The 60,534-nt window shown below is 36.7% G+C and overlaps 3 protein-coding genes across 3 annotated transcripts in view; 1 reads left to right on the top strand and 2 right to left on the bottom strand.

The window, feature by feature from the left end:
- The window catches only part of CLEC2B (C-type lectin domain family 2, member B), a 16,944-nt gene extending 11,504 nt beyond the window's left edge, over positions 1 to 5,440 (bottom strand). The window contains exon 1 of the mRNA XM_011983323.1: positions 4,021 to 5,440. The gene's annotated coding sequence lies outside the window, so the exon portion shown is untranslated. The remainder of the gene's footprint in view (positions 1 to 4,020) is intronic.
- A 10,011-nt stretch (positions 5,441 to 15,451) lies between these two features.
- On the top strand, positions 15,452 to 27,130 carry KLRF2 (killer cell lectin-like receptor subfamily F, member 2). The gene is made up of 6 exons (XM_011983325.1): positions 15,452 to 15,619; positions 19,056 to 19,154; positions 22,781 to 22,828; positions 24,358 to 24,506; positions 24,765 to 24,877; positions 26,986 to 27,130. The coding sequence occupies exons 1-6, from the start codon at positions 15,553 to 15,555 to the stop codon at positions 27,128 to 27,130; spliced, it is 621 nt and encodes a 206-aa protein (XP_011838715.1). The 5' UTR covers positions 15,452 to 15,552.
- A 9,859-nt stretch (positions 27,131 to 36,989) lies between these two features.
- CLEC2A (C-type lectin domain family 2, member A) lies at positions 36,990 to 60,194 on the bottom strand. Its single transcript, XM_011983402.1, has 5 exons — positions 60,089 to 60,194; positions 54,090 to 54,176; positions 46,145 to 46,311; positions 40,097 to 40,200; positions 36,990 to 37,104 (listed from the first exon to the last, which is right to left on the bottom strand). The coding sequence occupies exons 1-5, from the start codon at positions 60,141 to 60,143 to the stop codon at positions 36,990 to 36,992; spliced, it is 528 nt and encodes a 175-aa protein (XP_011838792.1). The 5' UTR covers positions 60,144 to 60,194.
- Positions 60,195 to 60,534: the final 340 nt, after the last annotated feature.

Genomic DNA, 60,534 nt, shown 5'->3' on the forward strand with positions numbered 1-60,534 from the left:
TAAGAATACTGTATCCTGCAAAGCTAACCTTCAAATATGAAGAAGAGACAGTGTTTCCCAGACAAACAAAATACTGAGAGAATTCACCACCACCAGACAAGTCTATTAAGAAATGTTAAAGGGAGTTCTTCAGCCCAAAGGTAAAAAAACACATGAATAGAAAACAGTTGATAAAATTAAATGTATGGACAAACCCAGAATACTCTAATACTGTAATTGTGGTACACAACCTTCTCACATCTCTAGTATGAAGACCAGAAGACAAATCTATCAAAAACAATGACAGCTACAGAAACCAATTAAGAGGTAGGCAAAAAAATATGTAAATTGGGACAACTAAATTAAAAATGTGTGAGGGTGGAGTAAAAGTGTTTTTGTCCTTTGTTGCTGTTCTTTTCTTTGTAATGTAAGTTATTATCTCTTTTTTTTTTTTTAAGATGGAGTCTCGCTCTGTTGCCCAGGCTGGAGTGCAGGGGCGCGATCTCGGCTCACTGCAAGCTCCGCCCCCCGGGTTTACATCATTCTCCTGCCTCAGCCTCCCGAGTAGCTGGGACTACAGGCGCCCACCAAATTTTTTATATTTTTGGTAGAGACGGGGTTTCACTGTGTTAGCCAGGATGGTCTCCATCTCCTGCCCTCGTGATCCGCCTGCCTCAGCCTCCCAAAGTGCTGGGATTACAGCATATGTATATTATACATACATATATATCTGAATTTATGAACATCATTTTAATAGCAGTAATTTAGATGTGTATATATATGTATATATATGATTTATATATATGATTGTATATATTATACATACATATAAATTTATATAATTTATATGTGTGTATGTGTGTGTGTGTGTACATATATGACTGTATAGTCATGTCAGGATGACGGTCATCCTTTTTGGGATTGTACATGCCTCAGTTCAGAATGTCAGTCCAAGCTGTTTCTGATGAGGTTTCTTATCTTTCATATATAACCTTATTAATATCGTGAATTATTGATTAATTTTCTTTAAACCTCAAGTATCAAAAAGACAGGAAGTTCTTTCTCCCTTTTCCATGCCATGAATCAAGTAAATATATCAGTATGTCATTCCGTTTTTCTCCCCGTGAATTGGCATAATGTAAAAAGATAGAGATATCATGATTTCAAAATCTTGATCAAAGCTTTGTGCCATGTAATTGTATTTTCTTACCCCCATTTGATCCTATATCTCTTCATCCATTAACTAGTATCACTTCTATTTTTTTTTAATTAAAGAGCATATGTGTGTTGTGTTTTTAGAAAGTATAGTTACAACAGGAAGTAAATAAAAGGTAACTTTTGCTATTATTTTTTTCTTGTGTTATAGTTGTACTATTTTAAAATATTTTAATAATTTTGTGTGTGTTAAGAGTGTAAAGTTTATTTACATTTGCAGCAAGTAGAAGTATTTTTTGAGTCAGTTTCATATCCGTTATTTGAAGGAGGTAGTCAGACCATTTTGATATTCTTTCTTTCATAATGACTATTGAAAAGAAAACCCTAAGCTACTTAAATCAACGGCCTTTTCAATTTAAAAAAATCTAGCTTATTGAAGTAATGTTTCTGAGAATTGCAAAGGGATTTAAAACAGAGGAAATAACTCTGAGCTAACAGGTAAGTAGAAGGGCAATGCACATCCTGACAATATGAGAAATGACGATTTGCAGATGCGGGGAAAATAGGAGGCCTTTCAATTGCAAAGTTGGCAAGGTATTAGAGTATAAGGACTTGGTGGTGTATACAGAGATGGTAGATCTTATGTACAGATGACCCCAGCTTCAATAAAGATGATTGTACTTTAAATGTGGCAAAACAAAACAAAACAAAACAAAACAAACCAGTGTGGTTTTTGTTATGAGTGCAGCACAAAATAGTAGAACTAGACACGAAGAGATAATTTATATTGGAACGTGGTCTTCTCAGACGTAATCAGTGGAGACTGATGAATGGAGACCATTATAACACTTCGATGTCTTATAAAACCTGGGAAACTTCATATAACCTTGGAAGAAATCTCTCACTCTCAATACCACCAAATGACAGAAAGTAAGTGACCCGTCCTCTCCATTCAGTGGGATAGAGACTTGAAGTAACATTTAATTTTATTTAAATAACTAATGAATTCAATGTTTATTGCACTTCTGAATATGTAGGTACAAATTTAAATCTACTATGTGTTCATTCTCTACTTAATCTATTTCCTGAGCCCTGAAATCTAGCTTTTTACACTCACTGTAAGTTGTTTTCACTTTTTATTTCCCAGAATCTTTTCATTGTTACTGAATTCTCAATACTTACTTAGGAGGCTGTAATTATTTACATGAGTTATCAAAAAAAAAAAAAAATAGTGGCATTGGTAGAATGTGGTTAGCATAGTTGCCTTTCAAAAAGTTAAAAAATTGTGATCTCCCACGATGAAGCTGATATTGAAACTGAATTTCAAAGTTGCTGAGTCTTCTTAACATTTGATGAGGCTATGCATCAAAGAACACTTCCCCAGACAGTTCGAGAACAATGGATTTAATTAACAGTGTAACTAAAATTTATAATCAAATTTATAATCTAAATTTATAATCTATTCAAATTTGTAATCTAAACAGCTAAGGACTGCAATTGTCTTCCCCATAGAAAAGTTTCACTGACTCAACCATTTCGTCTTTGATTCTGCTCTCTAAGGAAAGATAAGAAAGATGCAGAGTGACCAGTGCATTTAAAATCAAACAGAATATTATTTTTCTTAGCTGATAGCTGTAGAAAAAAACCAAAAAATATTGATAAGTGGAGAAAACAAAATATTTATTAAAATGTATATAAAAACTAACTGAATTATATCACACTGCCCTAAATTACTGCTATTAAAACGATGTTCATAATTTCAGATATATGTGTATATATAATATATATAATCTTATACTGAATATATTATTCAGTAACTTTTAAAATATATTCATATGTAATATGATACATATTATTGTATTATATAATGTATTTATATACAAATGTATAAATTTATACAACTGAAAATAACACTGGTTTTACTAGTGGCTGGAAGGCATTCTTAAAACTTTTGATTAAGATGATATTGTATGCTACTATCAAATATTGATCTCATTCCTCCTAAACTTCTTTTATCTAACTTTAGGTAGAATTATAAAACTGGTTAAAATAAGGGAGGAAGGATAAAGTATGCATTCTATTGTACCACAGCAATAATTTTTTTGACGGTAGCATGCACTGGTAGGTTGACATTTAGTTAAATGAGAAATGCTTAAAGCTCATCACAGTCCCTAAATCCCTAAATCATAGATTGTTGTATTGAATGCATTTAGTTTCAGCCTCTTCTCTTTCACATATTTTGACATAAATAAACCCTGTTGAAATCCCAGCGATGTAGTTTGGATCTTACATATTCTGAACTTGCTATTTAATAAATCCAGTGCTACCACGTTGTTTCATAGTGTATTTTTTAGAATATTTTCTCTCTTATCCTTCTTAGGGTTGGTAAAGATGTCTCCATGGATATCGGAATACTAGCAATTCCTTAGTAAGAGTAGGAAAGGGATATATTCTTTCCGTTAAGTACTCCTAAAGCCCAGAGTATCTTTACACTATCCAATAAAGCAATCTTTAAAAATATTAGAAATATTAGCTAAATTTTTCATATTATGTATGCATTCTGAGAACTGTATGAGTATCTGGATCATAGCTAACATCTTCTTAAATATGTGTTTTATAAAATACTTAGTAAAAGTGAAACTAAATCTTCAGCAGTTTTAAGTCATGGTTAAACCTTCTCCATTGTAATTCAAATAATGTGAAGTAAGTCTGAATTTATTAGGACAAAACAGTCACATACAAATCTCAATCTTGTTGTTATAACAAGGAATTTTCTAGCTTCACAAAAGAAACCACAAAATATATTTCTTTTCTCAAAGGCTTTCACGTTTTGCATCACAATTTCAATAAATAACGGTCAATCTAAACAAACAGAAATGTTCTTACCTTGCTTCTTTTAATCAGTTTTTTGATTTTCTGCTAGCAGCTTTCTGTCATGTCTTCCAGAACCTCTCTTCAAAGTTATAACTTTATTTAACTTTAATATGAAAATGTTGCTCTTGTCTTTACAACACAGCTCCAAACTAGAAGTATACCACTTTTGAAGAGTAACTCAAAGTCTAAATAGCATTTTGCAAACTGGAAGTGACCAAGGGACTGTCTATTAGTCATACTGTTTTATTACAATTTTCTTCTCAAAAAAAAAAAAAAAAAAAAAAAAAAAAGAAGCTTGCCAAGGAGGAAGGAAGTTGTGAAATAAAAATTTAAAGCTGAAGAATAAACACATATTTTCTTACGTTCTCAGCGGGGATTCTCATCTGAACTACAGAACACAAAATTGCTCAAGTGGCTGATTCATCCAGGAGTAGTACAGAACTGGTATCCTTCCAGAGCTGTAGGAGAGGCTGATACTAATTAATTAAACAGCATTCTTTAGGACATTACTGCTTTATTATCCTGTGTTAAGAAAGATCACCTTAAAAGCGATAGAATCAAAGAAAAAGCAATAGTTTAAACTTTGGCTACTGAAAGAAAAACAAAAACTATTTTCTCTCTCCCAAAGACAAATGTGTGCACAGTCACACTTATGGGTGTGAGCACACACACACAAACACATCCAGAGGGAAAACAGAAAACGAAAGTAACTAAGGGCCCAGAATGTTATCATCAGCATACAAGATGACGCCATTGCCATTATGCTTTTGCTAAGTTACCAAGCCACAGTTTTATTTTCAAATCTGCTCTAATCAGTTTCCCAGTGATTTTGAATTACCCCTCAACAAATATATTAGGGTGGAAACTGAGGAGAAGAAGCCAGTGTCCCACAAGTGGCTTCGGGATTAACACTGCATTTGTTCTGAGAGAGAAACTTTAAGAGGAAAAGCAAATGAGAATAGAGAAGAAACCGTAGTACAAAGGAATTAAAAGAAAGAAAATATGAAGAGAATAAGAAATACAGGTTTAATCATTTCTGGGCAGAAGGAAAGGACAGATAACAAAATTGCTCTTCTCATTTTTGGACAGAAAAAAAGACAGAAAATTCATGAGGAAATGAATATATTCTACCTTTGTTGTTAACAAAAGATTGTATCCAAAGAACTATTAGAAATGGTTAGAAAAATATAGAGATTACTCAATTATGGTTGTGTGAAATTTAGTTTTGTTCCAAAAAGGAAAACAGTAAAGATATAACAGTTAAGATAGAAAACATTTTCAACACAGCAAAACGTTCCCTGCCATTGCTTTGTGGTTCATCCTCACCCCTGAAACCAGGTAGCAGTCAACTTACTATCAATAAACATGAGCTTTGCTGGTTTTAGAAATTCCTGTAAACAGAATGACACAGTCGGTAATTCTTGTAAGTCTGATGTCTTTCACTGAGCATGTTTTTGAGTTTTATCCATGTTGCATAGATCAGCAGTTCATTTCTTTTTATTACTGAATAGTATTTCATTGTATCAACATAAAATATTTTTTATCCATTTTATAATAAAATGTATCCATTACTACCTTGAGCTTTTTCCACTTCTTGGATATCATAAGTAAGGTCAAAATAAACATTTATGCAAAAGTTTTTCTATTGACACATGTTTTTTAATCTTTTGAAGAAATACCTGGAGGTGAAACTGCTAGGTTAGATAGAAAATGTATGTTTTATTTTATAAATGTATATTTTTCCAAAAAGTTGTGCCATTCCCAACATTAATATTGGATGGTTCTATTTGCTGCACATCAATAACCACATTAGATATGCCCAATGTTTTTCTATTTAACCATTCTAGTAGGTGTGTAGTAGAATCTACATGTGATTTTAATTTGTACATCTCTGATGATACATTGAGTATTTATTCATGTGCGTATTGGTAACTCATATACCTTTTTTCAATGACCTATTTAAATATTTTTCCCATTTTTATGGATTTATTTGTTTCCTTATGATGACTTTTAAGATATTATATATATATGTAAACATATGTGTAGAGAGAGAAACATACACATAAAAATGTGTATATAAATAAGTAAAATGGGTTGCAAAATAATATAGAAAAATCCCATTTTCTACATTATTTAAGTATTTTAAGTATTTTCTAAGTATTTTAATACTTTCATCATTTATGAAAGTATTTAAGTATTTAAAATACTTTCCATCTTTTATATAGTGATTTTTCACAATTTTTTTTCTCAAAAATTTTAAAAATCTAGAAGCTTCTAAATGTTGGACTCTCTAATCCTAACAAAGTTACATATTCTCCCTTGTTGAGGTCATACCTTTTTCCTTACTTAAAGAAAATATTGAGTCCTTCACACCCTCCTTATAACCCTCCCTTACTTTCCTTTCTAAGAAGTTATTGGTTATAAGGCTAATAACTAAGATTATGTGCTAAGCTTATAAGGGAGAGAAAAAGGCTATACTCAGAATGAATTTGGACTTAACCAATATATAATAACAACAGCTTGGCGTGTACACAGTGGGATTGGATTCTGAGGGTGCTAGATCATGACAGAAACATAAAACTAGATAAGGGAGATTTTATCAGCATTGGGGCATTCAGTTGCAATATAGAATTTAATAACTTGGAAAAATGCTGTGAACAGTGCTGACACACTGCTGAAATAACTCCCAGAAGACTGGAGAAAGCAATGGCTCATACTAAGTAGAGTAACATTCCAGAATTCCCATGGCAGATAGCTGAAGAAAAGATAAAAATGCTTAGAGGAGTGAGCATGCTATAGAGGGTAAACTAGAAATAAGGACAGGAAATCCACCAATTGACTATGTTCTATGGGATGGTATAATGGGCACCTTATTTCCCAAAGCAATAAGGAAAGCACTGGTGGAAGAACTTAAGTCCTACATAAACATCGCTGAGAAGCTTGGCATAGCTCTTCTCCGCATGCCAAAGATCACAGTAGGAGATGTTCCCACAGGACTGAATTCAGAGAGAGTATTGGCACAGGGTTTAACGTAGGAAATGCCAAGCGTCAGAGCACCACTCTGAAACAAGTTGGGGCCAATTATGGTAATGAGGGTTGGATTGCAATAACAGCCGGGATTACTGACATATACAGCTATAGCAGTGTCAGATAGAGCTCAATGTTCGCAGAAGTAATACAGAGAGCCAAAAAGGGTGCTTCCACTTCTGTGCTGTCCTTTAACAACTGGTGGAACAGAGAAAAACTCACATACAACAAGCTCTGGTTTGTAACACCAGCTGATTTCGTGATGTAATTATTCTCAACATTGCTGATTTCAAGGTACCCAGGTGACATCACTGAACACACAGAGTTGGAAATAAATATGCAGTAATACAGCATTACATATTATTTTCACTATATAAGTGTAACAGATGTTAATAATTTCATGCATGGACAATAGCAAAATGTTCTAAAAACCATCACGAATTGATGAGTTCTAAGTATTTATTTTATTAGATTGGCATTAAGGCCACAACTACTCCAAATGTCATGACCCGGGTTAGGTTCCAGCCCCTGCTGAGGTCTGAGGGAAGTGAGTGGATGGACGATAGCTGAAAGAATACTTGGGGGCCCTAGACAGGTGAAATGCAGTTTTATTTACCATCAGCGACGCTCTCACACTGTCTGCCTTTATCTCTGCGATCTGCTCTGGCTCTGTGACTCCTGCCACCGCGGCACTTGCAGCAGCACGCCCTGGCCTGCAAGGCCAGCTCTGTCAGGATCAGCAGCTTAACTCTTCCCTTCTGGGCACAAGCTCGTTCCTGGTTCCCCTCTGCCTGCCTTCAAGGTGACTGGCTCTCCCTTACAAGGGTCAGTTGTGCTACTCTCTTTCTGGGTACCAGTGTGAGCCATGCCATGCCATGCTGAGCCAAGGCAAGCCCACAAGCACCTGTACAGCATCAGCAGGGCAGTCATACCCTTTCCAAACAATAGTGGATTTGAGCCAAGTATGATCTTATACAAATAGGTTATATAGCAAGTGGAGTTATATGCCTGCGCTCCAAACTCGCTAAGTCACTATGGCCTGGATGTCTGCCTCAGCCTACTTGACCAAAGCACATTAATGCACCTTACAGTTGGTGCAAAAGTTACTTTTGCACCAATGAATACCTTTGCTTTAATATTATTTTATTAATTTAATATTATTAAGTTGAAGTTTAGATAACAATTTTTACAATTAACAATTGGTTTGAGAACCTTTGAAAATTTAACAGTCAGTTGTATACCACTGATTTTGCTGGACATGTACGATAGGAAAGAAATCAAGGGTGGATTACTAGTAGGCTAAGGGCAACCATGTACTCAAAAGGTATAAACTATTACCCCAATCTAGTTTGGCCCAAGCCAGTCTTCTGACAGAGGACCCAATAATGGGAGAATTCATCCTTAAAAGGAAGCCTTCTTCAACACCAAGACTAGAGTAAATGGTAAATATTTCTCCAGTCCATACCCAGTGCGACTTATATTAGTATTCTCAAGCTGCCATAATGAAACGACATAGGCTGGGTGGCTTAAACAACAGAAATTTATTTTTCATCATTCTGGAGGCTCAAAACCTAAGATCAAGGTGCTAGCCAGCTCAATGTTCAATAAGGTCTCTCTTCCTGGAGTTGGCTACTGCCTTCTCACTGTGTCCTCACATGACATTTTCTCTGTGTACGTGCAGAGACGGTATCTTTCCCTCTTTTTATATGCATACCAGTCTTACGAGATTAGGGCCTTACCCTTATGAACTTATTTAACCTTAGGTTCCTCCTAAAGACACTCTCTTAAAATATAGTCCCACTGGGGGTTAGGTCTTCAGCATATGTGTTTGGATGGGAGCACAAATCAGTTCACAACAGGATTCATGCCCTTTTATTTGAATAACTGGGAAAAAATCCAGGACATACATTTCTAGGGTTGCAGAATGCAGGTGTAAATTGACATTGATTCCCAGGAAAGGATCATGACCCTCCTGTCAGAGTAGAAGCTTATGGAGTCCCAGTAATAGAGTACTTGTTTATGTCTGGTTCACAGCAGGCCCAAGGACTCACCCAGTAGACATTCTTTGGTCTTTGAATACATAATTGGACATCACATACTTAAGAATTGGTACAAAGTTCACACTGATTCCTTGGCCAGCTTGGTATGTACTGTAGTGAGATCAAGGCTCCTGAAACTGCTCTCCTCCCCTCCACTGGACACGATAGTAAACCCAAAATAATTTTGCATGATAGAGTGAATGACAAAGGTTATTGCCACCCATAAATACCTCAAAGATGCAAGGATGCTGGTGTCCATTTATCTCTATTTTATTCACCAGTGCAGCTCTGACAAAAACTATATGGATTCTGGATGATGACAATTGATTATTGCAAGCTCAACCAAACAATAATTCCAAGTGTAGCTGCTGATTTAAATGTGGTATACTTGTTAAAGCAAAGTACCCCACCCTCAGGTACAGAAAATATGGCCACTAATTTGGCAAAAGAATTATTTTTTATCTCTTTTAACAAATGAGTACCAAAAATGTTCGGTATTTATTTAGGGCTGACATGAGTAAACACTTACATTCTTACCCCAGGTCTGTTAACTCTCCCACTCTTTATCATAATATAGCGAAAAGACCTGGACTGCTCGGACAGCCTACAAAATTTAACTCTTGTTCACTATGCTAATGACATTGTACAAAATGAACTAGATGAGAGAGAAGGAGCAAGCTCATTGGAAACTGTGGTAAGATGCATACACTTCAGTGAGTTGTGAATACAACAAAGATTGAATGGCCACTGCATCACATCAGAGAGAAAAAAAATTGTTTTTTAAGACGGAGTCTCGCTCTGTCGCCCAGGCAGGAGTGCAGTGGCGCGATCTCGGCTCACTTCAAGCTCCACCCCCCGGGTTCACGCCATCCTCCTGCCTTAGCCTCCTCAGTAGCTGGGATTACAGGCGCCCGTCAAAATTTTTATATTTTTGGTAGAAATGGGGTTTCACAGTGTTAGCCAGGATGGTCTGGATCTCCTGCCCTCGTGATCCGCCTGCCTCGGCCTCCCAAAGTGCATCAGTGAAACTTTTATGTTTACATGGGTTTGGTGCACGCCGGGGCATCTCTTTAGAGGACACAATGTCTGGTAGGCCTCATTGGATACTGAAGGGCCAGTGTTCATACCTGGAAATAGAGTTCTGACATATATATTAGGGGACACAAAAGGCTGCAAGGCTCCCATCATGGCCCAGAGGGTAAACATGGACTCCTCAGCAAATTTGGCTGCAGCGGAAGCATCTCTACCACTGAAGCCGTGTAACCTGTGGCACACTGTAATACCAAAGGTATCAATGGTGAGAAAAAAAATGTGTGGAATTTATGGCCAAGTCCTGACAGGTGAAACATAATTTCTACTGATCCTTTGAGTCCTAGAGCAATACCAGGTCAATTATAGCTAAGCATTTACAGAGCTTTTGTGAAGTAGCTCCTGGAATGCTCCTGGACCTTGCAGAAATAGATTACTCGGATGTGAGTCATCAGGCCTCCATATGTTCTGAACTGCCATTAATAAAATGAAACCCAGCCTGGCGTGGTGGCTCATGCCTGTAATCCCAGCACTCTGGGAAGCCAAGGCGCACGGATCACTTGAGGTCAGGAGTTCAAGGCCAGCCTGGCCAACATGGTGAAACCCCATCTCTACTAAAAATACAAAGAATAGCCGGGCGCGGTAGCGGGTACATGTAGTCCCAGCTACTCAGGAGGCTGAGGCAGAGAATCACTTGAACCTGGGAGGCAGAGGTTGCAGTGAGCCAGGATCCCACCATGGCACTCCAGCCTGGGTGACAGAGCAAGACTCCATCTCAAGAAAAAAAAAAAAAAAAAAGAAAGAAAGAAAGAAAAGAAAAAAGAAAAAGAAAAGAAAAGAAAAAGAAACCTGCAAGACTCACCAAATATAAAGAGCAAGACTCCATCTCAAGAAAAAAAAAAGAAAAAGAAAAGAAAAAGAAACCGGTAAGACTCACCAAATATAAGTTCAGGCACTCCCAGCAGCAATTCATTATAAGATGAGATTGGTATATCCAGAATTAGCACAGGCAGATTCTCAGTGAAAAGGCAAGCTGAAGACCCCTATGCCAACCAGAGAGCTTCAGAAATGATACTAATGATACTATCCAGCTGTTTCACTGGCACCTCTCCTCGGCTCATGTCTATGGCTGTTTAAGATATTTCGTAGTACCTGCTGGTAAATGAGGAATAAAGTTTAGTTGGTTCTTAGAAAGGTCTGTTTTGGATGTAGATGAAAGCTCTAACTGGACGATAGTTACACTACAGCACCACTAAGTGAGCTTCATCAGACAATACAAGTAACCCACATTTAAAACATATACGAATTCCTGGGCAGTGGGTAACATGTGTCTCTGTCTCTGCCACTGCAATGAAAGCTCCATGAAGCCATGAACTCAGAGTTTTTATCTGTTTTACTCGATGATGTATTCTCAGTGGTTAGAACTGTGGCCATAGCATAACATATATTCAAACAGTCTTATAGAATGAATCAATACATGAATGAACATATATGGAGGAATAGTCATAAATATGTTAGTAACAGAAAATAAACAAAGGCACAAATAGTTAACCCATGACAAGGCATGTATAGTCAGTGTATCCAAAGTTGTCTAAACACAATGAAAATCCAAGAAATCTAAAGTGAAACAATGCAACAGCCTATCAGATTAACAATGTGTCTATAATGACTTGAACTCAGGAGTTTAAGGTTACAGTGAGTTATGATCACACCTCTATATCTGGCCTGGGTAACAGAACAGACCCTGTCTCAAAAAAAAAAAAAAAAAAAAAAAAAGGAAATGCCCACTTAAGATTAAAATGATAATCTGGTATGAGTGTGAGAAATTCTAAATTTCAGAAGTGTAAAGTTATAACGTTTCTGGAGAGAACAAAGACTTCCTTTTATTAACTAATTCATACATAAGGATATGAATTTTGTAAAAGACGCACATTTTCTATGTCTATTTTGGATTTGTGGAGCATCACATTTATTGAGTATCTCAACCCTTAAAGATCCTTTTTTTTTGAAAAAAAAAAAAAAAAAAAGATACTCTTTTTTTGTTCATGGGCCAAGGGGAGAGGGCCAAAGGAGACTAAATGCCATGAAGGAATAACGTCAGCCTACACAGAGGTTGAGCCAAGATGATGTCCTTTAAAATGGGAAGTAATGAATTTACTAGGGAAATATGCAGAGGGTTAAACTGACAGAACTTAATTACTAATTATATAGAAAACACTGAATAAATCTATAGTTTGGGAAAAGCATTCAGATACAAATTTTATACATCTTCAAGTTTTGATACTCTAAAATATTTCAGCATTCAATCCCACCAAATCTGTTAGACCCATACTGAGAGAATTAGCCCAGACATAGAAGGCAAAGGAAAGAGAAGTTTCTGAAGCTACTTGATGGCTCTTGGGTAGAACTGAGGGGTCTGGAGCCCTGGATGGGGGTGGGGGAACAGTTTTAAGGTTGCCACCTTTTATACAGTGAGGAGGCTGGGCAGTCGTTGACCACCTTCTCTCTCCTTTCTACAGCCTCCTCTAGACTTTGATTTCCTCTCTTCAAGGTCAGTTTTGTGAACTGATTTTTTGGGAGGATGGGGGGATGGAGAATGCTTTTGTGAAGGAACCTGGTGACAACCTGCTGTGGCAACTGTTCTCTGTTGACTACAGATGTATTGGGAGATGCTACAGCGGAATCAGGCTTTCTGATAACAATGGCAATAATTTGATTCTAGAGGTCAAGGGCTGCAGTTGCCACAATAAGCCAAAGGGAATGATTAGTAATCAGAGTTTTCATCCACAGAAATCTGTGACAATGATTAGCTGATTTTGAAGTTTTGGGAAATGAAAAAAGAGAAGAAAAGAAAAGCAAAAAGAAAGGATATTTCACTAAGGAGCTGCTTGATATGCTAAGGAAAATTCCATGTATGTTGGCCAGAAGCTTAACCCATATTTTCCGGGGGGAGATTCATTGTGTCTCACCCAATCCCCAGACTTCAATGTAGTTAGTAGGCAAAGCTCTTCCCAGACCAGGAACCACTCAACTGGGGAGGAGGTAGGCTGGGTCTCTTGGTGAAGGACATTGTAACGTGGCCACAGGTGTAATTATGAGATTTATTCCCCAACACCTAAACCGGAGGAAACTTCAGCCATTTTCTTGAATGGCTATATACTAGGAAAAAGCTGAGAACCTGTGATGGTTACTGGCTTGTATTTACAAACAGAAATAACAAGTATTTCTTTGTTGCCTTGCCCAGGTGTGTGTCAGCTCTCCTGATCTCTGTTATAAGATGGCCCAGAGGGAACTAAATCATCTTGATAAAGCTCCCAACATGTTATACCTCAGAACTGGTTGCACACAATAGATTCATTTACATTGATGCTATCATGCTAACTGTTCCTGGTGAAAAGTAAGCAGTAAACATACATACTACATATTTTTATAAGATATATGTTCACCACCGTGAACTTGATCCAACTTGACCACTTTGACCCAATGAACCCTAGATTTAGAAATGCACAGAAGCATTTTATCACAAACATAATTGGGGCATTTTGGAGGCAAGGCCTGAACAATTCCAAAAGAAGCACAGTAAACTGCATGAGCAGATGACTCAGACTCCAATGGCACATGTTCGAATTCCTTTGCCATCTCCACCTCAACCACACCTATGCCCCAGGTTGGGGATGGAAAAGAGGGTTCTGTACGATCTTACACTGAAGTAGTTGAAAAAAATAGGTTCATCAGTGGATACGTAAAATACAGCAGCTGGAATAGATGCCACACTACAGTCCCATTCGGGAGAAGACTGTGAAAGACAGAAATGAAGGTAAGTGTTCCCACTGAACAGAAGTTTGGACGATATGTCTGGTTGTGCACCTGACAGGAGGGATAAGCACTCAGAGAAATACATCTAAATTGTCTCATCAGAAACTAATAGGTGAGACGGCTTGTCAGAAACTCAAAAAGAACCAAATAGAAAAACTAACGAGAAGCTAAGAGGTACATATAGAAATCATGCAGAATGGACATGGAGTGTGTAAATATGCATTCCCACGTAAATACTCACAAGTGACGTCCAGTGTTGAGGAGGAGCCTCAATAATCAGGTGAACACAACACGTGCCATGGGAAACAGCCTCTTTCCCTGGATACTCTGGTGTTTAATGAATGGATTGCTATTGAGTGGCCATGTAGCAGAAACAGAACCATTAGCGTGTGTGTGTGTGTGTGTGTGTGTGTGTGTGTGTTAAGTAAAATATATATAAAATAAGGAATGTGATTATGGAGGCTGGTAAGTCAAAATTCTGCAAGTGGGCATGGACAGACTGGGTACCTAGGAAGGCTCAATTCAAGTGCAAAGTCCACTGTCTGTGGAATCAGGAGGAGCCAGTGTCGCAGATAAAGTCTGAAGGCCATTGCTGGAGAATTCTTTCTCACTCAGGGAAGATAAGTCTTTTGGTTCTATTCAAGGCTCCAACTGACTCAATAAGGCCCCATCACATTACAGAGGAGGCAAATCTGTCTTACTCAAAGGTCGCTGATTTAAATATGAATCCAAAAACACCCTCACAAAAATAAGCAGAGTGATGTTTGATCAAGTATCTGGACTCTCTGTGACTCAGCCAAGTTGACAGAAAATAAACGGCCACACCTACTGAAGGAAAATCTGTCAGGCATTTTCTGAAAAACAAACAAACAAACAAAAAAGTTTAAAAAGTGAAATTCTTTCCAAGTGATTCCTATTGTCACTGACTTGAGACTTGCTGATCTTCTATTTTCCTATTTTGTCCCATCTAACCATTGTTATTTGGACCCTGCTAGTCAAAAATTAGTCAGACCCTAAAGCCCACAGACTAAATGTATGGCTCTGGGCAGAAGCTTTTAGCCTTCTTAAATCTCAATACTTTGATTTATAATAAGAAAAATCTACCTAATGATGCTTTTACGTGACTGTTAAATTAAATTTACTACTTTTTAATCTATGTCCCAAATAGCAAAATGGCTATTTTAACTTTTTTAATTTGAATTTTCAGTTACCTAGACATTTATTTTGTTTATTTAGAGATTTTTTGTTTTATTTTATTTTTTCTCTTACTTTATTATAGAAGACATGAAGAAAAGAAGTAGGTCTGTCTTGTTCTCTATTATGTTTCTAATACACCGTACACAACTGGCAGGAACAAAGTCCATTTGTTGAAAACAGTAGAACACATGAGCTACTTTTACCTTGAAATTCACAGAATTGTAGCCAGATATTAACAAGCTTATATCCATTTTCATTTACCAACACATCCTGTGTGGTTTTAGACATCTGTGTCTGAATAAATTTTGACTATTTTTGGCCTTCCCTTTAGTTTTCTTTTGGTACTTTGTGCCTAAGAGACATATCCAAGGTTGAGATTAGTTTCCATTTTCTTTGTACTATTTTCTGGATAATAACACATGAAACATTTGAAGAGATGGAGAATGAAGATGGGTATATGATGTTGAATTTCAAGAATCGTAAATCGAAGCAGAAATCTAAAGGTAGGAATATTACTCCCCATCACCGCATTTAGTTTAAAATTTCATTATTCTTCTAGCAAGAGAATTATCTTAGAATATTTTTAACATCTTAAAATTGATAATAATAAGGAATATAAAAATGGTCATAAATTGTCTGTTAGATTATTTAGATTCATGAAAGCATCAACAATAAAAAGGCTGCATTTTCAGAGTCATGAGGTAAGAGAAATGCTAATATGACGACATGTAATCCTGTGTGTTGTAGCATAAGAACATAAGTTTCGAAGAAAAGGCTGAAAAATCGTGTTTTTACAGAAACTTCCTCCTACAAAACTTAAAGTTTATGGAAACACTAATGTTGGTATGATATCTATGAAAACATGTTTAGTGAAGTTGCCTATTATAGTTGGAAGGTAAGATCTAGTGGTGGTTGTGGGAGTACCAGTGGTCCTGTAGTGTTTTACAGCTTAAAAAGCATATATATATATATGCTTATATATGCTTATACATATATAATATTTTTAATCTTCATAACATCTCTATAGGATTGGTAGAACAATCCACCAGGAATGGGAGAAGAGAGGAAAAAACAAAAAAACGGGAATCCTTGCTCCTTAAGGCTGCTCTGTGGTTGGCTTTATTTGTTTATTCAGGAATTTTGAAAAGAATCATGTTGAAATAGCCAAGACCTAAGTTAAGATGACATAGGCCAGAAATTGAGAATTACCAGTCACAGTGGCAGTTCTGCCATATATATTGAACGTTCTCGTGTACTATCTCATTTTATATCTAGTGAATGCAAACTTTCCCTTCACCCCCCCAAAAAGTGACACTTTTCTCATTATCTGAAGACTCAGGATCTTTTTTGTGTTTCAATATCATGAAGCAAATGTTTACTATTTCCATAGTAACTTACTTCCATGCAGCAAAAACTAGTACCCTTGGTGTTAAATTGACTGAGGCAGGCCAGGCATGGTGGCTCATGCCTGTAATCCCAGAATTTTGGGAGGCAGAGGTGGGTGGGTCACCTGAGGTCAGGAATTCGAGACCAGCCTGGCCAACACCATGAAAACCAGTCTCTACTAAAAATACAAAAAAAAATTAGCTGGGTATGTCGGCATGTGCCTGTAATCCCAACTACTTGGGAGGCTTAGGCAGGAGAATCACTCGAACCCGGGAGGCGGAGGTTGCAGTCAGCTGAGATCATGCCACTGCACTCCAGCCTGAGTGACAGAGCAAGACTCCATTAAAAAAAAAAAAAAAAAAAAAAAAAAGTTAATCAGACCCTAAAGCCCACAGACTCAATGTATGGCTCTGGGCAGAAACTTTTAGCCTTCTTAAATCTCAATACTTTGATTTATAATAAGAAAAATCTACCTAATGATGCTTTTACGTGACTGTTAAATTAAATTGACTACTTTTTAATCTATAAACTACTTTTTAATATACAAATGTGTACAGAGACTTAAAATCTGAGTATTGATACATAAAATATAAGATAATATCCATTTAAATTATGAGAGAAAGAAGGATAGGGCTGGGAAAATAAATTGGGCCAGAAAAATTCCGGTAGGCATGTTTGTGCTTTGCCGCACATTTGCTTCCAAGCTTCCTTGTTATTATTGACCTGAGGGTAGTTATTCAATTCACCTTGTGCATAAGATAAAGTTACACCTATTGCTTAAGATAGATATAAATAATCTTGGTCCTAAATCAGAAAAAGTATTTTCCTGAGTTCTCATGAAGCACATAAAATAATACATTTAGTGTTCTTGCAACAGTAGCACTAGCAGATTTTGCAGGGTAATTTCTTCATATAGCCCCATGTAAGCCAATGGCATCTAGCCAAGCATTGCTAAGCTAGGTCAGCATACTGCACTTCAGGTACTCAGCTCTCTGTTCACCTGGTTTGATATAGTATGTAAATCATGGCTTACAGGAAAATATTAATTTTTGATCTATTGTTAGGTTTTTTATAAATCTTATTTGGCAAGAAATTTAAAGTCTCCCTCCCTGGCATGTATGGAAAGAGCACTTGTTCTTTATTACCAATTAACTACAGATCCACATACCTGAGATTGGTATTTTCTCATAAAATTGCAGAAATGTATTTTGACGATTTTCAATTAAGTAGAAGTCTTTCCATGTTTACTTGAACAGCAGAAATATCTACAGGGAAGAAAAAGAAAGAAAATTATTTTGGACTTACTCAGTAATACGGACAATTGAGTAGTAAATTTCAAAAGATATACTACATATAGTAAATTATCTAAGTATATACTGCAGATCTAATCAGATGCAGTAAATCCATAAAACTTACTGAAGTAAGGCATCCACACGGAAATTAGATTTGAGAAACAGCACTTTTATTGTGACGTAGAAGGCAAATTATTTGTGAAATGTACAACCAAGGTGATGAAATTAAATGCTTATTTATAGATAAAATAATAAAAACTAGGGAATAATTATCAGAGTATCTCAAATTACTTTGCTTTCTCTTTGGCCACTAGCCTGGTAAGTTGGCTAGAATGATTCTAGATTGAGATATTAATTATATGATGTCTGCATATAAAAGGAACCAGTTATAATTTTGTGAAAAAAGTGTATAAATCCAATTTATTCAAAAGTGCTAATATGTGGAAAAAAGTAGATAAAATTGAAAGAGGATTATAACATACATGTCCCTGTTTAAACTCTCTAGAGATTATTTGTTTATTCCTCTGTAAGGAAACTGTTCTTGCCAACTCTAACGTGATGAAATACTATAGCATAGATGCCATATAAGCATCATGAATTGGAGATCTAATACTACCTAGGGTGAAACTGATTCCTGTCTAAAGAGTCAAACCCAGAAAATATAATATATTACAGGTATAAGGCGAAATAAAATGTGGCTATTTCCAGTACAGTGACTGGTACATAATAGAATTTTAATAAATATTTCTTTCCCTCTTTTATTTCTTAACAGTGACTCACTAAATTGAGTAAAACACGCAATTGTGCCTGACATAGATATATACATTTTATATATTATTCTTTCTATATAATTTACATGTATAGAAAAATATACATGTTTACATGGTATATATTTATATTTTATATAATAATATGTATAACAAATATTTATATCATATATAATTTATATAAATAGTATATATCATATTTATTTGTATGTATAATATATATGGAATTTAAGACATCATTTTTAGGTCCTCAAAAACACCACCAAATAATTAGCAAATCCATGTCAGTACAATCCAAAACATTTAACAATAGTAGTATCTCCTTGGTTTGGGATTATAGAATTTTTATTTTAAATTTTCATTTAATCATAAATTCTAATGACATCTCTAAAATGAACATGAATTGTCTCTGTAATAAAAATGAAACAAAAATATTTATAAAGTGAATAATCACAAGAATTCTAAAATTCATGAAGTAAAATTCAACATTTCAGATTTCTCCCTATATCCACAATATTATTGTCTTCTGCTCATATTTGGATGCATTGGGATCCTTATTTTCATTATGACAGTGATTGGCCTGAAGTTCTGGCGTGAGTAGTAAATTTTTATTTATTTGAACATTTTCGGAAGATAAATGTTGATACTTCATTCCTCTGAATGCCAAGATAAGCTATACATTGTAGCCCAAAACTGGTATATGTCATATTATAAAATTATGTTAAATTTAAAAAATTAAATGCTCAAATGCAAACTTGGTGTTTATTCTGTATCTTTTCTTATAAAGAACCCCCAATAGAGGTTGACTTTATTATCTTATAATAAAAAAGGAATGTATTTTTACTAAAGAGTATGTGCTCATTGGTATCACTTTGTGAGATCATTATTTAAGTATATATATATTTTTAAGACTCCTCTGAAAACCATTTTAGACCTCCAGACTTTTTTCTTCCTGAAGTGGTATATGTGTATACTGTAGCTACTCTATTTGAACCAAAGAAATTCATAGTTTCTTTGATTTTTCTGTCTTGCTTTTAAGGCTGTGAGCTAAAATGAGTAGTGTTTTACATATAACATGACAGGAAATAGACTTTGGGGGCTTTTGAGATGAGATTTCTAAAAATAGGTGAGTCCTAAAGCAACTTCTGTAGCGTAGAAGATCCTTCACTTCTTAATAAAGAATCTATTTTTGTATTGGGCAATTGGGCGATTTTGTGTTTTTCCCAATACAATAAGGGAAAATGTCAGACTTTTCTCAGACCAAATAGATATTCTACTTAATGTATTTTTTTCTCTAAATATCAATCATATACCTCAAATGTGTTCAGTGCTATACTGAAATCAATTACTAATCACCCGAAAAAGTCCACTTATCTAACATTCAATGTTAAACGACTATTTTTAGTTATTATGAATCTATCTAAGTACGTATCGCCTTCTGTTAACCAGTAATTCTAAGAAGTTGAATCCACTGTAGTAATTACTACGGCTTTAAAAATGTTCCTAAAATTCGGGAGTAGATAATTTCTTGTTAGATACTGAGTATGATTTTTACAGGCCAGTCTGCTCTCTTGTAAATCAGTTTTCTCTTCAATAAAATATAAATGGTAAAATGACATAAATGATGCAATAATTATTCTTTTAAAGAAAAATGCTATTGAGAAGAAATCAATAAAATTTGATATGTTGATGAATTACTAGTAGGAAAAATATTTTTTTCTAGCCATATTTTTATTCTAATAAATTAATAACAATTACAATATGTGTGTTTCTATAAAATTTGTCCTTGGATTTTGACCAGTTTAAAATATTCTTCATGGCTTCCAGTCAAAATGGAGTATTGACCATAAATATTTATATCTCCTCTCTTCCAAGAATCTATCCGTAGAACAAGAAAAGATAACAAAATAGAGCAAATTAATCAAAGCACATAGAATGGAAAGGGGAGAAAATTTAAAAACAAATGAAAAGTGGATAGTATAATGCTATTGGATAAATCATTAAGGAGAAACTTAGTTCAAAGAAAGTGTAAAAGACAGCTTCTATGTAGATGAAAGCTGTTCATCACGGCTAAGCTAAGGCAGGGCTCCACTTCAGAGAGGAGAGTCAGAGGGTAAATGGAGGTCTATAACAAGGTAATTCTTTAGTACATACAATGCTTATTACCCATTAAATTAAAAATAAAATAACTTTTGAAAGCCAAAAAAATGAAGCAAAGTAACTAAGTGGAAGACTTTCTAAGCCAGGCTCTTTTCGATTGGTGTCTTGTCAATCTGTCGGTCTATTTACACAGTGGATTTTGCCCCTATAGCGTGCAAAAAAAAAAGAACTCTCTAAAACAGTGAGATATATAGATAGAGCTAGGTAGCGTTCCTGATTTATGGACTGGTGGTCTGTGCAATAAGGTGTATACCCCCTTGTTTTGGTTTTGGAGTGAGAGAGGGGAGTAATGTATAGGTCTACCACATAGCTTGCTGTTTCTTGTGCCCTGTCTTCTGAAAAGTCATGATAGCTAACCAAATATCCCAGAGCATAAAGAAAAATGTCAGAAAAAAATAAATAAATAAAAGAGGATATCTGAGACAAAAAAAAAAAAAAATCAAAAAATACCTGTTTATCCAGGAAGGTCAATAGCTCTTTTAACAAGCTTCCAGAAGAAGAAAATAGGTGAAAAAAAGTACATATAAAATGATGAAAAAAGTAATATAAACCATTTTTCAAGAGTAAAAGCAAAACCAAAAAGTATGAGTTTTCAGCTTACAAGAACCCACTAAGTTCAGAACAGAATACAAAAATAGATAATACATAGAAAGAGATGATAGATTAGATAGATAGATAATTTCAGAACACCATGAGTAAAAATATAATCCTAAAGGGTTTACATAAATAGTTTTCCCCCCAAAGCAAATTAGCATCAGATTTTTAAATGCACCTAAAAAGACTCTACTGGAGCAATGCCTTCAAAGGTACGAGCAATCTTGATTTTAACTTAAATTTAAAACAAGAGTAATCAAGTAAATATTTTTTTCCATTCATTCTTTTGGAATAACAACAGCAAAAAAGAATGTGGGAGGTGGGTGGCTATCTTAAGATAGAATCAAGCTAGCCCCAGAATATAATAAAAGACTTTTCAAATTAACAACTGTTCTGTTTTCCTAGCTAGCAATTAATTCTGTCTACATGAAAACACACTCTAAACGATGCAACTAGGAAGCTGAAGGAACATGATGATATGGTCAAAAGATTTTTTTTTTTTTTTGATCTGCAACAAAGGAAAGTAAGATCAAGACTAGGTGTTGGAGCTCATGCCTGTAATCCCAGCACTTTCAGAGGCGAGGCAGGCGGAGCGCTTGAGCCCAGGAGTTCCACAGACCAGTTTGGGCAACATAGCAAAACCCCGTCCCTAATAAAAAAATGTACAAAAATTAGCTGGGTGTGGAGGTGGGCGCCTGTACTCTCAGCTACTTGGGAAACTGAGGCAAGAGGGTGGCTTGAGCTCAGGAGCCAGATGTTGCAGTGAGCCGTGATGGCCCACTGCACTTCAACTCAGGTGACAAAGCCAGATTCTGTATATATATAAAATTTTAAAAAGTTAAGAAAAGTAATAAAAAGAAAAAAGAACATCAATTAAAAAGTCCAGTGAAAAAAATAAAATAATATACAAAAATGTAACATCATATATGAAGTCTAAGATTGTACATAATATTTAGAATTGTAGGCCGAACGCAGTGGCTAACGCCTGTAATCCCAGCACTTTGGGAGGCCAAGGCGGGCGGATCACGAGGTCAGGAGATTGAGACCATCCTGGCTAATATGGTGAAACCCTGTCTCTACTAAAAATACAAAAAATTAGCTGGACGTGGTGGCCTGTAGTCCCAGCTACTTGGGAGGCTGAGGCAGGAGAATGGCGTGAACCTGAGAGGCAGAGCTTGCAGTGAGTCGAGACTGCACGAGACACTGTCTCCAAATAAATAAATAAATAATAATAAAAAATAATAAAAATAAAAAAATAGAGTTGTGATTTGCACTTAAACGAGTAAAAGCAGATATGGTGAAACGTAGTTAAATCTGGGGAAGAAGAGGAGTGGATGCATAGGAGAAGAGAAACTCACAATTTTTATTAGTATGCCTTTATTTACTGCTGGTACTTTTTCTCATGTATCCAGATTGCTATTAATTTTTAAATGTTTCTCATATCTTTTCTTTGCACTGAGTACAGATAAAAAAATGGATTTCTCCCAGAATGTAAATATCAGCAGTCTATCAGGTAATACTCTTTTTGTTTGTTGTGTGCTACTCTTAGGGGTAAATTTAGTTTTGACTTCTCTCTTCCCACATTCACCCATGTTACACAGTAAGCCAACAGCGCTGGTGGAGAAAGGTATGAGATTGAAAAGGACATCCTCTTCCTCAGTGCCACTGCTGCATATCAAATGGTTGAAAGGAAGGACAGTTGTAGTGATTTCTAGGAGGAAAAAAATAGGGTTTTAGTGAGTCAACAACAGGATGATAGTGGATTTCCTGCCATACCTAACTTGCCAAGTATTTATTGAGCGTCCACTGATAGGTGTAACATGTAATGGCTGTAGGCTGTAGTGGGAAGAGTGTAGGTTTGGGGTAGACCTGTGTTTGAATCAAGAGATTTCAGCCAACTGTTCACATGAATTTAGGCAAATTAAACATAATTTTTTTAACTTTCAAATGAGGATATTATAATAACTATATCATAGAATATTTCATGTAGATTAATCAAACATAGGTCTATCCCATGCCCACACTAGGATTATATTAGATAGCAAGATGACAGCATGTATTAATGAGTTAAGAATATATATGATGTTTCATAAATCTAAATTTAGGTCCTAATAACCTTTTTCAAGTTACACTTGCTCAGTTACTTTTTTAATCTTAGCTGGACATATAGTTTAATTTCTAAAGATAATTTTTTAATAAAATTTTAGGGTCATAGTTGACAGACTAAAATATTAACAGTGAAAATATGACACGCTTTAACTTAGAAATATTTAATCCAACCAGTCAACATTCAACAATAAGCATTTATTACATACAAAGTACTAAATGATAAGACAGTCAAAGATGAATATGACCTTCCCACCTCACAAACCTTCCAATCAGGTGGAAGATACAGAGATGTTTACAAATGACCAGGACATAAACGATTTGTCCTTTGCTTTAGCAAAGGTATCAACTATGATACTTATGTGTTGAGTCTTACAGATAGCAGAAATTGATTGGTTCAAGGCTTCCTTTCTGAGGTGGACATACAATTGTACATTAAGGAAAAAGTTAGCAGGTAAAGAAGGAAGAGGAGGCTATTCAAGACTAAGGTAACAGTATGAATGAAAAGCACAGGAGAATAAGTACCCAATGCATCAGTAACAGTAAGTAATCTCACAGACATGAAGTGCAGGATGTAAAGACAATATTGAAATGTCAAAGGAATTAGAACCAGATAGTGGAGGAAATTAAATAATAAGCTTTTACTTTTTCAGTTTATAATTAACTGTCAAAAATGTTACAATTTGCTTCCTTTGATTATGGGGATTGGAATTCACAAGCTTTGTTCTCCCCTACTCCATCATCCAAAACCCTGCCTGACTCCTGGAAATATACAGGTCAGCAAATTATTCTCATTTTACATAACTGCTTTTTAATGACAAAAAAATGAGCTGGAAAAATCTATTTTCCAAGTAGTTACATTTGATAATATTTATATCTTATATCTTCCCTGTTGGCTCTAAAGTTTAATTAATTTTCCCCTATATTTTCCTTTAGGACACAATTATTTGTGCCCAAATGACTGGCTGTTGAACCAAGGGAAGTGTTACTGGTTTTCAACTTCTTTTAAAACGTGGAAAGAGAGTCAACATGATTGTACAGAGCTACAGGCAAATTTACTGGTGATTCAAAATTTGGATGAGCTGGTGAGAAATCAAAAACAGGATCTAACTGCACAAGGAAAAATGGCTAGGTGCAAGTTCACTGCCTAAGAAGCATGGGAGGTTTATTGTCCTTGCTTTTGAACATGTGTTAGCCATAATGCAGTTACTATTGTTCATGAAAAAATGCTAATATATATGAAAAAATATATTTTATTAATGCCGGCACAGAGACTCACACTATAGAAGGCATCAAAATTTGTTTAAGCAAATGAATGAATAAATACACCATTTCCCCTGCAGGAGTTCATACAGAACAGTTTAAAACCTGGACATTTTGGTTGGATTGGACTATATGTTACATTCCGAGGAAACCTATGGATGTGGATAGATGAACACTTTTTAGTTCCAGAATTGTGAGTAGTTATTTGTAAGAGAGGGGTGATAATGTTTATTTATAGAATTATTTTTATATCAAGCTTCCTCACTTTCTATTCTTTTTTTTCCTTCTTTCTCTGTTTTCCCTTATCTTTAATTTTTTTTCTCCTTTTTCCTTTCTAGCTCTCTCTTTCCTTTCTTTCCTTCCTCCCCCTCCCTTTTTTTGCTTTGCTTCCTCTCTTCTTTAACATTCACTAATTTTGAAAAATGGGATGGAAAGTATTCATTTTGTCACCTGGCATTTTAATTGTCCAAAATTCGTAATAATTTTTAAATTTCTAATCTGATTTAAATCTCATTTGAAAATAATTTTATGCAAATACTTTTCATGTGGTAAAAGCAAAGACAAATTTCACCTATAAATAAAAGCTGGAATATGTAGAAAGGTCTGGAGTTGAAATCAGAAAACATGATTTTAAAAATTTTGCCCTTCAGAAATTCAACTAAACTTGTTGATATCTGTTTCCCTCTGTCCCTCCCTCCCTCCCTCTCTTTCTCTCTCCCTTCCTTTTCTTCCTTCCTTCCTTCCTTCCTTCCTTCCTTCCTTCCTTCCTTCCTTTTTCCCCTTCTCCCTTTCTCCCTTTCTTTCTTTCTTTTCTTCAGCAGAGCCTTGCTCTGTGGCTCAGGCTGGAGTGCAGTGGCATGACCATGGCTCACTGCAGATTTGACCTTCCAGGCTCAAGCAGCTCTCCCACTTCAGCCTCAGACTAGCTAGGACTACAGGTGTGGTGCCATCACACCTGGCTGATTTTTTGTATGCTTTGTAGAGACAGAGTTTTGCCATGTTGCCCAGGCTTGTCTCCGACTCCTGAGCTCAAACTATCACCCACCTCAGCCTCCCAAAGTGCTGAGATTACAGGTGTGAGCCACCACTCCCAGCCTGATACCTGCTTCTTTATCTGTATAAAAAGATCGATGATACTTTCTTCACATTGTTCTTATATGAACAATATGAGGTATTGCATGTAAGAGTGCTTTAAAATTCTGAAGTTCACATTTATTTTCTTCTGTGCTTTCGGTTACTAGTCATACTACCAAAACACTTGAGATGTGGTTAAGTTTGGAGCAAAGACCATGGAGTGATAGTTCATTTCAGTTTAGATATTTATCTACACCTGGATACATCTATTCTACATTTATTATCATCCTTCATGAACATAAAACTAAAGGATGAAGTAGTGTCCATTTCCTGGACCTGCTTTTAATGCAATCTTTAAAAAAAAAAAAAAAGTAAGATTTCTTACTAATTTTTATTATAATTATTTTTTACTTTTTTGGAAACCAGCATTACTATAAAGGTAAAATATCCCTTTTAAAAGCTTTTATGTTATCATTTAAGGAAAATGACACACATGCAAGTGGTTATAACAGTGTTCAGTCTGTATTTTCTCAAATAATCATTAGTAACTAGAAAGAATCGTTTATGAAATAGCTCTCTTCAAAGGCATTCCATTTATACATTGTGCGTTGTCCTAACCTTATACTGTGGAAGTTATATGAGGAATTTAAGAGTCATTTAATAGTTTTTACTTTGACTTAAATAAAATCCTGGGCAACTGCCTCCCAACTCACATTGTTATAGCATACCTATCACTGTGTAATTTCTATTAAAAACTTTCATTTTGGCATCTATTTACCTTATAAAAAATTATTTATGCTGCTATGTGGAAAATTAATAGATGGGAAACAAAATTGAAATTATGGAGGTCAGTTTAAAGGCTATGGCTAGAGATAAGGGAGAGATAATGGTAGCTTGAGTCTAAATTGAGAAGCTGGGACAAGTGAATGGATAGAAGAGATAATCTAGAAATAGAACACTCAGGTCTTGCAGGTATATATAATGAGAGGTTTGAGAGGTAAGGAAGAAGCTGGGATGTCTTCTAGTCTAGCTTGAGCTTGCATGGTGTTGTTACTAAGATAGGAAAGAGGAGAAGAGGCTGCATTAGCAATGAAAATTCCATTCTAGAACCTCTGCAAAACTTTGGCTGCTGAAGACTTACCTATAAAAGTTTGGCTGGCTAAAACTTTAAGAGATACTACCATCATTTTAAGATAGATGCTCAAAAATCTGTCCTTTATCTCTTAGGTTTTCGGTGATTGGACCAACTGATGACAGGAGCTGTGCCGTTATCACAGGGAAGTGGGTGTATTCTGAAGATTGTAGTTCCACATTTAAGGGAATTTGCCAGAGAGATGCGATCTTGACGCGCAATAGAACCAGTGTTGTGTAAATGTACAACAAAATGTAGAAATACTTTGCACGTTAAAGCAGAGCCAGATTTTAAAGACTTGGGTTTTTTAGGTAAAGTTTCTAACAGCAAGTTTCTGCTAACAGACATCATCTAAATAGGAGAAAAGTATTTTATCCTAAATTGATCACAAAGACAACTTCTGAACAGAGCTTTCACTCCATACTTGGATTTCCGGTTTGTCTTTTCCATGGCATTGACAATAAAAGCTAAATAAAAAGTTAGTAATTCTTTTAATAGTTATTTAATGGTTTGATATTTTTTGCAATTAAAATAGCATAGAATAAAACAACTTTAAAGGAATGTTATTTAGCTATATGTACTATGTGGTAGATTGGAAGGAAAGAAGCAGTATATGTACAAATATAATATTTGAAGCATGGAATTTTGAATTTTTCATTTGTGTATCATAGCCTGAAGTGTTTGGTGGGGAGTGGGTAATGAGAAATTACCTAATGGATATAATGTACAATATTTAGGTGATGGATAAACTAAAAGCTCAGACTTCTCCACTCTGATTCATGTAACAAAATTATACTTGTACCGTTTAAATGTATACAAATAAAAAAAAATAAAGTCATGTGGTCAAATATTCAAAACAAAAAGGATAAAAGCAAATCCGTGCCTGTAAATTAAGAATTGAAAGAAATGTGTATGGATGTTAACAGTGCCTATTCTTTTTCTATAGTGAAATACAAATTTATTTCTTTTTCTATCCAAATATAAAATTTTAATGTAATGCTTCTAAATGAAAAAACTACAATAACTTGTTTTTATTTTTAATACACGTCTTTATTCTTTAAAGTTTTATTGAGGTCAAATTGATACACAAAATACTGCACATACTTAATGTATACTTTCTGGTGAGTTTGTATATACCTGAGATGCCATCACCACAGCTAAGGTACTAAATGTACCCATCACCTCCAAATATGTCCTTATGTTCTTTTCTGTCTATCTGCTTTTATTTTTATAAGAACAAACACGAGACATAGTCTCTTAATTTTTTTTTTTCCGAGACGGAGTCTCGCTCTGTTGCCCAGGCTGGAGTGCAGTGGCGCAGTCTTGGCTCACTGCAACCTCTGCGTCCCAGGTTTAAGTGATACTTGTGCCTCAGCCTCCTGAGTAGCTGGGATTACAGGCATGCACCACCATGCCCAGCTAAATTTTGTATTTTTAGTAAAGACTATATTTCACCATGTTGGCCAGGCTGGTCTCCAACTCCTGACCTCAAGTGATCCGCCCGCCTCAGCCTCCCAAAGTGCTGGGATTATAGGCATGAGCCACCGTGTCCAGCCTCTCAGTTATTTTAAAGTGCACATTACTAAATTGTTAATAGTAAGTACTATGTTGTAGAGGAAATCTCTAGAACTTACTCATTTGCATAAATGAAACTTTCTGTGCTTCGAGCAGCAATTTCCCATTTCCCTTTCCATCTATCCCCTGGAAACTAGCATGCTATTCTCTGTTTCTCTGGGTTTTATTTTTAACAGAAAAACACAAAGCCTTATTTTTTCAGTATATTAAAAAATTAAATTTAATCTAATTCTGCCTCTTTTTCTGTGTATGTGATGCAGGATCTTTTGCTCCTTAGTTCAGTTAAAATCCAAGTTCTTGTCACACGACCAGGAAAAATTAGGCACGTGGACATGTTGAAAAGTGAGAAGAACAGAATTTATCAAAAGAAAGCACTCTGTTAAAAAAATAATAATAATAAAAGCAGGGGGAGGCATCCTGCCAACAGTGCCACCTCACAGATTGAATACCACGCGATCACACACACAAGCTGAAGAGGCCAGGCTCCTCCTGCCTGCATAAGCTTTGAATTCTCAGGAGCTCTACCACATTCTCCCAGTGTGCAAGCAGGTCCTCAGTCCATTGTGGGCATGACCAGACAAGGCCCTGGGTAGGTTCCCTCATCTGCACAAAAGCATCTGATGTAAACACTTTTGGGGTGGATCAGAGATTCTCTGGGGATCCGCCCTTATCTGCCTACTGCATCTATCATATGTGTTTTCTATTCCTTGGATTTTAACTCCTTCTAAGCATTTGGGGGAAAATAGATCAGGCACATGACTATAGTTATGCCATTTCTTTCACTGGCATTTCCTCGAAGTTAAGTGTTCTCAATTTTCATTAAAAAGAAATCAAACTTACAGCTGGCAATAAAGTACTAAAATGCTGTAAGCATAAAATGACTATTTGAAGGAGTATGCCATGTGGCTTGTTTTTAGTGTGATGCCATAGTTTATTCCCCTTTTATCAAACATATTTAATCTAACTACTTTAGTTTTCTAAATGAAATTCTATATAAAGTTTACTTTTCCTCTCATTTTGAAACCCGCTCAATTTCCTCATAGAATTGATATTTATGACTTTTTGGAATAAACATAGAAATTGACCCTCCTGGTCCTCAAAAGTGAAACTCGCATTTGTCTTACCTGAGATCCTTCCTCGGGAAACTGACCCTCAAGTGAGGAACAGAAAATCATCAGATCACCACATCCAATCATATGCCAGACCCCTCATCCATTGCTTTCTTACTTCTTCCTACTATTTTTTTCCTGCCTTCCCTGGTATGTAAACCCCAATTTTAGTTTGTTAAGGAGACAGGTTTGAAACTTTACCTCCCATTCTCCTTGACTACAGCACCCAATTGCCTTCTTTCCTGGCAAAACTCATGTCAGTGATTGGCTTTCTGTGTGGTGAGCAGCAGCACCTAGACCAAACCCCTGGCATGTTGGTAAGAACTTATTTAAAAGATTTTATAATAAATGCAACAGCTACGTCCACTATTTATTTTGCAAAAATGATGACTCAGAAATTTTAAAGAAGCAAAAACCTTTTATAACCCTTTACAAATTTACACCATCCTCAGCAAAATCCGCTGTAACCATCAATAGAAGGCTCTGTCTCTTTTATCTCAAGTCCCACCAAAAACCTTTGATAAACTTAGAGGTGGGACCCAAATATGAACTCACAACCTTTTTAGTAGATTCAGGAGCACCCGGTTCCTCTGTGTGTTTCCCTCCATCTGATATCACTTGCTCCTCAGAACTTTCTGTCTCAGGGCAAAGGGAGAGGATTTAAAGTAAAAATCTTAGAAGAAACAGAAGTCAGTATAAAAACTGATCAACTCACATAAAGCTTCTTTTAATACCTGAAGCAGAAATTAACCTATTAGGAAGGGACTTAATGCTAGAACTAGGCATCATGTTCTAGAACTCTGGGCCAACATGTAGGCCACCAGCTTACATGTTGGCCCGGAGGGATTCCTCACCTCACTAAACCTACTTACCACTGTGGATGAAAGATACATCCATCCTGATGTCTGGTCAAGAGAAGAAAATCAAGGAAGACCTCAAGTCCTTCCAAAACACAAAAAGCTAAAAACGGCTGGGGAAGCAGTAAGAAGAAAACAATATCCCATTCCCCTAGAAGGCAGAATAGGCTTGAAGCCCATAATTTAAAATGTCATTCAAGATGGGCTTCTTGAACCCTGCATGTCCCCTTTTAACACCCAAATACTGCCTGTAAAGAAATTAGACAGGTCATACCAACTAGCACAAGACCTCGTAGCTATCAACCAGTTAGTCCAAACTACTTATCCTGTTGTCCATAACCCTTACACCATCCTCAGCAAAATCCCCTATGACCATCAGTGGTTTACAGTCATAGACTTAAAAGCTGCCTTTTGGGCCTGTCCCTTGGCTGAGGACAGTCGGCACATACTGGCTTTCGAATGGGAAGATCCTTATTCTGGATAGAAACAACAGTACTGATGGACAGTTTTGCCCCAAGGGTTCACAGATTCCCCTAACCTTTTTGACCAAATTCTAGAACAGGTTTCAGAATAAATTCATACCCCAAAACAAATATGTCTGCTCCAATATGTAGAAGATCTTCTCATATCTGGTGAAAATGCAGAGAAAGTAGCTGCCTTCTCTACACACCTTCTTAACCATTTACAAGGGGAAGGATTATGAGTTTCAAAAGGAAAACTCAAGTTTGTAGAGCTTGAAGTTACATAGTAAGGACACTTAATAAGTAAAGGCAAATGAAGGATGGGACCCGAACAAGTAGAAGGAATCAGATCCTTACCTTTGCCTCAAACTAAGCAGAAGCAGAAAATGTTTAAGATTAGTTGGATATTGCCGCTTATGGATTCACTCATATGCTCTAAAAACTAAACTTCTATACAGAAAATTTACCCAGTGGAAACCTGATCATATTCTGTGGACTCCTGAAGAAATTCATCAAATTGAAGAATTAAAACATATGCTTATAACTGCCCCTCTTCTAGCCTTACCATCCCTAGAAAAACCATTCCACCTTTTTGTTAACGTTAATAACGGGGTGGCTTTAGGGGTACTTACCCAGGAACACAGAAGCCACAGGGGAGGAAGACAAGGAGTTAAATGAAAAACAAGCGCTTCAGAGGAAATACAGCCTGTTTGGCTACCTGATCTGCAAGGTTATTTTTCTGACTTTCAAAGGAAAAGCCTTTTTGGTGTCCTGGAACATGGAAAATCGCTCTCTCTTTGGGTAACTGGAGAGTATTTAACACTTCGGTGATTAACTCTTTGCGGATGAGATCTTGGCCTTTGCTGTTAATAAGACCTTGTTCAGTCCAAATCTTCCCGAAGGTATAAGCTACCTCAAAGGCATACTTAGAATCGGTATAAATTGTCCCTTCCTGGTTTTGCAAGCATTTTAAAGCCTGGCTTAATGCAAACTGTTCACAAGTTTGGGCAGACCAATTATTAGCCAGTCTTCCTGACCCTATTTTTACTAAAGCTTCTCAATCTATTATTGAATATCCATTATGTCTTTTCCCCTCAATTACCTGGGAGGAGCCATCTATAAATAAATGCCACCCCGTTTTGAAAGGGGTGTTTCCTAAATCTGGTCTGACTTTTGTGTGGTAGTTAATTAACTCTAAACATGTGTGATCTCTTTTTAGGTTTGGATACCCTGTTAAGAAACCTGCTGGGTTGAATGAGTTATCAGTGGTTAGTGTTAAATCATTTCTTTGTAATAGAACAGCTTCATATTTTAAGATGCTTGAGTTAGTGAGCTACCTCCCTGCCTTTTCGTTTAAGATAGTTGTAACTTGACGGGGCATGCTTACCACTAATTTTCCCCCGAAGGTTAACTTCCTGCTTTCTTCAGTCAATAACATGGTAGCCATGATAGATTGAATGCATTCGGGCCACCCACATGTACTGGGTCTAAAATCTTTGACAGGAAAGCTACAGGCTGCCTGCGGTTTCTGTACTGAACAAAGGAGAGTAAGGGTGTTTATTCCTAACACAGTCCCTCCTTCTGTGTCATTCCCTATTGGCTGGAGTCAGACCACACAACCCAAACTAGTCCCGATTGGCTAAACACTTAAACCTTCTATGTCAGGCAGATGTGTGATGGGGAAGAAGGAAGGAAGGGAAGAGGGCTGCCTGTGGATGGGAGAAAGCTAACCTTTTTCCAAATAAGGACAGGAATGTAGAATGAGGCTGAGACATGTCTAGGCATGTCAGGGCACAGCAATAGCAGGAGGGCTGCTGTTTGCAGGCTAGAAACAAGGAAGTACAAGAAGGTTGGGCCTCTGAACAAAGAACAAGGGCATTACACAATTAAACCTTTTGAAGAGGAATTTATAATCTCTGGCATTAATTAATGGTGTGGTTAGTTCTATATATTGCCAGACCTTACCAACTGTGAAGCCAGCAAGTCCAAGAATTCTCAAAACCCCAAAAGTAGTTTATAACCTTAAAACTTTTAGCAAATCTTAACTCCAACCTGCATAATTTAGCTCACCTATTTACTTCTTAGTGATACCTGCATTTTACTGGTAATTTTTAAGGCTGTTTTTATTTCACAAAGTTTAAAGTCATGTGAACTGAAAGTACCACAGCTTTTATCTTCCCCTTTAAAAATTACTTGATCCAAGCACTTATCTTTAGGACAAATTAATTAAAGCTCTTTTTACAGACATCACACACAGTATACACACAGATAGGCAGAAGGAAACCCAGTCCCTGGGTGAGTTCTTTTAAGAGACAGGGCTAGGAGAGCATGTAGATATCTAACCTGATAGGGCTCATCACCTAAGGCAGGGCTTCTAAATAAAGCCTTTGTAATGCAATGGGGAGCGGAGCAAGAAGACACGAGGCAGATGAGAACAGAGGTAGCCTTTATTGAGCTCACGGGAGAGGTTCACCGGTCCCCTAGGAGGAGGGCCGGGGAAGTTACGCTGGGGGCGGGTATGGGGGCCTTTTATAGGGCGAGGTAGGCGGGGTTTGTAGGTTTCGGTTTTCCTGAGTTAGGTTTGGATTTCTGAGGAATGACGTGTCCAGGAGTTTGGGCAGAGCGGGGGGTTTTTAGGGGGGCGCGGGCTTTTTTCAGGCCCTGAGAGTCTTAGCAGGAAGTGAAGGGTGGGAAGTCCTAACAAAGGGCCTGCCATGCCCGGCGATACCGCCGTGTTGGGTCTAGATTCCTGCCTAACAGCCTTGTCATGCAATTACTGGCCATGCCCCCAGTATGTAAAGCAAGAAGGAGGCCTGCAGCACAAACCATACAGACATGCAAAGCACACCAGATTGGCTATAGTCCAAGACTAGCCCCACAAATCCTTTTTCACAACAAAAACTTTAGAGAGTACAGTTATAGTTGGGGGGCCTGACCTTGTAAAAGTGTCCTCTAAAAGGAAAAAAAAAAAATTTAAAGGTTAACTGCTGATGGGGTAGAGAAGGGGATAAAACAAAATCGGTTTAAAATGCCTAGAGAAAAACCTCTTATTCTTATGAAAGTGGATGTTTCACTAGGTGAAAAGCTTAATTTTCATCCAATAAAGCTGAAGCCCTTGGGTGGGAAAGGGGAAGGCCGCAGTAGCTTGTGGCTAGGAGCCAGCCAGCTGGCTGTGCGGGACCCTTAGGCCATGAGTCCCACCCCTGCATGGAGGGGAGGCAGAGTGAGGAGACCCCACTTGCCTGTCCCTCTTAAAATAGAAAGAAAAGGCCCTTTCCCCTGACCCTTAGAGTGACAGGGTTTGGAGGCATGTTTTCCCCACCCTTAGAAGTTGGAGAATGAAAATACTTAAGAGCAACAGTGAGAGGTTTTGAGTTCCCATTTTACTCACCTCTTCTTGAGCCCCCATGTTGTGTGCCAAAATTGTTGCAGGACTCTTCGTTAGTTCAGCTAAAGACCGTGTTCTTATCCCACCCATGTCCATAAAAATTTAGGCTCACAGATGGTTTAGAGGATGAGTTTTATTGGGTGAAAAGCAAAAAAAAAAAAAAAAAAAAATGGGAAAACAAGATCCTCCACAAAGTCAGAGTCCTCTGCTAGAGCACTTCCTGTCGACCATTCGAATCTCAAGTTCCACACAGGAAGAGGAAGGTCCAGGCTCCTCTTTGATGCAAAAGTTGTGAACTTCCCAAGGCTCCACCTCAGTGGGCAGACTGGTGGGAGTTTCTCCAGGGAACTACTTCCCACCTGCCTGTCTCATTTTCACACTGTAATCAAGATACTTTTTTTTTTGTCTAGCTTTTCTTACTATCTATTCATCTATACTCACATTTGTACTTGTTCTGAAAGATCACAGTTACCCAGGCAGGTAATTAAATCTGCACTAATGCAACAAGGCAGCTTTGATACAACCTTTTGAATGCCCTACAGAATTTCAATTTTATGAAGCATCCAACAATGTGCCCCAAATTCATTTTCTTTCCTTTTTCTTACTTGGGAGATTGAATTTTTTTTCACTAACCTATTCTCTGTTCACTTTGATATTTATTACCCTAGTCTATATAGTATGTTATAATTTTTATGTATAACTCTTATAATTTATCAGTGTGTATTATTTGTAGATGCTAAGTTCTGAGTATTTGGGTCCTCCTAAAACTCATAAGTTGAAAGCTAATCACCAATGTGAAGGTATTACGGGATGGAGCCATTCATCAGGAGGTGATTAGTTCATGAGGATGGAGCCATAGTGAATGGGATTGTGCCCTTATAAAAGGCTCCAGAGAACTGCCTTGTCTCTTCAACCATGGGAGCGCACAGCAAGAAGCTTCCATCTATAAACTGGAAAATGGGCCCTCACCAGACACTAAATCCATTGATGCCTGAACTTCCAGCCTCCAGAACTGTTGAAACTGGCTTAATTGTCCCATGTAAGATGGTTTTGATAAATATAGAAATTGACCCTCCCAGTCTTAAAGGTTGAAACCATATTTATCTTATCTTAAAGGTTGAGTTCCTTCCTCAGGAAATTGACCCTCAGGCTTACCATATAGTATCAAGGAATTGAAACTTCTCTTCCTTACCTCTTCTTAATTCCTGTTTTCCTAACCAACCTCTTACTTCCTATGGCCAATTCCTCTTCTTTACTCCTCCCTAATTCCTGTTTTCCTGCATGTAGTTATTCTTTCCCCAGTATATAAACCCCCAATTTTAGTCATCTGGGAATCCGGATTTGAGACTGATCTGTTCTCCTCAGCTGGAGAACCCTAATTAAGCTTTCTTCCCTGCCAATACTTGTCTCACAGAAGCCAAAGTGATTGGCTTTCTGTGTAGCAAGCTCTGGGACCTAGAACAGACCTCTGTCATTTCGGTAACACTGTAAGAAATAAATTTCTCTTGTTTATAAGTCACCCAGTCTAAGGCATTTTGTTATAGCAGGCTAAACGGTCTAGGACAATAAAATCAGTGTTCTTTTTGAGGCGGGTATTTCCTTGTCCTAAAGACATTGTTGAAGTAAATGTTCATTTGTATGCGATTCTCTTGCAACATTTCTTTACGTCAAAGTCATGGTAGTTAGTATTTTTTAATATTTACATGTATAGAACACATAGTTCTTTTAACTTCTTTTTTTTATTATACTTTAAGTTCTAGGGTACATGTGCACAACGTGCAGGTTTGCTACATATATATACATGTGCCATGTTGGTGTGCTGCACCCATTAACTCATCATTTACATTAGGTATATCTCCTAATGCTATCCCTCCCTACTACCCCCTCCCCACAATAGGACCCGGTGTGTGATGCTCTCCTTCCTGTGTCCAAGTGATCTCATTGTTCAATTCCCACCTATGAGTGAGAACATGCGGTATTTGGTTTTCTGTTCTTGCGATAGTTTGCTGAGAATGATGGTTTCTAGCTGCATCCATTCCCTACAAAGGACATGAACTCATCCTTTTTTATGGCTGCATAGTATTCCATGGGGTATATGTGCCACATTTCTTTAATCCAGTCTGTCACTGATGGACATTTGGGTTGATTCCAAGTCTTTGCTGTTGTGAATAGTGCCGCAATAAACATACATGTGCATGTGTCTTTATAGCAGCATGATTTATAATCCTTTGGGTATATCCCCAGTAATGAGATGGCTGGGTCAAATGGTATTTCTAGTTCTGGATCCTTGAGGAATCGCCACACTGTTTTCCACAATGGTTGAACTGGTTTACAGTCCCACCAACAGTGTAAAAGTGTTCCTAAGCTGTACTTCTTGGCTGGCCTATCAATATAGATCCCTTTAATTTGACTTATTAAAACCATCATTGTAGCCACAGGTCACCTAATTGTTTATTGTTATTTTATTTGCTCTGAATCCTTAGTAGAATCAGGATTTTTCTGATTTTTGCACATATTGGAGCAGATATGTATCTTGAATTTATAAAGTTCTGTCTATAATCCTTCATGTATTCAGTCACGTTTGGTTCTTTTGTTTATTACTCACAAGGTTCTGTATTCTATAATAGAGTGAGTGAGAAAACCACTTTTGCATAGTTAGCTCTTCTTTCAATCTTGAAGTGTGATAGTCATTTTCAAGTTTTTTCTGCTCTATAAAGAATATTGAGGTTTGCTGCAAATCCACTTGATATCAATAAATCCTCTGGAACTATGGACTCCATCAGCACTCAAGAAAGCAAAGGATCCGTTCCCTATAATTTCAAACCTGAAAAAGAACACTCTAAATCAGTCTGGGAACCACTTACAGTTGTAATCAAAAATACAATTAAGAATAGAGTGATTTTAAATATATTATACCAAATACTGAGCTCCCAGAAAATATACCCACCCATCACCATATGCTACATTAAAATATCTGGCATATTAAGGGAAATAAGACTGGACATAAGTGTTTGTTGGAGTTAAAATCTGTAACCCTACTTAGAACAACTTGTAGATAGGTAGATAGACACATATAGATACACAAAGACAGGGGTAAGACCCTTCTTTCCTTCTATTCTTCCTTCCTTGCTTGCTTCTGTTCTTCCTTCCTTTCTTCCTTTCTTCTTTCTATCTATATGCAAAGAAAGAGAGAGTTGCCAAATTCAAAGATTCCTGAAATTTAAGATATCAGTTTTCTGGCATAATTTTAGTAAATGTACTTTTTCAAAGAGTAAAAATAAGATTTATATTTGCTTGGTACTTTTGAAACATACTGCAACAGAAACCTAAGAGACTGCTGACAATATTGTTTTTTACGTTTCATCCTCATGGATAAAAAGAATCAATATTGTGAAAATGGCCATATTGCCCAAAGTAATTTATAGATTCAATGCAATTCCCATCAAACTACCTTTGACATTCTCCACAGAATTAGAAAAAAACTACTTTAACTTTCATACAAAACCAAAAAAGAGCCTGTATAGCCAAGACAATCCTCAACAAAAAGAACAAAGCTGGAGGCATCATGCTACCTGACTTCAAACCATGCTACAAGGCTACAGTAACCAAAACAACATGGTACTGGTGCCAAAACAGACATATAGACCAATGGAACAGAACAGAGACCTCAGAAATAATGCCACACATCTACAGCCATCTGTACTTTGACAAACCTGACAAAAACAAGCAATGGGGAAAGGATTCCCTATTTAATAAAGGGTGCTGGGGAAAACTGGCTAGCCATACACAGAAAACTAAAACTGGACCCCTTCCTCACACCTTATACAAAAATTAACTCCAGATGGATTAAAGACTTAAATGTAAAACCCAAAACAATAAAACCCCTAGAAAAAAACCTAGGCAATATTATTCAGGACATATGCATGGGCAAAGACTTCATGATGAAAATGTCAAAAGCAACAAAAGCCAAAATTGACAAACGGGATCTAATTAAACTAAAGAGCTTCTTCTGCACAGCAAAAGAAACTATCCTCAGAGTAAACAAGCAACTAACAGAATGGGATAAAATTTTTGCAATCTACCCATCTGACAAAAGTCTAATATCCAGAATCTACATGTAACTTAAATAAATTTATAAGAAAAAATAAACATCAAAAAGTAGGCAAAGGATATGAACAGACAGTTCCCAAAATAAGACATTTATGCAGCCAACAAACATATGAAATAAAAAGCTCAACATCACTGACCATTAGAGAAATGTAAATCAAAACCATAATGAGATACCATCTCATGCCAGTCAGAATGGCAGTTATTACAAACTCAAAAAACTATAGATGCTGGTGAGGCTGTGGAGAGATAGGAATGCTTACACACTGCTGGTGGGAATGTAAATTAGTTCAACCATTGTAGAAGACAGTGTGGTGATTCCTCAAGGATCTAGAACCAGAAATGCCATTTAACCCAGCAATCCCATTACTGGATATATACCCAAAGGAATATAAGTCATTCTATTATAAACACATATGCACACACATGTTTATTGCAGCACTATTTACAATAGCAAAAACATGGAATCAACCCAAATGGAAATCAAAGATAGACTGGTTAAAAAAAATGTGGTACATATACACCATGGAATACTATTCAGCCATAAAAAAAGAATGAGTTCATGTCCCTTGCAGGGACATGGATGAATCTGGAAACCATTATCCTCAGCAAACTAACACAGGAACAGGAAAGCAAACACTAATATAAACAGTTGAACAGTGAGAACACATGGACACAGAAAGGGGAACAACACACACTGAGGGCAGAAGAGGGTGGGGGAAAGGGGAGGAAGAGCATTAGGACAAATAGCTAATGCATGTGGGGCTTCAAACCTAGGTGATGGATTGATAGGTGCAACAATCCACCATGGCACACACATACCTATGTAACAAACCTACACATTCTGCACTTGTATTCCGGAACTTACAGCAAAATAAAAAATATACATATTTTTTATTAATTTTCTTTGTCGATAACCAAATCTTTTCTTATTTATAAGTATAATTTGTCCTGTCTTGCCTATTTCAATATTTGTTTTATTGGTTGCTTTTTTTTAATCTAGCACTTTAGTAAAATAATAAGGCAGAGATACATAAGTATCCAAGAAACAGTTATATAAATAAAAATTTTAACTAAATAAAAAATAAAAATTTTAAAAATAAATATAATATTGCTTATGATGAACATTTGGAAAGCTAAAGACAACTATACAATCCTCAACTGTTTTAATCTAAGAGATACTTTTAACAATTTTAACCCACCCAGGAAATGCTAACAGAAATAAAAATAAATAAAATAAGCAACAAATAAATAAAAATAAATAGTATTCATTGTGGTGGGCATTTGAAATGTTAAAGACAACTACAAAGTCTTTAACCCTTTAAAGACAAAGAAATCTTATAGAAACTTTAGTTGGAAAGAAGTACAAGTAATACATGAGTTTTGACTTAAAATTTGCAGAATGATTAAATTTGAATTAGCAAAAGAGCACTAATTTGTCAAGCAAGAGCTTGACAATAAAGATAAAATAACAAATAAAAATAAAAATGGAAAATTTCACTGTGTGTTATTTAACAAGGTGAGAAGAAAATGGGTTGCTCTAGGGTGTGCTTCAATGTGAACGGGCCTATGTCATAGATTGGAGACTGAAAAGTTAATTACACATGAAAAATAGAAAGATTTGTTTATAATAATACAACTCAAAATGCTTTAAAATTTTTCATAAGACACACCAGAATAAGAACATTCCTAATACATTGGAAACTCACCAATCATTGAATGTGGTGCCATTTGTCCATTTCCAAGAATCTCCTTGTTTCCTGCTTAGTCCAATCCAGTGCATATCAGTTCCTGCATACCTCTTCAAAAATTCCTTTCACAAAGCAAAGGAAATCAGCGATTACTTAATAGGTTACAGCACATTGCTGAACATACTTCCCACCCCAATTATTCTATCTTTTAGGATTCACATTCTAATTTGTCTTCCCTGATGCTTCTCTAACAGCAAACGGCACAGATGTTGATATTTGGGTTAGTTTTATCAGAATGATTTTCATTTTGCTTTTTTGCATCTTAAGTATCTCCAAATAGTTGGACTATAATCAAGTCATTGACACTCCGAGCTACACTCTCATTATCTTTAAAGGTAACTTCCATGTCTCAAGTGAGAAATTAAGGAAAAACCATATTTAACTTTATTTCCTTCAAGTTCAAATTCCTAAACCATTCATATGTTCTAGTCACAGAGTGAATGACATAGGCTATAAATTAATTTGATGTTAAATTTGCCTAGATGACAATATAGGACCTAAGCATGTTCTATGAGATCTCATACAGCATCATCTTCAAGGATGATAGAGAACTAATGCTTATATATATGTTTTGTGTGCACAGGTACTTTTCCTAAAATCATAAAAAAGGGATGCAGGGGGAGTAGTTTAATGGAAAGTATAAATACTATAAGAATAGGAAAATCCAGTGATAAAATACTTTGATTAGATACTACAGTATGAATGCCACTGATATTGTATTTTTTAAATATAATCAGAGATAAAACTAACTTCTATATGAATACAATTTACTGCAATGAAATCTATTAAGTGATGGGTTTAGTCACTCCTCTGTTGGATTTTTGCTATTAAGTGACAAACGTTTTCATTAGCTTTTTGTTCTCTTAACTTTTATTTTAGGTTCTGGGGTATATGTGAAGGTTTGTTACATAGGTAGACTTGTGTCATGAAGGTTTGTTTTACAGATTATTTCATCACCCAAGTATTAAGCCCATTAACCAATAGTTATATCTGTCATATCTGCCATCACATAGTTCTGGGTTATTTGTAGCAGTGTGCTAATTGAGATCAATAGGAGAGAACTGGAAAGTTTTTTATGTACATCATTTACATAGGCACTGAACAAAGTTCTGTCTTAAATGAACAATTAACTAATTAAAAGCGAGTCTTACCCAATCCAAATAGAAACTGTCAGTACTAACTTTAGATCAAAAATAAAAGTAGACAGACTGATTAGTTTAGAAAAGACATTTAAAAATTAACTCATCCATAACAAAAGAATCATAAATCAAACATGTAAACACCACTGCAACCACTGTAGTTCTGCTTTTAGCTCTTTGAGGAATTGCCACACTGCTTTCCACAATGGTGGAACTTATTTTCACTCACACCAACAGTGTATAAGTGTTCTTTCTCTGTAACCTCGCCAGCATCTATAGTTTGGGACTGTTTAATAATATCCATTCTGACCGGTGTGAGATGATATCTCGTTGTGGTTTTGATTTGCATTTCTCTAACCATCAGTGATGTTGAGTTTTTTTCATATGTTTGTTGGTGGCATGTATGTCTTCTTTTAAAAAGTGTCTGTTTATGTCCTTTGACCACTTTTAATAGGGTTGTTTTCCTCTTGTAAATTTAAGTTCCTTATAGATGTTGATATTAGACTTTCAGCAGATGCCGAGCTTGCAAAAGTTTTCTCCCATTCTGTAGTTTGGCTGCTTACTGTGCTAATAGTTTCTTTTGCTGTGCAGAAACTCTTAAGTTTAATTAGATACCATTTGTCAATTTTTGCATTGTTTTTTAATCATTGCTTTTGTTGTCTTTATCATGAAATTTGCCTGTTTCAATGTCCAGGACGGTATGGCCTAGGTTTTCTTCTAAACTTTTTATAGTTTGGGGTTTTGCATTTAGGTCTTTTATCCATCCTGAGTTGATTTTTGTGTATGGTATAAGGAAGGAGTCTTGCTTCAATCTTTTGTATATAGCTAGCCAGTTATTCCAGCACAATTGGTTAAATACGGAGTTCTTTTTCTATTGCTTCTTTTTGTCAGCTTTGTCAAAGATCAGATGGTCATAGGTGTGTGGCCTTATTTCTGGGCTCTCTATTCTGTTCCATTGGTCTATGTGCCTGTTTTTGTACCTGTACCATGCTGTTTTGGTTACTGTAGCCCTGCAATGTAGTTTGCAGTCAGGTAACATGATGCTTCTAGCTTTATTCTTTTTGCTTAGCCTTGGCTATTTGGGCTCTTTAATGATTCCATATGAATTTTAAAATAATTTTTTCTTTCTAGTTATATGAAGAATGCCATTGGTAGTTTGATAGGAATAGCATTGGATTTCTGTCATTCCAGCCAGTTCACCCTGGTTAAGAACTCTTGTTGGAGAACTGGTGCAGTTGTTTGGAGAACATATGACACTCTGACTATTTCATTTACTGGAGTTCTTGCATTAATTCTCTCTCATCACTGCATGTGGGTGTTACTTTACCTGCAGTGTATATTTAGTACAGTCAATAGACCTCTTTTCTGTATGTTTTTATATGGCTGAAACTTTGGGCAGGGTCTTTATTTGAAGGTGACTTCTTGTCTTTGGTTTTAGTGGGGGTTATGTTAGTGAGACATTTTTGGTGTTGAAGCTTTGAGGTGTGATCCAGGAGGTGGCGCTTGAACATATTTGTCAGTTGGGAGACTCTTGTTGGATTGTGTGGCTCCCTTATGTTTCCTGATAGTTGCAGCTCTGTTCTCTCTCGATGTCCTGAAAATGTGGATTTCTCTCCCTCTTGAGTGCTGGCTGTAGATTGCGGCGTGGCACTCTTAGTCTGCTGACTGCAGCTCTTGGGTTATCAAAGTGTTTGTTTCTTCTCCAACTTGGAGGCAGCAATGGAAGAGACCTTAGTAGTGGTTAAGGCCAATGGTCTTTGGCTTTTCTCCTGGGAGCTTTACTCCAGAGAGATGCAAGTAATCAATCATTCAGTGCACTCAGCCCAGGATGGAGGGTCTGTGCTGTGGGCCCAAGCTGGGGGTTCCATGTCTGGTGATGAGCAAGGTGGGTGGGCAGAACCTGTGGAGATGGACTGGCCTCCTCTCCTGCAACTTGTTGGAGAGGTGGATGAGAGACTTAGAGTCTTGGCTCCTTCATTAGTCTGAGGGCAGCAAGGGCAGTTCCAGTGCAGAGGCAGTGGCAGAGAGGTTTTCAGTTGCCTCTGGAGGCTCTGTCTAGGACATTCCAGACCTGCTACTGGCTTAGTAGCTCTTGCGAGAGGGGGCTGGAGACCCAGGCCTGGAGGACCCTCCTGGTGGGGAGACAAGGAGATGGGCACCCATGTAACGGTCTGGCCACTTTATCACAGGCCTGCCGTGGTATGCTGGTGGCCATCTGCAGTCCCTATTCACCTCAGATTTTCTGATCCCTGTAGGTACCAACAGTGAAGCCTGCAAAACAGCAAAGAAGGTGGCCTGCCCCTCCCTCTGTGAGCTCTGTGTCAGGGAGGCACACACCTATTACTGGCCCAAACACACTTGTAGGAGGCTGCTAAAGACCCTGGTTGGAGATCCTGTAAAGTGAGGAGGAATGGGATTTGTTACCCACTTACAAGAGCAGTCTGGCCACTTTTTTGTAGAGCAGCTGTGCTGTGTTGGGGTGCCACTTCCACCCCTGGTCAACGTGGATTCTCCAAACCCTGAAGGCTGGATGGCTAAGTCACCTAAACAGCAAAGATAGTGGCCTCCATCTCCCTCTAGGAGCTGTTTCAGGGAGGTGCAATGCTGTTATTGATGGCTGGCTAGAACTCCAAGCTAGCGGGTCCTATCCTGTGAGTTGCCATGGAAGAGGGTCCTAGAGAATGTCACTGCTGAGCCCCCTGGATTCAGCTCCTTTACTAGGGACGTGTCAGGGGGTCTGACCTCCCTCTTGGCTGGAGTTGCAATTACTTTTGCTGGGAAGCCTGGAAAGCCTGGCTATCTAAGGCTCCCGGGTCTCTGCATGTGCCTGAGCAGCTGCTCTCCTGAGGCTCCGCTTAGCTCTGTGTGTCAGACTGAAGGCCCTGGTGGAGCTGGTTCACAAGGGGATCTCTTGACCTGAGGGTTGCAAAGATCCATGAAAGCAGCATGGGTTCCAGGGGTTACACATTCACTCACAACTTCCCTGGGCAAGGGGAGGTTCCCCTGGCTCCATGTCACTCCCAGGTTGGCCATCGACCTGCCTTGCTTTTCTCCACTGTCCATGGATTGAGTTGTTTCCTTGATTAGTTCCATTGCGTGTACCCTGGATGTTTCAGTTCAAAGTGCTGTATTTACTCACACCTTCAGTTCCTCTCTGTGAGAGCCTTGCACACCAGCTACTTCTAGTCGGTCATCTTGGCCACTACCCAACCCCCAGCTATTCTTTAAAAACTAATCTATTTTCTTACTTTGTGTCCCAAGAGTCCACATGTCTCCTTCTTTGCCCTCTTTACTTCCATTAATTCACTTGCTTCTTCAAAGGGCACATATTTCCTTCATATCTTTATCTCTAAATTCCAAGAGCTGTAGTTTTTTATTTTAATTTTTTCTGTCTATGCTTGGTAGAATGCAAATTGAAAAGGGTTAAAAAATAATCGACTTAATAATCTAAGAACATTTAATGAAGACATTTAGATACATAAACAGTATGCATTGTGGTAAAGGACATGGCATTACTAGTCATCTTGCCTGGGTCCAAATCCCAGTTCAAAAATTTATGGCTGCATCGTTGACTGGGTTATATAACATTTCTGTGACTGACTTTCCTCATCTTTAAAGCAGGAAGAGTTATATAACTCCTTCATGGGTGTTTGTAGACTACATGAGTTTTTATAGTTTCAGTGCTTAGAACACTGTTTAGCACATATTGTCATATACAGTTCACTCAATGTGGCAGTTAGGGGCACTGACTCCCTGTACCATCAAAAGACTGTATATAACTTTTGACTCCTCAAAAAGTTAACCATGCTGGGCAACAGTAGCTCATGGTAATTCTAGCACTTTGGGAAGCTGAGGCAGTAGGATTGCTTGATCCCAGTTTGAGATCAGCCTGGGCAACATAGTGAGACCTCATCTCTACAAAAAATAAACAAAATCAGCCAGGCAAGGTGGTGTGCACCTGTAGTCCTAGCTACTCAGGAGGCTGAGGTGGGAGGATTGCTTGAGCCGAGGAGTTCAAGACTGCAGTGAGCTGAGATTGCACCACTGCACTCCAGCCTAGACGACAGAATGAGAACCCTGTCTTAGAAACAAACAAACAGAAAACAAAAACAGAAAACTTAGCCACTAGTAGCCTGCTGTTGACTGGAAGTCTTACTGATAACATAAAAGTAAATTAACACATATTTTTATGTTATTTGAATTATATGCTGTATTCTTACCATAAAGGAATCTAGAGAAAAGAAGGTGTTATTAAGAAAATCGGGCCAGGCACAGTGGCTCACGCCTGTAATCCCAGCATTTTGGGAGGCCAAGGCAGGCAGATCACAAGGTCGGGAGATCGAGACCATTCTGGCTAACATGGTGAAACCCTGTCTCTACTAAAAATACAAAAAATTAGCCGGGCGTGGTTGAGGACGCCTGTAGTCCCAGCTACTCGGGAGGCTGAGGCAGGAAAATGGCATGAACCCGGGAGGCGGAGCTTGCAGTGAGCCAAGATCGTGCCACTGTACTCCAGCCTGGGCAACAGAGCAAGATCCCATCTCAAAAAAAAAAAAAAAAAAAAAAAGAAATTCGTAAGAAAGAGAAAATATATTTACTATTCATTAAGTGAAGGTGAGGCATCATAAACATCTTCATCCTCGTTTTCATATTGAGTAGGCTGAGGAGGGGGAGGAAGAGGAGTGGTTGCTCTTGCTCTCCTCTCAAGGGTGGCAGAGGGAAGAAAATCCATGCATAAGTGAACCCACACCGTTCAAACCTATGTTGTTCAGGGATCAATAGTATTATAGTATTAGCTATTATTGTTTTTATTATGTTTTTATACAAACAATCTCTGAAATTACTGAAGACTTTTCTCTTTTCTTACCATATCTTTTTGTGTATCAATCTGAGCAAGTTCTGATTTCTGCAAACTGCAAAATATTTTACTGGCTGTCCAATTTCTGGTATCATCAGAAAAATAGAAACACTTGTCTCTCACTGCAAGCCAGTCCCCTGAACATGCCACACGTTTATCACATGTTGGCCATTTGACTGAAAAAAAGAAAGAAATGATCAGATAAAGCACAAGTTAAAAAGTGTTTCTACTCATTCTGTGTATTAATTTTACTTTTTGCTCCCGTGGTTTGAGGCCTGTAAGTTAGCTTCACCCCTAGAATGAGGATGAATTAATTTCCCCTGTCTGTAAGCAAGATCATTTAGTGATCAAGCAATACATATTTTATCTATTTTCCTGGTTTCTATTTTGAGAAATGGAATCACTAGCTTCTCACAATCTGTACTGACATCCTGGCAAAAACAATGCACACAATTTAGCTATAAGTTATGCAATCAAGATAGATTGGAGATCTGCACGTAATTTATGCTTCAAAGGTTAGGATAAGAAATGGAGGCTTTCCTTTACCTATGAAAATACCCAAGCTAGGAAAGTGAAATTTGCCATAAAGGACAGCACATAAGTGAAACATAAGAATTAGTGAAACATTTGTTTCATTTCATTAACATCCAGTGCTGAAGAATATGGAATAATAATGAAAAGCACATTGTTTGGAGATTTACTGTCTCATGGTTTTATTTAGGTGCTAAGTATTTAGAATAAGACAAGTCCATGCATTCCACATGTTTGAATAAATTAATGTAAGTAGTAAAGAGTCAAGTAAATGCTCAAATGTAGGGCAGACTCCAAAGGCTGCACTCCCTACTTCATCATGAGTTATTATTATTGCTTATTGTAGTGCTCAGAAGTGGATACACGCTATTACACAGCATATACAATATAACGTGTTTCAACTCTATCTCTCTCTGCTCTTTTTTTAAATTTAAACTTTAAGTTCTGGGATAAATATGAATAATGTGCAGGTTTGTTACAAAGGTATACATGTGCCATGGTGGTTTGCTACACCTATCAACCCGTCATCTAGGTTTTAAGCCCCACATGCATTAGATATTTGTCCTAATGATCTAGCTCCCCTTACCCCCTACCCCCTGACAGGCCCCGGTGTGTGATGCTCACCTCCCTGTGTCCATGAATTCTCACTGTTCAACTCCCACTTATGAGTGAGAACATGCGGCGTTTGGTTTTCTGTTCCGGTGTTAGTTTGCTGAAGATGATGGCTTCCAGCTTCATCCATGTCCCTGCAAAGGACATGAACTCATTCTCTTTTATGGCTGCATAGTGTTCCATGGTGTATATGTGCCACATTTTCTTTATCCAGTCTATCATTGATGCGCATTTGACTTGGTTCCCTGTCTTTGCTATTGTAAATACTGCTGAAGTAAACATGTGTGTGTGTGTCTTTGTAGCAGAATGATTTATAATCCTTTGGATATATACCCAGTAATGGGATTGCTGGGTCAAATGGTATTTCTTGTTCTATAACCTTGAGGAATCACCACACTGTCTTCCACGATGGTTGAACTAATTTACAGTCTCACCAACAGTGTAAAAGTGTTCTTATTTCTCCACTGTCTTGCCAGCATCTGTTGTTTCCTGACTTGTTAATAATCACCATTCTGACTGGTCTGAGATGATATCTCATGTGGTTTTGATTTGCACTTCTCTACTGACCAGTGCTGATGAGCTTTTTTTCATATGTTTACTGGACACATAAATGTCTTATTTTGTCTTTCTGCTCTTTTTAATCAGTGAATAAATGATATAAAAACTTCTTACAGAAACTCTTGTCTATATTTAACTTCCACATGTTTAGACAGCAATAACATTAACCTTTAAGAATACACTGACAGAAAAGACTACAAACAAGAAAACTATAAATATTCTTGAGAATGACCAAAACCAGACCCATCCACATCAAACAAAACCAACCACACCAAACCAAACCAAAACAAAACAAACAGTGCTACCTAGCCAAATTTAAGTGCTAAATTAAGCATAGCATGCACATGGAAAATTAAGTGCTGGAGACTATTTGGCCATGGCTCAGGAATTAAATTCTACCTTTGGATCCTTTTTACAAAATAAATCCATAGTAGCTAGAGGAATTGTAACAACTTCATTTTTACACATATTGCAACTTTAATGAGACAGTCTGGCAACAGAGCACATAGGACATTATTTCATTGTTTTTCATGAAACAATATGACAGTAAAGGATTTCAGAACTGAAATATGTCAGTCTGGCATATAAACTCTTTGGAGTTAAAGGCGCTTTTTTTTTTTTTTTTTGAGACGGAGTCCCGCTCTGTCGCCCAGGCTGGAGTGCAGTGGCAGGATCTCAGCTCACTGCAAGCTCCGCCTCCCGGGTTCGCGCCATTCTCCTGCCTCAGCCTCCCGAGTAGCTGGGACTACAGGCGCCCGCCACCTCGCCCGGCTAGTTTTTTGTATTTTTTAGTAGAGACGGGGTTTCACTGTGTTAGCCAGGATGGTCTCGATCTCCTGACCTCGTGATCCGCCCGTCTCGGCCTCCCAAAGTGCTGGGATTACAGGCTTGAGCCACCGCGCCCGGCCCCTTCTTTTTCTTATAAGCAGGAGATAAGATACCTACGTGGAAGATGTCCTCTCTATACCAGAGGGAAAGTAACATTCTTATAATCAAGGATAGGTAATTGAGGTCAAAGGAAATGTGTACAGATAACGTTTGTTAGTTTAGCATTTATCTTCCTGGTCACTTTTCCACCCAATTATTTACCCTAGATCAAGTCCCTTTACCTTGCCACATTTTCATAATTTATTACCCTTTGTTTAATTCAGTATATAAGTGTTCAACTCTAACTGCATCTTTAGGCTTTTATAAGGAAGATACACATGTCTCATCAAACTTATATTTAGTAAACACATGTGCTTTGCTCTAGTTGATGTGTCTTGTGCCAATTTCATTCTCAGGCCCAGTAGAAAAACCCTCAGAGGGTAGAGGTAAAATTCTGCCTCCCAAGTAATAGAAATAAATAAATGTTTTATAGAATAACTCTAAGTGATATAACTTACTCTTGATTAAAAAGAAATTAAAGGAATGCTACAATTATGGAGGTAGAGCTACATGGTTTTTAACATTTTTCAAGCATTAAAGTTACACAGACAAGCTTTTCTACCCCAGGTCTGGAATGAATTATTTGTGAGAGGCAACTTAATCATTCTGTCAGGCTCCGAAAGGCCCTGGTGTGGATGTTCCCCTCCCAATGTCCACGTATTCTCACTGCTCAATTCCAATTTATGAGTGAGAACATGTGGTGTTTGGTTTTCTGTTCCGGTGTTAGTTTGCTGAAGATGATGGCTTCCAGCTTCATCCATGTCCCTGCAAAGGACATGAACTCATTCTCTTTTATGGCTGCATAGTGTTCCATGTTGTGTATGTGCCACATTTTCTTTATCCAGTCTATCATTGATGTGCATTTGACTTGGTTCCAAGACTTTGCTATTGTAAATACTGCTACAGTAAACATATGTGTGTGTGTGTCTATATAGTAGAATGATTTATAAACCTTTGGGTATATACCTAGTAATGGGATTGCTGGGTCAAATGGTGTTTCTGGTCCTCAATCCTTTAGGAATCGCCACACCGTCTTCCACCATGTTTGAACTACTTTACAGTCCCACCAGCAGTGTAAAAGTGTTCCTGTTTCTCCACTGCCTTGCCAGCATCTCTTGTTTCCTGACTTGTAAATAATCACCATTCTGACTGGCCTGAGATGGTATCTATGTGGTTTTGAATTGCTCTTTTCTACTGACCAGTGATGATGAGCTTTTTTCATATGTTTACTGGGCACATAAATACCTTCTTTTGTCTGTTTGCTCTTTTTAATCAATGAATAAATGAATATAAAAACTTCTTGTAGATACTCTTGTCTGTATTTAACTTCCAGATGTTTAGACAGCAATAACATTAAGCTCTAAGACTACTGACAGAAGAGACCGTAAACAAGAAGACAATCAGTATTGTTGAGAATGACCAAAACCAAACCCATCCACATCAAACCAAACCAAACCAAACCAAATCAAACCAAACGAAAACAAAACAAACAGCAGTGCTACTTAGCCAAATGTAAGTGCTAAATTAAGTATAGCATGCATATGGAAAATCAAGTGCTGGGGACTATTTGGACATGGCTCAGGAATTAAATTCTACCTTTGGATGCTTTTCACAAAATAAACCCATTGTAGCCAGAGGAAATGTAACAACTTCATTTTTACACATATTGCAACTTTCATGAGACAGTCTGGCAACAGGTCACATATGCCATTATTTCGTTGTTTTTTTCACAAAACAATATGATAGTAAAGGATTTCAGAACTGAAATATGTCACTCTGGCATACAGAATCTTTGGAGTTAAAGGCACTTTTAAAACAGCAGATGCAAGACAAAACACTCTAGACTTCCTTCTCTTTCTTATAAGCAGGACATAAAATACGACCTACATGAAAATATCCTCTTTATACCAGAAGGAAAGGAACATTCTTATAATGAAGGATTGGTAGTTGAGGCCAAAGAAAATGTGTACAAACAGCATTTGTTAATTTAACATTTATCCTTCTGGTCACTTTTCCACCTAATTAACTACCCTAGATCTAGCCCCTTTGACTTGCCACGTTTTCACAATTCATTACCCTTTGTTTAAAGCAGTAGATAAGTGTTCAACTCTTACTGCATCTTTCGGCTTTCATAAGGAAGACATACATGTCACGTCAAACTTATATTAAATAAATGCATGTGCTTTGCTCAAGTTGATGTGTCTTGTGCCAGTTTCATTCTCAGGCCCAGCAAAAACAAAAAGAAAAAAAAAAAAAGAAAACCCTGAGAGGGTACAGGTAAAATTTTGCCTCCCAATACTAATAAATAAATAAATGTTATAGAACAACTATTAGTGACATAACTTTACTCTTGATTAAAAAGAAATTAAAGGAATGCTACAATTATGGAGGTCGAGCTGCACGGTTTTTAAAATTTATCAAGCATTAGAGTTATACAGACCAGTTTTTTGATCCTAGGTCTGGAATGCAGCATTTGTCAGAGACAACTTACTCATTCTGTCAGGCCCTGACAGGCCCCAGTGTGTGATGCTCGCACCCCTGTGTCTATGGGTTCTTATTGTTCAACTCCCACTTATGAGTGAGAACATGCGGTGTTTGGTTTTCTGTTCCTGTGTTAGTTTGCTGAAGATGATGGCTTCTGGTTTCATCCATGTCCCTGCATAGGACATGAACTCATTCTTTTTAATGGCTGCAAAGTGTTCCATGGTGTTTATTTGCCACATTTTCTTTATTCAGTCTATCATTGATGCGCATTTGACTTGGTTCCAAGTCTTTGCCATCGTAAATTGTGCTGCAGTAGACATATGTGTGCATGTGTCTTTGTAGTAGAATGATTTATAAACCTTTGGGTATATACCCAGTAATGGGATTGGTGGATCAATTGTGTTTCTGGCTCTAGATCCTTGAGGAATTGCCACACAGTCTTCCACGATGGTTGAACTAATTTACACTCCCACCAACAGTGTAAACGTGTTCCTGTTTCTCCACAGCCTTGCCAGCATCTGTTGTTTCCTGACTTTTTAATGATCGCCATTCTAACTGGCCTGAGATGGTATCTCATATGGTTTTGATTTGCACTTCTCTACTGACCAGTGATGATAAGCTTTTTTTCACATGTTTACCGGCCACATAAATGTCTTCTTTTGTCTTTCTGCACCTTTTAATCAATGAATAAATGAATATAAAACCTCCTTGTAGAAACTTTTGTCTACATTTAACTTCCAGATGTTTAAACAGCAATAACATTAAGCTCTCAGACTACACTGACAGAAGAGACTATAAACAAGAAGACAATCAGCATTTTTGAGAATGACCAAAGCCAAACCCATCCACATCAAACCAAACCAAAGGAAAACAAAACAAAGCAAACAAAGCAAAACAAACAGCAGTGCTACTTAGCAAAATTTAAGTGCTAAATTAAGCAAACGATGCATATGCAAAATCAAGTGCTGGGGACTATTTGGCCATGGCTCACGAATTAAATTCTCCCTTTGGACCTTTTTCACCAAATAAACCCACAGAACCAAGGAAATTTAACTTCATTTTTACAAATATTGCAACTCCAATGAGACAGTCTTGCCAACAGGTCACATATGCCATTATTTCTTTATTTTTTTTCATTTAACTTAATACGATAGTGAAGGAGTTCAGAACATGATGCCCCGAAATATGTCAGTCTGGCATATAGACTCTTTTGAGTTAAAGGCACTTTTAAAACAGCAGATGCAAGACAAAACACTCCAAGCTTCCTTCTTTTTCTTATAAGCAGGAGATAAAATACCTACGTGGAAGATGTCCTCTCTATACCAGAGGGAAAGTAACATTCTTATAATCAAGGATAGGTAGTTGAGGCCAAAGGCAATATGTACAAACAACATTTGTTAATTTAACATTTGTCTTTCTGGTCACTTTTCCACCCAAGTAATTACCCTAGATCAAGCCCCTTTGTGTTGCCACATTTTAATAATTTATTACCATTTGTTGAATTCAATATATAAGCGTTCAACTCTACCTGCATCTTAGGCTTTCATAAGGAAGACATGCATGTCACATCAAACTTGTATTAACTAAACACATGTGCTTTGCTCAAGTTGATGTGTTTTGCGCCAATTTCATTCTCAGGCCCAGCAGAAAAACCCTGAGAAGGTAGAGGTAAAATTTTGCCTCCCAGCTAATAGAAATAAATAAATGTTTTATAGAACAAACAATTAGTGACATAACTTACTCTTGACTAAAAAGAAATTAAAGGAATGCTACAATTATGAAGGTCGAGCTGCATGATTTTTAAAATTTATCAAGCATTAGAGTTATACAGCCAAGATTTTTGATCCTAGGTCTGGAATGTATTATTTGTGAGAAGCAACTTACTTATTGTATCCTGTATATTTTTTGTCTGTAAATGGATTTTCTTGTACCTGTATCCTAGCCTAATGATGATTAAATACAAAAACCAGAGTATAGTATATTTAACATTAGCTCACTAATTCACAAACTCTTAAAAAGAAAATTATCTGTAACAAGCCCATAGAACTGATGTTTATGTGTTTTTTTTAAAAAATATAAATATAGACATTGACCCTCCTAGTTTTAAAACTTGAAACTTAAATTTGTCTTATTTGAGTTCCTTCTTTAGGCATCTGATCTTTAGGCCTCCCAGATAGTAACAGGAAACTGAAAGTCACCAGATCACCACTTCCAGACCATGGACTCCTCACCATCATGACTGCTTCACCGACCACCTGTTCCCTGTTGACCGACTCTTCTTCCCTATCCCTCCCTAATTCCTGTTGACCAGGCCTAACATCCTCGTTATCTTTCCCTAATTCTTGTTTTCTCACAAATAGTTACCTTTCTTTCCTGCTATATGAACCCCTAATTTTAGTCAGTTGGGTAGGCGAATTTGAGACTGATCTCCCATTCTCCCTGTTGACACCACCCAAATAAAAATCCTATTTCCCTGGCAGTAGTCATTGTCTCCGGGATTGGCTTTCTGTGCCGTGGGCAATGGGACCTAGACTGAACCCCTGGCATTTCAGTAACATAGCTATTGCTGTTGCCATCTGGTGGTCATCTAAGATTTTAAGATTATTTTTCTTAAGCGTCAAGGACTATAAAGTCAAGAACATAATTCTACTGTAAAACTGAGAGTGTTTTGAGGAGAGGCAAGGATTATGGTAAAAAATGTTGAACTGGTAAAAACTTGAGTACAAGTGTCTACAAAACCCTTAATCACTCTAGATCTGGGAGATTTGGAGTTAAATGTGAGATATACATGGACCCATCAGGTGTGAAGAACCATAGAAAGTGCATGAATTAAACCACTCACCTATCATAATAATGCAAGCTGCAAAAATAATAATAATCACGAAGCACACACAAAGGCAAATCTTCCAGTTTGGTTTAAAGTTGCAAACTGCAAATGAAATCAACACATATTTTAAAATTTCTGAATAAGCGCTGGATATTATTACTGGTGTATTCCTCTCCTATAGTTGTTAATCAGGAAACCCTCAATCAAGTATATACATCTCAAAATAACAAAGGATAGCAAGCCATCATAAAGTACAAGGAAGGTAAGTACCAAAAAATGATTGCTATAGCTGTTCAGCTGGAGAAAGTGGTGAGTGGAGAAATCACTTAGTCTTGGGGGAATGAGGAAAGAAAGGAAAGGTTACTCAAAAGGTAGAAATAGTTTGAATGGGGGATTGTAAGCAAAAAAGCACAAAGATCATCAAAAGGTCCATGATTAGAACAAATGTTTATAACAGATATATAAGGCAGTAGAATTGAAGACAGGAAAGAAAGGAGTCATAAGGTCATGATAGAAGACCTTAAATGAGAGATATATTTTTTCTTTATTCTTTAAGCCATGGAGGAAAGAAACAATGTGTTTCAGCAAGAGAATATTCAAGATAAAAGCAGTAATTTATTTATTTGTGGTAAGCAAAAAAAAATCAGAGAGGACTCAGGATTTGACACTCATGGAAATGCTGTGAGGTTAAGAACAAATAATAATTCTATTAATGATAAAGTAATTGTAGCTGATATATCATTAGTAGATGTAGAAACAATCTAGGAAGAATGTGTGTGTGTGTGTGTATGTGTGTGTGTGTACAGTCATGCATAGCTTAACAATGGAGAGATATTTTGAGAAATGTGCCTGTAGGTGATTGTGTCATTGTGGGAACATCACAGAATGTACTTACACAAACTTAGATAGTATAGCCTGCTAACACCTAGGCTATATATTACAGACTGCTGCTCCTAGACTACAAACCTGGATAGCATGTTATTGTACTAATTACTGCAGACAATTATAACACAATGCTAAATACTTGCATCTGAACATAGAAAAGGTACACTGAAAATACCATATAAAAGATCAAAAATGGTACATCTTTACAGGGCAGCTTCACTGTAATCTCATGGGACGATTGTCATTATGCAATCTGTCATTGACCAAAATATTGTTCTGCGGTACATGACTATATGTGCATATAGCACATATGTGCATAAACACAGATTACATATACATATATGTATGCATGCCTATATGCATATATATGCTTTATATGCTTTATATGTATGTATATATACATGTACATATACAGACATATGTTTAAGTATTAGAAAACAGGACTCGAAGAAAGAAAAATTTAAAAAGAAGTCATAAACTTTCTTTCTTCAGAGCTTAAAGCAGCCTTAGTGAATGAAAACTAAAAGTTATTAGTTTTCATGGTCACCAGACTACAGATACTGTGCAACAAAGTAATTTCAAGAAGAGATTGAGAGAAGCCAGATTCTAAGATGTTTACAAAGAGAATGTTTGATAAGAAGAAGAGTTTGGTAATTTATCTTACATCAAGAGAAACAATAGCTAAAGATAGAAAATACAAAATGTGGTGGTTTCCCCCGCCCCCCAAGATTAGGGAGAAATGAAGAACAAGGAAGAGGAAAAGACAAAACCACTTCATAAATTTCAGACACTTGAAAAAGTAATTTATGGGCAAAGCCACGTCTTACACAAGTGGTATTGAAACAACTGAGAAAAAAAGACTTTACCGTACTACAACATCATTTTACAAAATGTATTTAAGACATTTCATTGACCTGAACATAAAACTTGAAACCATAAAATTTCTAAAACACATAAAATAAATTGTTTGTGACCATGAGAATTAGTAAAGATGTCTTAGAGAGAGAAGAGAAAGTACAGTGTAAAATTAAAAGAAAATAATAAATTGAATGTAATTGAAATTTAAGTGCAGGGCATGGTGGCTCATGCCTGTAATCCCAGCACTTTGGGAGGCCAAGGCGGGTGGATCACCTGAGGTCAAGAATTTGAGACCAGCCTGGCCAACATGATGAGACCCCTTCTCTACTAAGAATACAAAAAATTAGCCAGGCATGGAGGCAGGCACCTGTAATCCCAGCTACTTGGGAGGTTGAGGCAAGAGAATACTTGAACCCAGGAGGCGGAGGCTGCAGTGATCAGAATTGTGCTGCTGCACTCCAGCCTGGGTGACAGAGTGAGGCTCTGTCTTAAAAAAAAAAAAGAAAGAAAGAAAGAAAGAAACTTAAAACTGCCCATTTTGAAATACAAGACACTGTTGTGAATATAAATATGCAAGTTACGGACTGAGAGAAAATAGTTGCAACACATGTATGCAACTAGAAAGACTAGTATCGAAAATATTAAAAGGTCTGTAATTTAGAAATATAGTACAAACAACTTGATCAAAAAAATGAACCAAAGTACTGAACAAATACTTACAAAAGAATACACGCAAGTGACCAATAAGGACATAAAAGATGTTCCATATTATTAGTCACAAGCAAAATGCAAAATAAAACCACAATGGAATATGACTACTTGTCACTTGTACTGTTAAAATGAAAAAGACTGACAGTATCAAGTGTTAGCAGGATATAGACTACCCAAAACACATACACCACTGGTTGAAGTTCAAAAATGTATAAGTGTTTTGGAAAACTCTTTAGCAGTTTTTATTTTTAATTAAAATACATGTCCTTCATTCCTGCTCTGGCATGCGATATTTACAATAGATTGGAAGTCATCCCTACCGTTCTCACGGTGACAACAAAACTAGCTGAAAAAAACTAAATAAAAACAACACTTCTAGTATACCGAAATAGTATTGATTTGTTAAATGTGCACTTTTAAGTAACCTTGTTGAACTCTGGTATTATTTCTAATAGTTTTCTAGTTGATTCTGTTGGTATTTATTTTTATATAATCAAATTATCTGAAAATATTGCAGATACAACTCTTCCATTGCAATCCTTTTCCTTTATAATTCCTTTTGTTTTCTTATATCACTGGCTACCTTTAGCATTGTACTACACTACTGCTAAACAGTAGTAGTTACAGTGAACACTTTTTCTTGTTTTTAATCTTAAGCGGAATGTTTAAATTTTCATTATTAAGCACTGTAAAAATGCTGTATGAATTTAACATACAACATTAGCAATTTAAAAAAGAATTTTTCTATTCCTGGTTTATTAAAAGGAACTTATCTCAGACATTGAATGTTGTCAAATGTTTTCTTGTGGTTATCAAATACACTTACTGAATAATCGTGTGGACTTTCAAAAATGTTTAATGGGGTAGCTTGCACTGCTGTTCTGATATCAAAGCACTCCTAAGGTAAATCCACTTAAATATGAATTTTTAACTGCTTTGTTGTATATAGTAAATGAATATTTTCTTGGGATTTCTATTTCTAATTTCATAAGAAGATGAGTCTGTTTCTTATTGTCTTGTTCTAACCTTGTTTGGAAATCAAAAATTCTATTAAATTGGGGTAAATTTCTCATTTTGCTATTTTTTGAAGCAAGATGTCCAATACAAAAATTAGCTATTTCTTGAAAGATCAGTAGATCACTCTATTTTAGTTGCCTTTTCAATTTATTTATTTTTAATTTCTATAGTTCTACAATTATTTGTTTATTCTCATTGTATTTTGGTATTTTATATTTTTTAGACCTCCCTGTTCTTTTTCTTATATTTATAAATGCATTAATGTTTTAGTTTGCTAGGTCTGCCCTAATACGTTGTCACAAACTGGGCAGCTAAAATTAACAGGAATGCATTGTCATACAGTTCTGGAGACAAGAAGTCTGAAATTAAGATGCTGGTAGGATGGGTTCCTTATGAGTCCTGTAAGGAAAGAATCTGTTCCAGGCTATTCTCCTCGGCTTGAAGATGGCATTCTCCCTGTAAATGGGTCTGTCTCTAAATTTTCCTTTTTTATGCGAACACCAGTAATATTAAATTAGGGCCCACCCTATCGACCTAATTTTAACGTGGTGGAGACACTATCACCAAACCAGGTCACATTCTGAGGTAGAGGGGGTTAGAGCTTCAATATATAAATTTTTAAGAGAACACAGTTTGCCCCATAATGATTGATGAATTATTTCCATAATGTTTTATTAAATTTTCGTATTTGTGGTTTTTGTGATTATTTGTACTTTTTTGGCGTTTTGTTTAATGTATCTTCTTCTGCAAACTTTCAGACATCTTATTCTTTAGTCTTTTCTAATAGCCACCATTTGATTTGTTATCCTTCTCATTTCTTCTCTTTTTCATTAACATCTCTTGTTACCTCTATTTTTTATTTTGTATATTTTTATTTCACTCCATTGTGCCAAGATACATGTTTTTTCTTATCTATTTTGTTTGCACACTTTTGAAGTTTCAATCTGAGGTGTTTGGCTTTTATTAATTTTAGAAGTTGGAATATTATTTCTTCAAATATTTCCTATCCACTATTCTTTTTCTCTCTCGCTCCGTTTCAGATTCTTGTTATCTAGAAGGTAGCATTTCTACTTCTATTTTTCATATCTCTCAGCTTTTATTTTATCTTTTCTAACGTTTTCTTTTCTGTCATGTTTATAATAGCGTCTCCTAGATCTTATTCATTCTTAATCAGCATCCATTCTACTAATTAACTCCTCAAAATGTTCTTTATTTCAAAGATTATATTTCTATAACTATTATTTTCACTTGGTTTTTATTGCATTCTTGGCTCTTCTTCATTTTATTTCTTTTCTTTTGGAACATTTTTATTATGCTTTAATTAAATTCTCAAAATAGATGTTCTAATGATTCCTGCAGCCTGGTTTTCTCATAATCTTCCAGTAAATCCTTCACAGTACTTCATATTTTGCCTCTTTTCATTATGCAATGAGACAAATTTTCTTCCACTTTATACTCTCTAAACTCTTAAATCTGTTACCCAGACAAGCCTGACTAATTTATTTGGATAAAGGAATGGAATCTTATTTATTTTTGTAATACTAATGTCCAGTTGTTTAAAATTTAGAATAACTTAAAAAAAATTTCTCATAAAGTTTTCATAGATCAAGAGTTCGTAACTATGACTGATAGTTAGAATACAAAAGGAGGTAAATTTAACCTTACCCTAAAGAAACTTCTAACTAGAACATCCCTAAATTAAAATGGAAAGTCTTCTAAGACTGAGAGATGTTATCACTGAAAACATTCTAGTCTAGGCTGCTAGAAGTGCTATAGCTAGAAATGGCACGGTAGATGAAAAATTTTATTAGGTAGCTACTGAGGTCTCTTCAAACTTTAAGAGTATCAGGCTTACTTCTTATTAAGAGAATTATCCCAGTTGTCCTGGGAATTCATACCAGTAAACTTTAACAGAGGTTTCAGCTGGAGTCCGTAACTGATTTCAAGATTTTACTTTTTATCTCTTCACTGTCTTTATCTTAAAGTTTTGGCAGGCTTCCTATTCCAGTCATTTGGCATACAATTCATTTGTTTTCTTTAACATAAACCCTCTGAACTACTGTGAATGGAGGGCGTTTGTATGTGTACCTTGTTTTTATTTGTTGGTTTGTTTATGTTTCAATCCACTGAAAACCAACTCCATTGTTAGCCTCAGCTGAATCTTACACTTTTTGAAAAGTTCTTTTCAGTCTCATTAAGTCACAATCGTCAAGCCTCCTTCCAGAGTGAAGCATTTGCTTTTTATTCTGTATAAAAGTGTGAAGCAATTTTTTTCCTGTGAAAGTACATTTTAAAAACATCCTTATTGAGCTATAATACACGTACCATAAAATTCTCCCCCAAACCTTCCTACACACAAGCTTATACCCTCTCTTGCAGACGTAAAACTCTACATGCTCTAGGAGGCTTCCACAATCCTCCCAAAGTGCTTCCCCATGCTTCACTTTAGTAGACTTTCAGCGTAAGTAAAGAGTCCACATTTTTACGCTGTCCTGTATTTTATCTTTCCCTTACTTCCTTCTCATTCACTCTGTAAAACTTACTTGTCCGACGTTTGAAGCCATCAGGTCTGCCATCCCGCAGCTCTGGATTAATCATGGAGAGGTGCTAACTGATGGAGATCAGCAGGAGAGCACTACAAGGTCTTTTATGTACATCACTTACTTAGGTGCTGAGCAAGCTTCAGTCAAAAGAGGCTCTTACCCAATCCAAATGAAAAAAATTAGTACTAATTCTAGATCAAAGATAAAAGTAGGCAGACTTGTTAGTTTAGGGAAGGAATTTAAAAATTAACTCATCCATAACAAAAGGATCATGAAGTCAATCACGTAAACACCGCAACAACCATGCTATGGGAAGTTCCCATCATCTTTCTTGTTTTTCCTTCTGTAATCACTATCTTTCCTGACCTTGGATCCTGGCAAGCATTAATTTGCTTTCTATCAACATAGTTTTTCCTTTCATGACAATTTTTTTTTTTTTGAGACAC

Source organism: Mandrillus leucophaeus, unplaced genomic scaffold (genome assembly GCF_000951045.1).
Source record: "Mandrillus leucophaeus isolate KB7577 unplaced genomic scaffold, Mleu.le_1.0 Scaffold249, whole genome shotgun sequence".
Classification (NCBI taxonomy): Eukaryota; Metazoa; Chordata; class Mammalia; order Primates; family Cercopithecidae; genus Mandrillus; species Mandrillus leucophaeus.

Bases quoted from the DNA above. Each gene is read 5' to 3' on its own strand.
- KLRF2 (XM_011983325.1), top strand. From the start codon at position 15,553: ATGGAGAATGAAGATGGGTATATGATGTTGAATTTCAAGAATCGTAAA. The intron at 22,829-24,357 runs GTAATACTCTTT...ATTTTCCTTTAG, and splicing joins AAATATCAGCAGTCTATCAG to GACACAATTATTTGTGCCCA. The intron at 24,878-26,985 runs GTGAGTAGTTAT...TTTATCTCTTAG, and splicing joins CACTTTTTAGTTCCAGAATT to GTTTTCGGTGATTGGACCAA.
- CLEC2A (XM_011983402.1), bottom strand. From the start codon at position 60,143: ATGATTAATCCAGAGCTGCGGGATGGCAGACCTGATGGCTTCAAACGT. The intron at 46,312-54,089 runs GTGAGTGGTTTA...TCTTTTTTTCAG, and splicing joins AGCTTGCATTATTATGATAG to TCAAATGGCCAACATGTGAT. The intron at 40,201-46,144 runs GTAAGAAAAGAG...GCTTTGTGAAAG, and splicing joins TTGATACACAAAAAGATATG to GAATTTTTGAAGAGGTATGC.